Source organism: Adiantum capillus-veneris, chromosome 7, assembly GCF_014529385.1.
Source record: "Adiantum capillus-veneris isolate H3 chromosome 7, ASM1452938v2, whole genome shotgun sequence".
Lineage (NCBI taxonomy): Eukaryota > Viridiplantae > Streptophyta > Polypodiopsida > Polypodiales > Pteridaceae > Adiantum > Adiantum capillus-veneris.
In genome coordinates, this window is record NC_140937.1 from 114,621,909 (window position 1) to 114,693,997 (window position 72,089).

Genomic DNA, 72,089 nt, shown 5'->3' on the forward strand with positions numbered 1-72,089 from the left:
AACATGCAGAAGATGGGTGTAATGTCAAAAATTCATTTTGGCTGCCAGAATCATCCCTTAGACATCATACACATATGAAGTCCGCTGATGAAATTTTTTCAAAATTCATTCACAAGCATTTCCAAGTCTCTAGCACTTGTTTTCAAGCACTTCTACCAATTTTCATGAAAAAATGTGGTCAAAATCACAAGTTTTTATATTTTCCATTTCCGACACTTTGTCTTTTGTCTTTTGGGTGTCAAGAGTTGGCCAAAACTCTAGTCTCAATGTGTGCCTAGGGTAAAACCCCCCTTTTGAACACTTTGGTGCAGTCAGATTTTTCAAATTTGGTGTCCAAATTTCCCTTGAGATATTATACACATATGATGTCCAAGTTTATAGAATTTCAGTTTTTGTACACATAACCCTTGCACATGCCCTCTTATATGCTCAACACCAACCAGTCATACAAAAAATATCAACAGAAAGCTGTTTATTGCATTTTTACCTTCAAAACTAGACTTTTCAGAGATCATAAATGCAAATAAGCATTGGCAAATAGGTCAATGATGAATAGCTCTAGATCAGAATCAAATCACTTACCTAAAGCTATTGTTACAAATCAAATGGAGTTTTGCATCTATGAGTAGAAAAATGTTTCAATGCCACACACGAACTAGCAAACACTTTTATCACCTCACAAATCACTCGACCACCAACAACTACTCTAATCTACTACTAATACTACAAATCCTAACTAGATCTACCTAGTCACAAACCCTCGGCAAGACACACGCTTCCTGGCTATCCACTTGATTTTGGAATAACCTCTTCCAGATCCACTTAAGAAAAATACTATCTTTAGCCAAAACTAAAGCAAGCATCCATCACATGAGTGCTAGTAGGAATACCTACCTAAGTCCTTGTATCCCCGTCACCAGCGACACCAATGTTGCGGGAGCGAACCACACCACCCTTAAAGTGCATGCAGCACAACCTAGATCAACATAATGTCAATCGAGGACACGGATGACACGATAGGCACATGGAGGAAATCTCTTTAGCTTGTCAAGTTGAGACCATCCTACACATACAACACTCTGGAAGGCCAACTAAACCACAATCTAGAATCTCACTGCTCTCAACTACACCACCTGACCACATACACACAACGGAAGAAAACCCATCAAACCATGCCAGAATCGTACAAAACTTAAGGAACATTATCCCCTCACTAGGATACACCTGTCCCAAAGGCTCTACACTCAAAACCCTAGCTCTAAACCCATATGCAAAAAATGTGAATAAAGATAGAGACGAATTTTGAAAGTGCCTAAAACTGAAATCTATGAGTACTTATGCATAGCTTATGTCGCCACGATTCTAATGACTACTTGCGCACAAAAAATAGACATCGTTTGATATACTTACAGCCATAATTAGCTCGTAGATGAGCGAACGAAGCGAGCATGTTCACTCCGTTTCGCGAGGAATGTTTGGCATTGTCGTGTAGCTCTTGCCAAGCCTAGCACGATGGTGCAGTCGGATCTCCAATTTGATGAATGAGCGGGGAGTAGCACCAGGATGAAGCTCACACTCTCTCTCTTCCTCTCTCACACACAGTCGACGGCAGCGCTAAACTTTAATTATGATTAAGTGTTCTTACAAAAGTGACCTAGGTACCTTATATACTAAGGCTAACATAACCTAAAATAAAGTTCAAGGGGTAAAATGCCTTTGTATTTACAATCTAAAAGTGCCATTGCACCCCGACTTCTACAACTAGACCAGCTACTTATTACAAATGGTGTTTATAACCATAATCCGCAGCATTTTATAACTCCCAAAGCTTTGTTGAGTTATGTCGTGTTGTTGACCCAGCAATCAGCAAAAGGTATGTCTCCTAGATGGTGTGGATGATGCAAATCTGGAGGTGGTCGAAGTTATGTCAGCTATGTAGGGGGTATGGTCATTGGGCCTACTATAGACTCAACATCACTACTCCGAGAAGGGAACTAGCGTAGTCCACACAATGACGTATAGTTAGTCTCATCATAAAATACTCCTATAGGTGCTTGGTAAAATACCTGGTGGAATGACACAATATGGAACGAAAACATGAAATAAAAAAGAGCTGACACTAAATGAAATGAAATTAAGAAAGATGAAATTACATAAAATGAAATGAAAATAAAAAAAGTTAATCAAAACAAAAGAATTGAAATTAAATGGAAATAAAAAAAGTCAATCAAAACAAAACGAAAGTATATGGTGTTGAAGTGCGCGAGCAGGAGCATGTGTGAGTGTGTGCAGCAATGGAGAAGAGAGGAGAAGAGGAGACCTTGTGTTTGCAGGGGCTAAAACTCACTCTCTACATGTGAGCCCCCTTATTCTATTATGTACATAATGAATAAGTATAGTGGGCGGGCGGGTGGGCACCTGGTCTAACCGGCCACATGGGGCTTTACCCCAACAACCTCCCACGTAAAGGCCAATGTGGTCGTGAGAGAGAAAAGAAAACCGTACAAAACCTATACAAGGCCATCACAAGTATGACCTCAGCCAACGCTCACTGGCTCATTGAATCTGTATGCATCCAGCTCTAATCGTAGAGAAAGTATAGAGTGATCAACACCATACTCCTCACCAAAGCCGCACACATCTTGCGAGTATCTCACCATATGCTGCAAAGTGCCCCTATGCTCAAGGCCAACGTCAGTCATTGCACGACTAATTGCTCACACTACAAATGAACCTATCACAAATGCAATCTCGGGTCTCGAGATGAGTATCTTGTACATTGAACTCCCGAATGCTCATGCAATCCTAGCAATATCTACCAATCTGACCATCTCAATCAAATCTGGCTCAGAACTTCACTCATGGAAATCACCCTGACACCCGAACTCCGATCTTTGGAATCCATCCTCGTGTCCATCGTATGTCACTTGCGCACTAAGAGCATCTGTCTATCCTGAACCCTTTGTGGCAAGAGAAATGCCTAGCTCTCACACACATCAGCCTCTGGCCTAAGCATATCCATGAATGATTGAATCTTGGCTGAATCCCCAGCACTCAAGCCATCCATATTTGTCATCATATCCATGAATGACATGCCCTGTTGCACAAATGTCTGCACAATTGGCTCAACATGCTCACAAACTAGAGCATCATGGAATCTATCCACAAAGGAGACGTGCCTCATCTCTCTGCATGGCTACGTACTCACGAAGATTGTGCCATCGCGAACGTGATGTACTCGCATCGCATGGATCGTGCCAACACTAGCACCTCTCGCTATGACTAGCTATCCACGATGCAATCTAAAATTGTGCTCATCCAGCAGTACCTGGCATCTGTTGTCTCGTAACTGACTCACAAAGATCAAGTTCTGCGTCAAACCTGGCACATGGCATACATCTCGCAACACGTATGATGCACCACTTGGCAAGTATAGTCTGACATCTCCTGCACCAACTATGTCATGCACTGAACCATTGGCTAGACACATACGTCCAAGCATACCACTAGCATATGTGCTAAACCACTCACGACTCAGCATGACATGAAATCTAGCACTCACATCTAGTATCCAATACAAAGGTAATGTGTCGTCAAAAACTGACATAAGAAAGGAAAGAGTAAACATAGAAGCAAAAGCGACATCTCTGTCATGCGTAGCCACATACCCTACATCTACTTCCACATCATCCAAAGTGATAACATCCCTCCTGTGCTGTCTCATCTGTCGAAAACAATGCCTACGTACATGCCATGTATGACCACAATGCCAACACACGACATCTCTATGTCTGCAAGATCGTCCTTTTACTGTAGGCATCTCTCTAGACTCATTTGTGCCAAAAGCATTGCATAATCTTTGACATAACTCTCTAGCTGTACATGCATCCAAACCAATGCAATAAACAGACTCATCAAGGTGTAACATGATCGTTGAACATGCAAGCTCATCCAAGTCCTCCCACTCATCGTCAATCATAGACTCTGGCCTAGCATCCATGCCCTGTAGTGGCAACACTTGGCCCAACCGAGTCAATGCATCATGCATACCTACTTTCCAATGTTCAAAATTTGAACCATCAAACTTTGTATGGAAAAGCACAAACCTGTACAATGATGTACATGCCAAATCCATGGCGATAACCTATGACAAGACCAAGCACAAATTGATCAACTAACAATAGCCAAAGCCTGGCTAACTCATACACCAAGTACTATCAAAATAGAACATAAGTTGGCATAAGCTGTCCAAGAGAAGTATCAACAAATATGGTGATCAATGTAATAAACAAGTGAGAAAAACCGCTCAAATGATGCCAAAACACCCACTCTAATCCAAGAGCACTATGTGCTAATCGATGAAACTATCATCAACAATCTCCCTCTAGAAGAGATTACCACATGTATGTCAAATGACATACTCCAGTGAGCAAACACTCTCACAATGCGATGCCAAAACACTATGGCAAAGCAACCACTGAGTGCCATATGCAATCAAAACACGATTGCAAACCATGTGCATAAACAAATAAACTCACAAGAAAAATCCGACAGAGTTTCGGCAATATTTGGCTATCTAACCATAATAACCATACATGTCATAAACATGCTCAAAACCATGAGCAAATCATGCGCAAAATCCACACTCAAGCATACATGAGCTTCCCCAAAGTCTCAACTCCCTAAACTTGGAAAACAATCCTGCAATCCGAAACACAAAGTGCATCAACCGCACTCTATAAGCGAGGCATATAAATAGTAGCATAAAGTTGGATGCAAACCAATGAAACACAAATTGATGCTCAAGACAGCTAAAAATCAGCCCAGATATTCCATTGCAAGGTGAAGAATACCATCTGCCGAAAAGCGCACATCATGTGCATCCACATCAGCAATATAAACGAGCATCAGGCATGTAACAAATGTGTATCAAAAGAGCATCCAAATCCGCTAAAAATTCAGCCCGCAATCATGCCAGAAAACCCTGTGAAAATTTGTACGCCACACTTTCCGAAATCTGCTCAATCGCATAAGTCAATGCACATAACCTGTGATGAAGCCACTCTCAAACCTGAGAGTCCACAAGAATGCATACATCCACAAAGTGTTCTCAACGTATGCGCATAGATTTGTTGAAAATCTCAACCCACACTCTCTTCACTAAGAGCAAAACATCAATGCACAAAACAAGAGAATAGAAAATCTCAATCCGAGCTCTCTGAATGTAGCAAATCACCACAATAGGCATACATAATCTTCAACTTTTCGAATATCCATATCCTACAGCCTGTCAACCCATATCTTCCAAACCGCTCAAAATTTGTAAAAACTTCCTTTTGCAAAGTTGTAGACCATGCAAAAACGGTTGGGAATTGAGGGAATGAACCTGATTTGTGTTGTTTTTTACAGGTCAAAACATATCTGTAAAAATCTGCACCTATGTACCCTAGACGTATAGGCAGTCTGAGTGATGTATCTCAAAATTGGTGAAGATTTTGAGAAAACTTTCTTCTGCAAAGTTGAAGAGGACAAAATCCGGCCAAGAATGAAGGGAATCGGCTTGAATGAAGACGTTTTGGTAGGCCAAAATAGATCTGCAAAAACATGCTACAGTTTTTGCTGCTTCTCCGTCTGCCTCCCGCGGCTGAGCTCCAATGGTGCTCCCAATCCCTGAGCTCTGATACCAGTTGAAGTGCGCGAGCGGGAGCGTGTGTGATTGTGTGTAGCAATGGAGAAGAGAGGAGAAGAAGAGACCTTGTGTTTGCAGGGGCTAAAACTCACTCTCTACATGTGAGCCCCCTTATTCTATTATGTACATAATGAATAAGTATAGTGTGCGGGCACCTGGCCTAACCGGCCACATGAGGCTTTACCCCAACAAGTGTGCAATATTAGCAAACAAAAATGGAGGAGATGGTGGGGCGGGCAGTTCCAAGATTTCCATACATTTGCATCCAAATGTGTGCACATTGCCTACACATAGGCACACACTAATGCACATGAAATTGCCCCAAATTTGATGCACTTAATTTTCAATGAAAACTTGCACATAAATAAGCAAATGAGTGGGTTAATGCACTCACAACTGCATCAAAAATTGCAGTGATTTTTCACTCCAATTGACGCCTGCACACATGTGTGTGTACTTAGCAACCGCTTCACCACAAATCACCTACAAGCAACAAATATTAAAAACTTATGTATAGCATTAAATCCTTGAAAATTAAACACATACAATTGATGGGCACTCATCCAATTCTTGATTTATCTATGCATAGCATTAAAAGTGCATGCAATTAGGGAGTAATTAGAGAGGATAGTTAATAAAAGATCCCTTAATTACAGACTCAAATCCACATTGATTTTTTTGCAATTTTCTTTCAAAAGAGTGATGTTCAAAGCTCTAGAACATACAGACACACATGGCACTCAAATTGTTAGTAAATTAGTCACAAATTAGCAATTAGTTATAGGGGTTTTCTACACCTAAAACCTACTTCTAAACACTCATACTTACTCAAAAAGTCTCCTCTACCTTAAGCTATCATCCTCGGTAACAACGCCAAACATTATCTCCCTTGTAACATAGCTTCAATGAATCAACAAAATTATCACACATATAATTGATGGGCATGGAAGCATCACATATGGAGTGTGTAAGAGCTATGGGTTGGAAAGATGGGGCATAAATATCATGAGAGATCATTTAAATTAGGAAGAAGAGAGAACCAATGAAATAGATTAGTGGTCACACACACGTTAACCCTTATGCTAATCACACAATGCTTTTCGTTGCATTCCCTACTAATCCTTGTAGGCACATCCTAAACACAAACTCACCCAAGCTCATAGGGTTAATCCTAATCTACATACTACATTCATCATGCACACAAAACCATAATCAAGCACACAATAGGCAATCAAGATACTGGAGAGCAATTAGTTCTTAATACACACACATTGAGACACTAATACACAGCTATCAAAGAATTGAAATTAAACTGCAACAAAAATTACAGATTAACTAGAGTAATCAATTAATTGTGTAACATTGAGCATATGCAAGCATGACAATTGCAAAGCAAGCATTAACTTAGACTCAATCACACATCACATGCATGTGCCAAAAACTGAGAGAGAGAGAGAGAGAGAGAGAGAGAGAGAGAGAGAGAGAGAGAGAGAGCGAGAGAGACTTTTTGGAGACGACCCCCCTTCAAAAGGACTTTGTATTAATTAATTCTTTTGCTTCAAAAGAGGTTTTATTTGACACAAGTTGAGGGTCGAACTTTTTGGAGCCGACCCCCCTTCGAAAGGACTTTGTATTAATTAATTCTTCTTCTTCAAAAGAGTTTTTGATCAATACAACTGGCTAATCTCACTTTTACCTGCACAAATTGAAGAGATGAAAGCTCTAAAATTTGGTAGAGGTTGCAATTAGACTTTTCACTTAAAATAGCTCATTGAACTTAATCCCAAGGCCCTAAACACCTCGCAGGTGATAGGATCTATGGGGATTAAGCAAGAATCAGGTTGGAAACAAGATATGTAAGCATTAAGAAGTAGTAACATGTATAGTTAATTATGTAAAAGCTTGAGCAACCATAGCTATGGAGACTTGTGGGGGGGGGGGGGGGGGGGAGAGAGAGAGAGAGATATGATGATGAGCCTTGAGAAGAGCATGGAGAGCTTCCTTTTGGTTGAGGATTTCTTGAAGCTTCAAGAACTAGGAAGACAGAAGCTCCCTTGCTCTCCCCAGTGCAATCTTGCAAAAAAACCAAGAAATCTCCCTCTTGCAATCCTCAAATGAAAAACTTTGAACGAAAAAAAACCAAGAAATCTCCCTCTTGCGATCCTCAAATGGAAAAAAATTGTTCATCTCATCGCTTTTGATAGGTGAATTGGGCCATTTTTTTAATTCCTTTTTAATTTATTTATTCCAAAACTACTCACCCTAGCTCCTGTAAAAGTAGTTTTCTATGTTTTAAACTACTCCTCTTACCTTCTCTTTTGCATAAGAGGCTTGTGGACCACATCCCTTAATGCCACATAGGTTTAGGCTAGCATGGTGGATAATACCACCTTGGCTCCCATTCCCACCTTTTGGTTAGCCATACTACCCACATTCAGAGGCTTTTGGGATCCATTTTGGCACTTTTGGAATTTGCAAATATCCTGTTTTCATCCGATAAAATCCCAATTGAATCCTTATCGAATTTCATTGGCACTTCTGAGAACTGCATTCAAATTTTTGGAACTCTTTAGTTCATGAACATGTTCCTCTATCCATTGTACATAATTGGTCCTTCTATTCTTTTTTCCTCTCACTAGAATGGTCAATTCTAGAGAGAGAAATCATTTAAGCAGACCAAAAATAAAACTTGGTGATAACAACTTTTAATGAGAAGCAAGAGGACCCAATTTTACTGCATATACATTAATCAATTTGTGAAGCAAGTACATGTGGTTCCAAGCTTCCACCTCCATAGCCTCCTTCTTCTCCTTCTCTACTCTACGTTATCCTCACAAAAATGATCTCTCCCCTTTCACACAACCTACAATTCACTTATATACCTAGGGTTTAAAATATAGATGGTTGATCGCCCAAAGCACATAGAGTAAAATCATACAAATTGGAACTTATAGGGAGCCTGTCAATCTATACATAGTTAATGGAAAAATATGTGCATGGAGAAGGTGAAAACTGGTTGTTGGTGTTGGATGCTTCCAACAATTAGCACGAAGGACTCCTAGTGTTTAGAGATGGATTTCGGCTTTTAGTGTTTGAAGCAAGCTTATTGAAGATCGGTAGCGTCCATGATGAGAGTACTTGCATTGTTTTCCAAAACTACCAATTGCATAATATATTTGTGTCTAAAACAAGGTCCATGAAGTCATCACAAGATCAACATAAACTCCTATCCCTACCACATTCTGTGGCAATGAATGATAGTGAGTGGAAAGAAACTCTTTGTTGGAAGTGATATAGACGAGGGGAACTCTTGCCTCAGTCGAGGGGCATAAGGGCACTACTTGAAGTGGGGCCCTCCATTGCTCTCAAGCAAGCATTGACCCACTATGAGTGCTTGCATGGCCATTCATGTTGAGCAACATGTGATAGATGTAATGGGGAGTTGATCCCTTCTGCAATATTAGTGGCATGTTCCTTTAACAACTGCAAGCACATGTTGTATGTGGAGGGGTCATTAGCATTATTAACCACATTATGTCCCTTGTATGTGTCACTTTCCTTTCTGCTCTACTTACTAACAATGGCATGCAACTTGATAAGCAGCTATCACTACATTTGGTAGTTGGTGGGGGGGTGGGAGAGAGAGAGAGAGAGAGAGAGAGACCCTTTTGCATCATCCCTTGTCATTTCTTGTTGCTTGTGTCACAAACAAAGCATAGCAATGTGCTTTGATTGTTGAATGTTGTATGTGGAGGGGTCGTTAGCATTATTAAATGCATTATGTCCCTTATCTGTGTCACTTTCCTCTATCTCTACTTACTAACGATGGCATGTTGCTTGATAAGCAGTTATCACTGCATTTGGTAGTTGGTGCTTAATAAGTATCCATCACTACATTTGGTAGTTGGTGCACAAAGAGAGAGAGAGAGAGAGAGAGAGAGAGAGAGTGTATATGAGACATGAGTGTCTAGAACCCATCTCTCCTCCCAGCCTCTGTCCCTTATAAAGGCAATCCTCAAGCTCTATTTAGACTAGCCCTTGGCCTCTAGCCCTTGGCTTGACATTACTCCCCCCTTGTGTAGAAGCATTTTCATCCTTGAAAACAAAAGTGGGAAATTTCTTCTTAAGGACACTAATGTTTTCCCAAGTGGCACCTTCTCCAAGTCTATGTTTCTACTTGACTAATGCTTGTTGATGCACATGATGATGCGTACGTGGATCAGTCATGTGGCTAGGTTGGAGGTTCAATGAAATCAAGTAAAATCTGTTGGTCAATGACATTGTTGTCCCAATGCAAGCATTTATGTAAACGAATTACATGAAATACCGGATGAATATGAGAGTGCACACGTAATGAGAGTTTGTAATCCATATCTCCAACTTGCTTGAGTATTTTGAAAGACCCACAACGTCTCAGAGATAATTTAGGTGTTGGCCTAGTCTTCAGACTTTCTAAATGATTTGGCACACGTAAAAATACATTTTTCCCTTTTGCGAAGGTAACTAATCGACGTTTCTCATCAGCATATTTTTTCTACAGATCATGTGCTTGTCAAATATTTTCATGAGCAAGTCTCATCATTTCCATATGGTCTTGGAGAAAATCCTTGACCTGCTGAAGTTTCTCAGTTGCCAACCCCATCGGTCAGTGACTTAGGTTGAAAACCATACATGCACTATCACAAATTCTAGAATAGGGAGATAATCTTTCCAATTTGATTTCTTTTTGCTAACGTATGCTATTAGCATATCCTTTAGCACCTGATTAACATGTTCAGTCTGACCATCCGTATCAAGGCGATCTCCAGTATTGATGTTGAATTGTGTACCCAATTATTTAAACAGAAGCCTCCAATAATTATTATTAAACTTGGAATTGTGATCACTCAAAATATTGTTGGGCAACCCATACAACCTATATAGATTGTCAAGAAAAAACTTAGCTAACTCTTGGGCTTTAATTGTGGCCTTGGTTGAAATGAACTTGCAGACTTTAATCAACCAATTTATGACCACCCATACCGATTCATGACCTCGCACAACGGTTGATAAACCCGCAATAAAGTTGTAACATTTAATGGCCTAGTAACTTGTGTGTAGCGGAAAGTAGCATGAACATAGTGAGCATTTCATTAGAATAGATTCCTAATGAGAATGACAAGAGTGCATGGGTGGAGAGAGCAACAAAAAGCATAACACCTAGTTAGATAGCATGAACAATACTTCAAAAGAGAGAAAAATTAAGCAATTGACAACAGTTGAGGACTGGATTTGCATGGAGCCGGTCCCCCCTCCAAAAGGCTTTGTATTATGGTTTCTCCCATCAAGAGAGACACTGTACAATACAATTCTTTGTGTTCCTTCAATACTAGCTAGTGCAATGAAGATGGAAATTTCGAGCACTAAGCACAACACTTATCAAACACAACATCAATTCCCTCATGGTCTCAGACCCAAGACCTCACACACCTTCGAAGATGGTGAGAGCTAGCGAGGTATGAGAGTAGATTGAGAGGAAGGAGTAGTCTTACGAGAAAGATGTACATCTCCTCACATAATCACTCATATAAGCATATTTTATCTTAGTAATTAGCATGGTAGAGGAGATGAGCATGCATTGAAGCTTGGCTCTTGGTTGGATTTGCATCACAAAGCCAAGAGTTGTTGGTGTAGGCCTCAATTCTCACAAGCTTGGAGTAGGTGATAAGCTTTCCATTAAAGCTTCAGAAGGAGAGAGAGAGTCTTCATGCTTCACACATAGATTGTGTGAGTGTGTAAGTCAATAATGCCTTTGAAAAATCAGCCCCCTCTCTCTCTTGGTTTACCCCTCTTGCTATTTGCTCATGCAGACACCCCATTGGACCTCCCTAGGCTTAGCCAATAGAATTTCAGGAGCATAAGTGATAGCCTTCTGGCATGTGTCCCTTTTGTGAGAGATTTTTCTAATTAATTAATGCAACTAAACTCTCATTGTACCCCTTTGTCTCTTGGCCAATAGGAATCAGGCAAGCCATTGGGCTGCTGAATGCTCATTGGACCCCTTGGGAGACTATCCAATACTCTTCTAGAGAGCTTAAATCCTATTGGTTCTTTTATTTAAATTTTTTAAGTTAATTAAACTAGACTTACTCTAGCCTAATTCTCATTGGTCCACCTCCAAGGCCATCCAACAGGATTTGAGTACACCTTGAGGGCATCTCGGCTAGGGAGCTGATATGTGTCCCTCTTTCCACTTGTGTACAAAGGAAGCTTGTGTGTGCGTGTGTGTGAGTTTCTCTCTCATCCCCTAATTCTTGGTCTCGCCCCCTCCTTTGTAGGCCTTGAGAAAGACTTTTGGGACACACACAAAGCATCCAATTTCCTAGGCTTTTGATCTTAGGGCACGATCTTTACATTTTGGAACCTTAGCATTTTCGAAGTCTTAATGGGTTGTACCTTAGGGTCTTTTCAGCCCATTTTTGCACATTGCTCTTTTGCAGATGGCCCCCCCTTTGGATCCCTATTTTCCCTCCTGTGGATCCCTACTGTGGCCGGTCTGCTAGCTTAACCAATATTCTAGCTTTTTCTCCCCTGGCACTTCCCCATATTAAATGATCAGTTTAACATGAGAAAATCATTTAGGAGAATTAGAGATTGATTATTATGACATTACCTCTTTCTTGAAATCATAGTCGTCCTCGACTATGGGATAGAGAAGATAAAGCATATTCACTAGTCGGATCCCTTATGTTACCCTACGATATCGTTCCAGAATGGATGACTAGTCCATTTGGTGCTTGAGAGCCTAAGCTGCCGCAAGCATGTCTGCACATTAGTCCTATCAATCTTCCATAGTAGAGTGACAAGCTCTACTTGGTGTTTGAGAGACATCGTCTCCGCAAACTTGATCTAAGCATTTGTGCCATTTGTACATTTGCTTACTCTTGGGAAGCATTGTAAGCATTAAGGTTTAGGTTATCCTTTAATTGTATGCCTTGAATCCATCTAGCATCTTCAAAAGGATAATTCTTAAACTTAATAAGATATCGTTGGTGGATAGTTTTACCGCCTCTTAGTACCTTGTCTTCATGTCAGAGAATGGACTCGGGCTACAGCACCTCTTCTTTGTCCTTGATCTCCGGTGGGTCTTCAATAGTTGGTTCTTGAGGTGGCTCTCCTTTGTAAGGCTTTAATAGGCTCACATGAAAAGCATTGTGTATGAGCCAATGGCTAGGAAAATTGAGTTGATAGGCCATCTCATTGATTGGCCTAAGAATCTGGAAGGGACCATAGTAGCTTTTTGCTAACTTAGCATAGTACTTTTGGTGTCCCGTAGGATTCTTGCCGGTCGTGTGCCTTAATCGAGCCTTGGGAAATTTGAGTAAGACCCAATCATTTTCCTTAAATGCTTGGGCTCTTCTATGCTTGTTAGCAGCAGCTTTTTGCCTTTGCTATGAGATAGATATAGCATTGTTAATCTTTTGGAAAGATTCTTGTAGGTCTCGGCTATACTCATATGCAGCAAATATCTTCCCCTGTACCTTCAGTAGTTAGCAGGAAAATTTTTTATCTTCCCTCAATCACCTCAAAAGGTGCTTTTCCCATGGAAGTATGTATAGTGTTATTGTAGGCATACTCCACTTAGGGTAAGTACTTCTCCCATTAGGATCTTTGATCTAATTCCGTTACATAAACTTTAAGTAGATCGAGAGTTTTAGGTTAGCTATTCCACTTTGGCCATCCATTTGAGGGTGATAGGCCGAAGAGAAATTTAGCCTTGTTCCTATATTCTCAAAGAGACCCTTCCAGAAATTATTGGTCATTCTAGGATCTCTATTCGACACTATAGACATTGGCAAGCCATGGTACTTGAAGATTTGTGATATGAAGAGGGTTTCCATTTGATGGGCTTTGATAGTCTTTTTGACATGTATAAAATGAGCTTGTTTACTAAACCTGTCTACTATTGTCCATATTCCCGTGTTCCCATGGATAGACTTAGGCAATCCAAAGATAAAATCCATGGATATGCTCTCCCATGATGAATTAGGGATTGGCAAAGGTTGAAGCAACCCATGTTGCTTCCCTCTATCAAACTTCGTCTTTTGGCATACCACACATTTAGAAACATACTCTTGTATGTTTGCTTTCATGGTAGGCCAATAGAAATATGTTTCAATCCTGTTTAGGGTAGACTGAATCCCTCTATGCCCCGCATAAGGAGGAGCATGAGATTTATACATTACTTTCTCACGGAGTGAGTTAGTAACGCATAGTCTATTGCCATAGAGAAGATAACCATCTTGTAAAGTAAATGGTTCCTCTTTCTTCCCTAGTGCAAGGGCTGAAATCACATCTCTAAAATCGGGATCAATAGCATGCTCATTTATCATAGAAGATAGATCGTTGTGAGTTGCTATGGAAACCACATTCACTCTCAGCCGTCTTGAGAGTGCATCGGCTACTTGATTATGCCTGCCAGCAATGTGAGCAATATGAAAATGAAATTACGAAAGGAAATTTGCCCACCTCATTTGTTTGTCAATGAGCTTGGTCTACGTCATGAAGTACTTGAGACTTTGGTGATCCATTCGCAGAATGAAAGGAGTCCCCAATAAATAGTGCTTCCATGAGTCTAAGGCATGTAGAACTGCGATGAGTTTCTTTTCATATATGCCTAGAACTTGCTCAACAGGGTCGAGCCTTTGACTTTCATAGCCTATGGTGTGCCCTTCTTGGAGCAAAACGGCTCCAAGGCAATTACCACAAGCGTCACATTGGACCTCAAATGGATTTGAGAGATCCGCTAGTGTAAGCACAGGTTGAGAGATAAGCTTTTCGAAAGCATTGTTCTCCTTGGCAGAGCATGTATACCTAACGTTTTCTTTGTTAGGTCATGTAATGGTCCTGCTATTAGTGAGAACTTTTCTATGAAGCATCTATAGTATTGACACATACCTATAAAGCTTCTTAGTTCATGAAGATTCCTTGGTTTAGGCCATCCTTTTATTACCTCTAACTTTGATGGATCCATTTGTATGACATCTTGAGAGATAATTTGACCTAAATATTGACTCTCTTGTAAGAAAAAATCACTTTTCTTTCGATCAACATAAAGTTTATTCTCTCTTAGAACTTGAAATATTACCTAGAGGTGTTGCTTGTGCTCGTCTAATGAATTAGAGTAGATGATGATATCATCAAAGAACACTCCAGTAAAGGTTCAGTGAGGCCTAAATAGCTTCTCCATCAAGCGGTTGAATGTGGCTGTTGCATTGGTCAAGCCAAAAGCCATGATAATATATTCGTAAACACCAAACGTAGTGCAAAATGCGGTCTTTACAATGTCTTGATCAACTATCCTTATTTGATGATTGCCACTTTTTAGGTCAATCCTACTGAAGTAGGTGGACCCTTGTAGCTTATCAAATAGGTCTTCTACCCGTGGAACGGGAAACCTATTCTTGATAGTGATCCTATTTAGTGCTCTATAGTCGACACACATACGATATGTGTCATCTTTCTTGTGCACTAATAGCATAGGAGAGTAAAATGGAGATGAGCTAGGCCTAACCATGCCCTTCTCAACTAACTCATGCACTTGCCACATAATCTCCTCTTGTTGAGCTTGAGAAACTCTATAAGGAGTTTTGTTAGGCGGTGAACTTCCTGAAAGAAGTTCAATTGCATGGTCATCATTGCCTCATTTAGGAGGTAGCTCACAAGGGATGTCGTCAATAAAGACATCTTAAAACCCCTTGAGAAAACTGGATAGCTCTAACTCCTTTTGATTGTGTAAATTTTCTTTTGCTAAAACATTAGGTTCATTTAGAGGGTCTTTAACAAAAATCATGTGCATGGAAATAGAGCTCTTTATTGACTTATTGAAAGCTTATGTATGTACAATGGGTATGGTGTTACCCATTTGCTTGGCATCTATGTACATATCTTTTTCCCTGAACCTAAAGGAGATTCTCCTTTCAGGGAATTTAACATCAGCAGCCATGCGATCAAACCATGGTGCCCCTAGGATTACATCCTCATGCTTGAGAGAAGAGATAAATAAGTCCTCTTTTTCCACATAGCTTTGGACATGGAGCCTCAATTTCCCAATTAAGGGAGTGACTGAAGCTTCCTTCCCCTTGAAAGCACCGTCTACAGGTAGGACATCTCCCATCTCATAAGCTTGTATGCCTACCTTGTTGGCCAACTCTATGGATATGAAATAGTGAGGAGAACCAGGGTCAAAGAGAATAAAAGCATCATGTCCTCTTACCTTTCGCCAAGCATGGCATAGAGGAGATCCTTTGTGGTGAGTTTCCTCCTCTTGGATTTTGACCAAGGTAGCTCTAGCAGGCTCATGGCGGGTGTTCTTTTGGGAACAAGCGTGGTACGTATGCCCTTGCTCGCCGCACTTGAAACAGCGGTCATCCTTGCGATAACGCTCAACCTCTTCAGGAGAGAGTTTATTTTTGCCTTTGTAAACTCCCTTCTCTTTAGCTTTGTTGGAATTGCCCTAGGAGACTTTTGGACATTGTCCTTCCCCTTAGGCTCATTGGAACACTTGCTTTCCATGGGCTTAAAATTTCTTTTAGCCCCCGTTTGGAAATTGATTCAAGAAGCCACCATTGTATGGTGTATAACCGTTGATATGGTGCGTAGCCTTTGGGAGTTGACATACTTCGCCATTTCTTCAGTAAGCCCGCACAGAATTGTTGCTTTTGCTCTCCAAAATCCAACTTCTTAAAGACAGTGGCTTTGATTTGTAAGTCCCAAAACTTGTCTACATATTTGTGAATGGATTCGTAGGGAGAGAGCTTCAAGCTTCGCCATTTGGTGAGTACTTTGTCTTTGGCATCGGTGGCCAAAAACTACTTCATAATGGAAGCTCTCAAAGCTTTCCACGTTCGTGGAGCTTCATCATTGACCCGTAGGCTAGACCACCATTGTCTGGTAGACATTTGAAAGTGCATAGCTACATGGTGTTGCTTAGAGGACTCCGTGAAGCCCTCATCTCCAAACGCCGCATCGAATTGTTAGATAAAGACTAAGACTTTGTCCATAGCACCAAAGGTGCTATCGTAGGTAACAAAAGAGATGCTCTTCCCTCCCTCTTTGAACTTCTTGAGCTTGGACGACCTCTTCCACGCGGCATAGGATTTCCTATGGCCTCTTCTTTTTGATGATTCAAAGGTTGCACCGTCACTTTCTTCAGAAGGTGAAGAATTTGAGGAAGATGGAGAAGAGGGTGACCTCTTTCTCGCCTTTTTCTTGCCTTGATCTTCTTTGTCTTTCCCATCACTTTCATAAGAGGAAGAGGATGAAGAAGATGGAGAAGACGATGTCCTCATTCTTGCCTTTTTCTTCTCTTTCTTTTTGTCATCCCTCTTTGAAGGAGGGTGTGGAGAAGTATGTGATGGTCTTCTCCGTTTTCGAGGTGATGGAGAACGTTTAGCCCACCGTCTTCATGGAAACATCTCCACCGAGGTGGCAGGAGACCCACTTCTTTCTCGTTCCTTTGATGGGGGCTCTTGAATTCTCCTTTGAGAAGGAGATGCGTCATCAAGGAGCAAATTTTTGAGCCCTTCATATGGATCCTCTTCTGCTTCCCAAATCGGAGAGAGACCTCTTTTGGAAGTCTCACATGGAGGCTTCCTAGGTGCTCTCTCGTCATGGTGGGGAGCTTGGAGAATCCCATGAGCACGAAGCTACCATTGCACTTCACTTTGGAGGGATGGATTTCTCATGGCTTGTTGAAGCCTAGAAACAAGATAGTTAACAAGCATCGGGGCATCATTAGTAGCCTGCTCATTAGCAAAATCAAAGCTATCAACATTAATTTCACTCTCTTTACTATTGTCAGCCATTTTAACAACTTTTAGGTGTAAACTTTTTAGGTGTACTTTGGCACTTCAAGCCCTAGTGGCTACTCCTCTTTACCCCTTTAGGAAAAGCACTTTACCCCTTTAGAAAAAGAACTCAAGCTATTGTACCCGTGGCTACCATTAATTGCAAGGAATAGAAGAGAGGGTCGTTCAACACCAAAACATCACCCACTCCTGTCAAGCTTCTAATAGCTCAATAGTGGTTAAGCAGTAGGCAAGCCCCATAGGACTCCACTATTAAAACCATAGCTCTCGACGGTGATGCCCCATTAAATACACAAAGGCAGGCGCACTGCAAGGCTGAAAAATCCCTATTCTACTTGCTCACATGCAATTAATAATACCAACCATTTATAGATATCTTGAGGGCCTACCTTCTTGAGCAAGAAAAGAGAAACCCTGTGCTCCGATACCAACGTAACATTTAATGGCCTAGTAACTTGTGTGTAGCAGAAAATAGCATGAACATAGTGAGCATTTCATTAGAATAGATTCCTAATGAGAATAACAAGAGTGCTTAGGTGGAGAGAGCAACAAAAAGCATAACACCTAGTTAGATAGCATGAACAATAATTCAAAAGAGAGGGAAATTAAGAAATTGACAACAGTTGAGGACCGGATTTGCATGGAGCCAGTCCCCCCTCCAAAAGGCTTTGTATTATGGTTTCTCCCATCCAGAGAGACATTTTACAATACAGTTCTTTGTGTTCCTTCAATACTAGCTAGTGCAATGAAGATGGAAACTTCAAGCACTAAGCACAACACTTATCAAACACAACATCAATTCCCTCATGGTCTCAAACAACAAGACCTCACACACCTTTGAAGATGGTGAGAGCTAGCAGGGTATGAGAGTATATTGAGAGGAAGAAGGAGTAGTTTTACAAGAAATATGTACATCTCCTCACATAATCACTCATATTAGCATATTTTAGCTTAGGAATTAGCATGGTAGAGGAGATGAGCATGCATTGAAGCTTGGCTCTTGGTTGGATTTGCATCACAAAGCCAAGAGTTGTTGGTGTAGGCCTCCCTTCTCACAAGCTTGGAGTACGTGATAAGCTTTCCATTAAAGCTTGAGAAGGGGGAGAGAGAGAGAGAGAGAGAGAGAGAGAGAGAGAGAGAGAGAGAGATTCTTCTTGCTTCACACATAGATTGTGTGAGTGTGTAAGTCAATAATGCCTTTGAAAAATCAGCCCCCTCTCTCGCTTGGTCAACCCCTCTTGTTATTTGCTCATGCAGACACCCCATTGGACCTCCCTAGGCTTAGCCAATAGAATTTTAGGATCATAAGTGATAGCCTTCTGGCATGTATCCCCCTTTCCCTTTTTGTGAGAGCTTTTTCTAAATAATCAATGCAACTAAACTCTCATTGGACCCCTTTGTCTCCTGGCCAATAGGAATCAGGCAAGCCATTGGGCTGATGAATGCTCATTGGACCCCTTGGGAGACTGTCCAATAGTCTTCTAGAGAGCTTAATTCCTACTGGTTCTTTTAGTAAGTGTTTTTAAGCTAATTAAACTAGACTTACTCTAGCCTAATTCTCATTGGTCCACCTCCAAGGCCATCCAATAGGATTTGAGTACACCTTGTGCACATTTGGGCTAGGGAGGTGACATGTGTCCCTCTTTCCCCTTGTGTACAAAGGAAGCTTGTGTGTGTGTGTTTCTCTCTCATCCCCTACTTCTTGGGCTCGCCCCCTCCTTTATGGGCCTTGAGAAAAACTTTTGGGACACACACAAAGCATCCAATTTCCCAAGCTTGTGTGTGTGTGAGTTTCTCTCTCATCCCCTACTTCTTGGGCTCGCCCCCTCCTTTATAGGCCTTGAGAAAAACTTTTGGGACACACACAAAGCATCCAATTTCCTAAGCTTTTGACCTTAGGACACAACCTTTGAATTTTGGAACCTTAGCATTTTGGAAGTCTTAATGGGCTGATCCTTAGGGTCTTTTATGCCCATTGTTGCACATTGCTCCTTTGCAAATGCCCCCCCCCCCCCCCCCCCCTTTGGATCCCTATTTTCCTTCCTTTGGATCCCTATTGTGGCCAGTCTGCTAGCTTAACCAATATTCTAGTTTTTTCTCTCTTGGCACTTCCCCATATTAAATGATTAGTTTAACATGAGAAAATCATTTAGGAGAATTTGATATTGATTATTATGACATTACTTCTCTGTTGAAATCATAGTCGTTCTCAACTATGGGGTAGAGAAGATAAAGCATATTCATTAGTCCTTTTTTCTAGCGGGTAGAGGATCCCTTATGTTACCCTACAACATCGTTCCAGAATGGATGACTAGTCCATTTGGCGCTTGAGAGCCTAAGCTGCCACAAGCATGTCTGCACATTAGTCCTATAAATCTTCCATAGTAGAGTGACAAGCTCTACTTGGTGGTTGGGAGACGTCGTTTCCGCAAACTTGATCTAAGCATGCATACTACTTCACATTTGTGCACAATAAAGAAAAAGAGAGTCTTATAAGACAAAAAAAACTTTGTTCATTTTTCACATTTGTACATTTTCTTACTCTTGGGAAGCATTGTAAGCATTGACAAGGTTTAGGTTATCCTTAATGGTATGCCTTGCATCCATCTAGCATCTTCAAAAGGATAATTCTTAAACTTAATAAGATATCGTCGGCGGATAGTCTTACCGCCTCTTAGTACCTTGTCTTCATGTCGGAGAATGGAATCATAAAGATAGATCATTGTGAGTTGCTATGGAAACCGCATTCACTCTCGGCCATCTTAAGAGTGCATTGGCTACTTGATTATGCTTGCCAGCAATGTGAGCAATATGAAAATGAAATTGCGAAAGCAAATTTGTCCACCTCATTTGTTTGTCGGAGAGCTTGGTCTGTGTCATGAAGTACTTGAGACTTTGGTGATCCGTTCACAGAATGAAAGCAGTCCCTAATAAATAGTGCTTCCATGAGTCTAACGCATATAGAATTGTGAGGAGTTCCTTTTCATATATGCCTAGAACTTGCTCAACAGGGTCGAGCCTTTGAGTTTCATAGCCTATGGCGTGCCCTTCTTGGAGCAAAACGGCTCCAAGGCAATCACCACAAGCGTCACATTGGACCTCAAATGGCTTTGAGAGATCCGGTAGTGTAAGCACAGGTTGAGAGATAAGCTTTTCTTCAAGATTTTTGAAAGAATTTTTCTCCTTGACAGACCTTGTATACCTAACGTTTTTCTTTGTTAGGTCATGTAATGGTCCTGCTATTAGTGAGAACTTTTCTATGAAGTGTCTATAGTATGCACACATACCTATAAAGCTTCTTAGTTCATGAAGATTCCTTGGTTTAGGCCATCCTTTTATTACCTCCAACTTTGATGGATCCATTTGTATGACATCTTGAGACATAATGTGACCTAAATATTGACTCTCTTGTAAGAAAAAATCACTTTTCTTTCGATCAACATAAAGTTTATTCTCTCTTAGAACTTGAAATATTACCTAGAGGTGTTGCTTGTGCTCGTCTAATGAATTAGAGTAGATGATGATATCATCAAACAACACTCCAGTAAAGGTTCAGTGAGGCCTAAATAGCTTCTCCATCAAGCGGTTGAATGTGGCTGGTGCATTGGTCAAGCCAAAAGCCATGATAATATATTCGTAAACACTAAACGTAGTGCAAAATGCGGTCTTTACAATGTCTTGATCAACTATCCTTATTTGATGATAGCCACTTTTTAGGTCAATCCTACTGAAGTAGGTGGACCCTTGTAGCTTATCAAATAGGTCTTCTACCTGTGGAACGGGAAACCTATTCTTGATAGTGATCCTATTTAGTGCTCTATAGTCGACACACATATGATATGTGTCGTCTTTCTTTTGCACTAATAGCACGAGAGAGCAAAATGGACATGAGCTAGGCCTAACCATGCCCTTCTCAACTAACTCATGCACTTGTCGCATAATCTCCTCTTGTTGAGCTTGAGAAACTCTATAAGGAGGTTTGTTAGGTGGTGAACTTCCTGGAAGAGGTTCAATTGCATGGTCATCATTGCCTCATTTAGGAGGTAGCTCACAAGGGATGTCGTCAATAAAGACATCTTGAAACCCCCTGAGAAAATTGGATAACTATAATTCCTTTTGATTGTGTATATTTTCTTTTGCTAAAACATTAGGTTTGTTTAGAGAGTCTTTAACAAAAATCATGTGCACGGAAATAGAGCTCTTTATTGACTTATTGAAAGCTTGCGTATGTACAATGAGTATGGTGTTACCCATTTGCTTGGCATCTATGTACATATCTTTTTCCCTGAACCTAACTCCTTTCAGGGAATTTAACATCGGCAGCCATGCGATCAAACCATGGTGCCCCTAGGATTACATCCTCATGCTTGAGAGGAGAGATAAAGATATCCTCTTTGTCCACATAGCTTTGGACATGGAGCCTCAATTTCCCAATCAAGGGAGTGCCTGAAGCTTCTTGCCTCTTGAAATCACCATCTGCAAGTAGGACATCTCCCATCTCGTGAGCTTGTATGCCTAGCTTGGTGGCCAACTCTATGGATATGAAATTGTGAGTAAAACCAGGGTCAAAGAGAATAAAAGCATCATGTTCTCTTACCTTTCCACAAGCATGGCATAGAGGAGATCCTTTGTGGTGAGTTTCCTCCTCTTGGATTTCGACCAAGGTAGCTCTAGGAGGCTCATGGAGGGTGTTCTTTTGGGGACAAGCACGGTACGTTTACCCTTGCTCCCCGCACTTGAAACAGTGGTTATCCTTGCGATAATGATCAAGCTCTTCAGAAGAGAGTTTATTTTTGCCTTTGTAAACTCCCTTCTCTTTAGCTTTGTTGGAATTTCCCTTGGGAGACTTTTGGACATTGTCCTTCCCCTTAGGCTCATTGGAACCCTTGTTTTGCATGGGCTTAAAATTTCCTTTAGCCCCCATTTGGAAAATGATTTGAGAAGCCACCATTGTATGGTGTATAACCACAGATATGGTGCGTATCCTTTGGGAGTTGACATACTCCGCCATTTCTTCAATTAAGCCCGCACAAAATTGTTGCTTTCGCTCTCCAAAATCAAACTTCTTAAAGACAGTGGCTTTGAGTTGTAAGTCCCAAAACTTGTCTACATATTTGTGAATGGATTCGTACGGAGAGAGCTTCAAAATTTTCCATTCGGTGAATACTTTGTCTTTGGCATCGGTGGCCAAAAACTGCTTCATAATGGAAGCTCTAAAAGCTTTCCACGTTTGTGGAGCTTCACCGTTGACCCGTAGGCTAGACCACCATTGTCTGGCGGACTTTTGAAAGTGCATAGCTACATGGCGTAGCTTAGAGGACTCCGTGAATCCCTCATCTCCAAACGCCGCATTGATTGGTGGATAAAGGCCAAAACTTTGTCCGTAGCACCAAACGTGCCATCGTAGGTAAGGAAAGAGATGCTCTTCCCTCCCTCTTTGAACTTCTTGAGCTTGGACGACCTCTTCCACGCGGCATAGGATTTCCTATGGCCTCTTCTTTTTGATGGTTCAAAGGTTGCACCATCACTTTCTTCAGAAGGTGAAGAATTTGAGGAAGATGGAGAAGAGGGTGACCTCTTTCTCGCATTTTTCTTGCCTTGATCTTCTTTGTCTTCACCATCACTTTCATAAGAGGAAGAGGATGAAGAAGACGGAGAAGAGGGTGTCCTCTTTCTCGTCTTTTTCTTGTCTTGCTTTTTGTCATCCCTCTTTGAAGTAGGGTGTGGAGAAGTATGTGATGGTCTTCTCCGTTTTGGAGGTGATGGAGAACGTTTAGCCCACCGTCTTCGTGGAGCCATCTCCACCGAGGTGGCAGGAGACCCACTTCTTTCTCGTTCCTTCGATGGGGGATCTTGAATTTTCCTTTGAGAAGGAGATGCATCATCAAGGAGCAAATTTTTGAGCCCTTCGTATGGATCCTCTTCTTCTACCCGAATCGGAGAGAGACCTCTTTTGGAAGTCTCACATGGAGGCTTCCTAGGTGCTCTCTCGTCATGGTGGGCAGCTTGAAGAATCCCATGAGCACGAAGCTGCTGTTGCACTTCACTTTGGAGGGATGGATTTCCCATGGCTTGTTGAAGCCTAGAAACAAGATAGCTAACAAGCATTGGGGCATCATTAGTAGCCTGCTCATTAGCAAAATCAAAGTTATCAACATTAATTTCACTCTCTTTACTATTGTCAGCCATTCTAACTACTTTTAGGTGTACTTTGGCACTTCAAGACCTAGTGGCTACTCCTCTTTACCCCTTTAGAAAAAGCACTCAAGCTACTATACCCGTGGCTCATGTACCATTAATTGCAAGGAATAGAAGATAGGGTCGTTCAACACCAAAACAGCACTGGCTCCTATCAAGCTTCTAATAGCTCAATAGTGGTTAAGCCATAGGCAAGCCCCATAGGACTCCACTATTAAGACCATAGCTCTCGACGGTGATGCCCCGTTAACTACACAAAGGCAGGTGCACTGCAAGGCTGAAAAATCCCTATTCTACTTACTCACATGCAATCAATAATACCAACCATTTATATCTAGCTTGAGGGCCTCCCATCTTGAGCAATGCAACATATAATGGCCAATGCAACATATAATGGCCTAGTAACTTGTGTGTAGCGGAAAATAGCATGAACATAGTGAGCATTTCATTAGAATAGATTCCTAATGAGAATAACAAGAGTGCTTGGGTGGAGAGAGCAACAAAAAGCATAACACCTAGTTAGATAGCATGAACAATAATTCAAAAGAGAGGGAAATTAAGCAATTGACAACAATTGAGGACCGGATTTGCATGGAGCCGGTCCCCCCTCCAAAAGGCTTTGTATTATGGTTTCTCCCATCAAGAGAGACATTTTACAATACAGCTTTTTGTGTTCCTTCAATACTAGCTAGTGCAATGAAGATGGAAACTTCAAGCACTAAGCACAACACTTATCAAACACAACATCAATTCCCTCATGGTCTCAAGCCCAAGACCTCACACACCTTCGAAGATGGTGAGGGCTAGCGCGGTATGAGAGTAGATTGAGAGGAAGAAGTAGTCTTACGAGAAAGATGTACATCTCCTCACATAATCACTCATATTAGCATAGTTTAGCTTAGTAATTAGCATGGTAGGAGATGAGCATGCATTGAAGCTTGGCTCTTGGTTGGATTTGCATCACAAAGCCAAGATTTGTTGGTGTAGGCCTCCCTTCTCACAATCTTGGAGTAGGTGATAAGCTTTCCATTAAAGCTTGAGAAGGAGAGAGAGAGAGAGTCTTCTTGCTTCACACATAGATTGTGTGAGTGTGTAAGTCAATAATACCTTTGAAAAATTAGTCCCCTCTCTCTCTTGGTCGACCCCTCTTGCTATTTGCTCATGCAGACACCCCATTGGATCTCCCTAGGCTTAGCCAATAGAATTTCAGGAGCATAAGTGATAGCCTTCTGACATGTGTTCCCCTTTCCCCTTTTGTGAGAGCTTTTTCTAAATGATTAATTCAAATAAACTCTCATTGGACCCCTTTGTCTCTTGGTCAATAGGAATCAGGCAAGCCATTGGGCTGCTGAATGCTCATTGGACCCCTTGGGAGACTGTCTAATAGTCTTCTAGAGAGATTAATTCCTATTGGTTCTTTTATTAAGTGTTTTTAAGTTAATTAAACTAGACGTACTCTAGCCTAGTTCTCATTGGTCCACCTCCAAGGCCATCTAATAGGATTTGAGTACACCTTGAGCTCAGCTGGGCTAGGGAGCTAACATGTGTCCCTCTTTCCACTTGTGTACAAAGGAAGCTTGTATGTGTGTGTGTGTGTGTGTGTGTGTGTGTGTGTGTGTGTGTGTGTGTGAGTTTCTCCCTCATCCCCTAATTTATGGGCTCACCCCCTCCTTCGTAGGCCTTGAGAAAGACTTTTGGGACACACACAAAGCATCCAATTTCCTAGGCTTTTGACCTTAGGACACAACCTTTAAATTTTGGAACCTTAACATTTTGGAAGTCTTAATGGGTTGAACCTTAGGGTATTTTAAGCCCATTGTTTCACATTGCTCTTTTGCAAATGCTCTCCCCTTTGGATCCCTATTTTCCCTCCTTTGGATGCCTACTTTGGCCGCTCTTCTAGCTTAACCAATATTCTAGCTTTTTCTCCCCTGGCACTTCCCCATACTAAATGATCAGTTTAACATGAGAAAATAATTTAGGAGAATTCGATATTGATGATTATGACATTACCTCTCTCTTGAAATCATAGTCGTCCTCGACTATGGGGTAGAGAAGATAAAGCATATTCATTAGTCATTTTTCCTAGCGGGTAGAGGATCCCTTATGTTACCCTACGACATCGGTCCACAATGGATGACTAGTCCATTTGGCACTTGAGAGTCTAAGCTGCCGCAAGCATGTCTGCACATTAGTCCTATCAATCTTCCATAGTAGAGTGACAAGCTCTACTTGGTGTTTGGGAGATGTCGCCTCCACAAACTTGATGAAAGCATGCATACTTCTTCAATTTGTGCACAATAAAGAAAAAGAGTCTTATAAGACAAAAAAAAACTTTGTTCATTTTTAACATTTGTACATTTGCTTACTCTTGGGAAGCATTATAAACATTGATAAGGTTTGGGTTATCCTTTAATCGTATGCCTTGCATCCATCTAGCATCTTCAAAAGGATAATTCTTAAACTTAATAAGATATCGTCCGATAGTCTTATCGTCTCTTAGCACCTTGTCTTCATGTCGGAGAATGGACTCGGACTACAGCACCTCTTCTTGGTCCTCGATCTCCGATGGGTCTTCAATAGTTGATTCTTGAGGTGGCTCTCCTTTGTAAGGCTTTGATAGGCTCACATGAAAAGCATTGTGTATGAGCCAATGGCTGGGAAAATTGAGTTGATAGGCCATCTCATTAATTGGCCTAAGAATCTGGAAGGGACCATAGTACCTTTTTGCTAACTTAGCATAGTACTTTTGGTGTCCCGTAGGATTCTTGCCCGTCGTGTGCCTTAATCGAGCCTTGGGAAATTTGAGTAAGACCCAATCATTTTCTTTAAAGGCTTGGGCTCTTCTGTGCTTGTTAACAGTAGCTTTTTGCTTTTGCTGTGAGATAGAGATAGCATCCTTAATCTTTTGGGAAGATTCGTGTAGGTCTCGGCTATACTCATCTGCAATGAAGATCTTCCCGTGTACCTTAAGTAGCAGGGGACTTTTTTATCTTCCCTCAATTACCTCAAAAGGTGCTTTTCCCATGGAAGTATGTACAGTGTTATTGTAGGCATACTCCACTAAGGATAAGTACTTCTCCCATTGGGATCTTTGATCTACTTCCGTTACATAGGCTTTTAGTAGATCGAGAATTGTTAGTTTAGCTATTTCACTTTGGCCATCCGTTTGATGGTGATAGTCCGAAGAGAAATTTAGCCTTGTTCCTAAATTCTCAAAGAGACCCTTCCAAAAATTATTGGTCATTCTAGGATCTCTATCCGACACTATAGAAATTGGCAAGCCATGGTACTTAAAGATTTGTGATATGAAGAGGGTTGCCATTTGATGGGCTTTGATAGTCTTTTTGACATGTATAAAATGAGCTTGTTTACTGAACCTGTCTACTATCGTCCATATTCCCGTATTCCAATGGATAGACTTAGCAATCCAAAGATAAAATCGATGGATATGCTCTCTCAAGGTGAATTAGGGATTGGCAAAGGTTGAAGCAATCCAGGTTGCTTTCCTCTATCAAACTTCGCCTTTTGGCATACCATATATTTAGAAACAGACTCTTGTATGTTTGCTTTCATGGTAGGCCAATAGAAATACGTTTCAATCCCCTTTAGGGTAGATTGAATCCCTCTATGCCCCGCATAAGGAGGAGCATGAAATTCATTCATTACTTTCTCACGGAGTGAGTTAGTAACGCATAGTCTATTGCAAGATAACCATCTTGTAAAGTAAATGGTTCCTCTTTCTTCCCTAGTGCAAGGGCTGATATCACATCTCTAAAATCGGGATCAATAGCATACTCATCTATCATAGAAGATAGATCATTGTGAGTTGCTATGGAAACCGCATTCACTCTCGGCCGTCTTGAGAGTGCATCGGCTACTTGATTATGCTTGCCAGCAATGTAAGCAATATGAAAATGAAATTGCGAAAGGACATTTGTCCACCTCATTTGTTTGTCGGAGAGCTTGGTCTGCGTCATGAAGTACTTGAGACTTTGGTGATCCGTTCGCAGAATGAAAGGAGTCCCCAATAAATAGTGGTTCCATGAGTCTAAGGCATGTAGAACTGCGAGGAGTTTCTTTTCATATATGCCTAGAACTTGCTCAACAGGGTCGAGCCTTCGACTTTCATAGCCTATGGCGTGCCCTTCTTGGAGCAAAACGGCTCCAAGGCAATCACCACAAGTGTCACATTGGACCTCAAATGGATTTGAGAGATCCGCTAGTGTAAGCACAGGTTGAGAGATAAGCTTTTCAAAAGCATTGTTCTCTTTGGCATAGCATGTATACTTTTTCTTTGTTAGGTCATGTAATGGTCGTGCTATTAGTGAGAACTTTTCTATGAAGCGTCTATAGTATGCACACATACCTATAAAGCTTCTTAGTTCATGAAGATTCCTTGGTTTAGGCCATCCTTTTATTACCTCCAACTTTGATGGATCCATTGATATGACATCTTGAGAGATAATGTGACCTAAATATTGACTCTCTTGTAAGAAAAATTCACTTTTCTTTCGATTAACATAAAGTTTATCCTCTTAGAACTTGAAATATTACATGGAGGTGTTACTTGTGTTCATCTAATGAATCAGAGTAGATGATGATATCATCAAATAACAATCCAGTAAAGGTTCTGTGAGGTCTGAATAGCTTCTTCATTAAGCGATTGAATGTGGCCAGTGCATTGGACAAGCCAAAAGGCATGATAATATATTCTTAAAAGACCAAACGTAGTGCAAAATGTGGGCTTTACAAAGTCTTGATCAACTATCTGCTTTTTATGATAGCCACTTTTTAGGTCAATCCTATTGAAGTAGGTGGACCCTTGTAGCCTCTCAAATAGGTCTTCTACCCGTGGAACGGGAAACCTATTCTTGATAGTGATCCTATTTAGTGCTCTATAGTCGACACACATATGATATGTGTCGTCTTTCTTTTGCACTAATAGCACAGGAGAGCAAAATGGAGATGAGCTAGGCCTAACCATGCCCTTCTCAACTAACTCATTGCTTCTTGTGAAATGCCATCAGACTGTGTGCAAAGCTCTAACTATGCCGCCCAAGTCCGTTTTTCTTTTCAACCTTCAGTTTGCATTGTCTTTTGAATGTTTCTAGAAGAAACCATTGAAAGGTATTAGCTGTATAGATGCAAACATAAAGCATGTAAAGAAAGAATCTCTTATATCCTTGTTCAATGATGGAATTTTGATGGTCAAGGGATGAAAGGTTGAAAGCTCAAAGAGGGAGAGATTGATCAGTGTATGGAAAAGGCTCTACTAAGAGAGACTAAGTAGGAGAGGGTGAGCACACATGGAAATATCAAGGCACGCACATGCACACACATGAAATGAAATGATATATTGACATCTCTAAGAGGCCAAATTGACGCACGAGACAAATTCGTTACAAATTGGTAAATTTAATACCGTATCAAGGTACAAAAAAGAGATACTAAGAAAAATATAGAAGTGCTACTAGTTGGAACTATGTCGGGTATGTGTGATTCACTAATACAATGGGTGCCCAAAATAAGAGGGTGATATAATCGATGGTGAATCCATCCTCATCTATACTTTATCTCCAATGCTCGATCAATGAGAGTACCATGAATGTGAGTATGACCTAAGCCTTACAGTGGTGGCTACTACTCTGCTGTCCGATGTCTGCTGTGAAGAAAACAATAATCTGCCATACTCTCGCCATATCTCCTAAATCAACTGTCCCTGTGTTTGTGTAACTCAAGTAGCTAAGACATCTCTAGCCTTGATAGCTCATGACTCTAGAGAAGGTCCAAAGCCTTCTCTTGATCTCGTAATACACTATGCACTGACATATATAACGCATCTCCATCTCTAGCTCTGTATGGCATGATACCTTATCTGGCTAACTGCTAGCATCCCTTTGAACCTGTCAATCTCAATTTTAAGCTGATGTAAAGTTGTTTGTATTGGACTAATAGCACATCATACCATTAGAGAGGTGTATCCATAAAAGTGGATCGTAACTCAAATCCTTCATGTGAGCTGGAGAAGATGCTCTTTAGAAAGCCATCTTCATGTCCAATACTTGTCAATTCTACCCATATCCTCCTAGTGTCCAATTGGATCAATACCTAATAACGAGTCCTATTGGATCAAGTCCTGACAATGAGTCTAGTATTCTGCCCGTGTAAGAGACAACAATGGTGCATTGAGTACTGGAAGGTAGATAATCTGTCCATGTTGAAGCCATGTACCTCAGACCATGATGACATTTATTCATACCAGCATGATATGTCCTCGCTCCCCTAAGATGTTCACAAGGGGGGGGGGGGGGGGGGGGGGGGGGGGGGGGGGGGGGGGGGGGAGAGAGAGAGAGAGAGAGAGAGAGAGAGAGAGAAGAGAATTTTAACATTGTAGGAAACCATCCAGAGAGAGAGAGAGAGAGAGATTTCTTAATGATATTGTTTGCCCTAACTAATATGACTGATTCTTTAAATACAAGTATGGTGCAAACCAGCAACCTTGTTCAAAAATAAAAATATATGTTTGCGTGTACATGTAAGTGTAATAATAAGCATATATATGCATGCACATATAGTTAATGAACAATGACTTTCATAGCAACCTATGCCTGCGATTATTACAGTGCTCACAAAATTGTTTTGCAAATTCTTTTGCTGGCATTTTTTCAACCATAACAAAAGGTATAAAGACAATTGAAATCTGTAAAGCGCCAACGTATGACATACCATTCAAGAAGATTTCATCTCTGATGTAGCAGTAATTTTGGGAGAAATCCATCACTCTAATTTGAAGGATGCTATCAATGAGTTTGTATAATACCATCACTTGCACAATTGCTGGCCAATCGCAAGGATACACCGAACTAGCGCTGTACTATAGTTGACATTACTATAATTGGAAGCAACAATTCTCGCGAACTAGGACACACATTTCCTGTAGGGTGGTTTGGAGTAGATTAATATACCAAGGAAAAGGCTCGCACCAGGGTAGAATTGTTCTCTTTGTATCTAGCAAGAACATAGAAAGTAGAACTGTTTACAGTCCATTATTGTCACATATTCTTTCTGAAACTTAGTAACATATATTTAGCCAAAAAAGCACAAAGTAGCACTTTCACAGCTATGTAACTTTGGGAAAAATAGAGGGAGTTCAAACAGTTCAATGAATTGATTCTAAGAGATGCCCAACAAAATTTATCCGAGGCTCACATAATAAGTACTGGATAAAAATACATAACAAATAAAATTTGCTCATTGAGATGCACTGCCTACATGAGATCCCACACATACTTGTTAAGCTAATAACGAACGATCGGAAGAAGCATGCGAGCCAAATCTTAAGCACAGAAGGACATAAAATTTGCACAATAATTTACCATTATGATGCTTACGCATTGCTGCAAATCATAACTGAACAAAAAATTGCACAATTTTGCATTAGTGCAAACCATACCCTCAGGCGTAACTAGAATGCAGAAACTAATGTAATGAGCCAACCCCTCCTTCCATGACCATACCTGCATTCACTCAATACACTTGCACTTCCTTACTTCTACAGGGGTTCTGCTGTTTTCCTTCTCCAAGTGTGCAATAGGTCTATGGCAAAGACAAGCTCCACACTTAGGCATGAAAGGTAGCAATAAGACTTCACTACATCATCAGAATTGCTCTACTACAACCTAGTTAGCTACATATTTGCAGACATGCCTGCCGTATCTGCAGCCCAAGTATTTTTGCAGAGGTCTAAACCTGTGTTTGAGTTCTTCTTCATAACACCCTCTCTTTTCAACTACAATAGCCATAGAAGCAAATGTTAAGATTGTACTGATAAGCAGAATTTTAAATTACACAAAATCTCTTATATATAACAGAAAACCAACAGAACCTTGCCAAGACAACTCTTGCAAAAGGCGGGAACTGTTTGAGCTGGGAGCATGAACACCTGCCTTCCTGTCCCACAGAAGATAAAGGATAGAGCTTAGTCTCGCATCCTTGCACATTAAAGAGCCGTCTTACAAACCTCTGTCAAGACAGATGCCAGGATATCCACGCTCAAACCAATGCTATTTGTATGGCCACTTTTAAAGTCCGAACGTGAAACTAAACTGCTCATATCTCCCCTGGACATGTGTCTGCAATCTAATCTACCAAAGCAATAATCTTAAAAAGGACGAAGCGAGAGCCCCCTCATGTCCCTGGCATAGGGCAAAACTGTGGCTTAAAAATAAGGGCAAGAGACCAAATTAGGAACATCAGCCCCTGCTATCAGGAAATTTAGCTTCGTATGCTTGAGGCGTCTGCAAGACATCAACAAGAACAAGAAACTCTTTTAGTATTACTTCCTCTGCAACAAATACAAGAATGCATCGTACTATATACCATGTAAGTAGTTGTAATCATCTTCCCCGCAAACCAACGTCCATGCAAATTTCGTTGAGCATTCATAGCGGAAGTCAGATTATTAAACTTTAGGTACACATGGCCGGCGCTATTCCTGCAAAGCAAAACAAGATGTTGAATGAGAAAAAATAGAAGCACAAGAAGCATCCATAAGCAATAACCTTCTCAATGCTGGTGGGACTCACTTGTCAACATGCACATGTTTGACTACACCATATTTGGAGCATTCTGACTGCACTTCGTCCTTGATATCCAAATCAAAATCAGGCTCCGTCTGGTGAAACGAAGTCATCAATCAGCAACATCATAAGGCCATGAATAAAGCCAATGATAAGCACTTTAAATATCTTACCTCTGTGCTGGGGTCAAACATGTTTTTCAACAGCAAACACTCGGTTGGTACTCCTATGGGCTCCGGAACCGCTGCACCTAATGCACCCAAACCTGCATTCTGCAGACCTACCATCCCTGGAATAGCTAGACCTGGAACAATTGGTGCAACAGCAGGTGCTTGAACTGCAGAAAGCACGTTAAAAGCTGGTGGTACCTGTCCAGTAGTTGGTACAACACTGGCAAAACAAGCAATAGGTCAGATTTCCTTTAAAACCATACCTTAGAAACATCAAATACAGCGTGAAGGATATACCTCTGGACTGTGGCAACTGTGCCACTTCTGTCTAGCTTCTGCATGAGAAGAGCTCTTGAGCGAGCCGTAAGAGACTGCAAGAAGAGATTGCTAGCCGTAAGATACCTAGACAAAAGCTCAACATTGAAGAATTACATAAAACAAAAACATAGCAAGCCTACCAGACCCCCTCCGTCGTCATCGTCCAACTCTCCCGGTGCCACAACAGAGTCTGCTCCAGCACTTTGTTCAGACATTGGAACCACCTGTACAGGCACAAAACTGGTTATCCTGTTGCTCTGTAAGCTCCTCTCCTTTAGTGGGTCGAAGAGGACATTACCTTGATATGGCGTCCTGCTAACTCAAGATTCCCATTCAAAGCTGCCTGGGCCGAACGAGCATCCTCGAGTCTAGTGTACTGCAGTGAAGATGTTCATATGAATTCACGATGTATTAAAATCATAGCAGAGACAAAAAACAAACATGGATGAAACAAAGCTTACTTGCACAAAACCGTAGCCTTTACCCAAACCCGTATCTGAGTCTACTGGGAGTTGTACGAGCTCAATTGCACCAAATGGTTCGAAAACCTGAAGACCAGAAACTCTCTCTCCTTAAACACTACAATATAAAGCCATTATCTTAGCAAATAACCTCAGCTCAAATCAAACCTGTCTTAGTTGTTCCTCTCCAATGTTGAAGTGCAAGTTGCCAACATATAACCGCCTGGCACTTCCAGAATATGGCCCAATAGCTCCCCCAAGTCCCGTAGTTGTCGTACTTGTTGACTGGACTAGATTCTTCTCTGCTTCAGAAGGCTTCACCATTACTGGTTGCCCGAGAAGAAGTTGACCAGTCAATGCAATTGCCATTGGGACCGACATGGCATCATAAAATTCAATATAGCTGCAGCCACCACAACCAGAGACTATAAATAAAACTGTCACAATCGTAAGGGAGAAGAGATATACTCAAGGCACTTACCCCACCCCCTTTGAGCGCCTGGTGTTGCGGTCCATGATGAGTCTGACATCTCGAACCTACGAAACAAAGGATAGCATCAGCTGAGGAGGGCATATGCACCTCTAATCAGGAATGAACCCAAGCAAAGATTATCTACCAACCTTCCCTGCTCGAGAGAAAAAGTCGTAAACGTCCTTCTCATCAGCTTTCAGGGAAATCTGTGTAAATTTACAAGAGGCATAAAACAACAGCAGAGAAATTGAGCCAAGGGAATCAAAAGATAAGAACCAAAACAGTACCAGGTAAGGGTGCCAACCTTGGGCAATCAGACCTGAAAAAAGCTAAAACCAAGCAGAAGAGACCAGACACAATCGAATGGACCTATATCTTACTAAAGAAAAGAACCGGAAAATTTACCTACACAACATCGATCAAATTTCTGCATGCAGAAAAGACACTTATGACTTGCTAACCAACAAGTGGATGAAACCAGTTTCTCAAAACAATATTATGAAACCTAGATACTATGGGCATGGCAGAATCCACCTTTTTCAGAAGTTATTTGATTGATCTAGCTGTAATGGGTCAAGAAAGGCAGAAAAGCCAATGGCCGCAAAACCTGAATGAGACAATCGAATGCAAAGACATGAAAGCATGAGGGTGTGCAGCACCTAGAATCCTCATCCGCAGTGCTGTGAGTCAATAACATTGGTTCTAGTGGGCAGCAAGTGCTGCAGAAAGACACTCACTTCGATTACGTTACAATGGAGAAGGAAAAAAAATAGGAGTACAAAGGCCATTGAGGCAAAGCTTCAGCCATATGCCTACACAATAAAAGAGAAAAGCATGAAGCAATCATTGGCACAATGGCAAAGACACGAAGAAAAGGACTCCAACAAGTTACAGAAAGCTTATACCTCGATGAATCAAGGGAGATCCCAGATTCACCTGTATGGGAAAGTGTGATTTGAAGACTCACGATAGTCGTCCTAACAATCACATGTAACAAAAAACCTAGAGTTATGGCAATTAGCATCTCCTGAATGCGCTTTGCACATTGAGCACTCCTAGTATCATCAAAAAAGCTGCCAGGAGAGAAAGGCTTATATGCACCAATACACACAGCATTTCAGTATGATGACTGTGCAGGCCTCTATATCAATTTGTTTTTCTTTAGAAAAAGGAAGATGTGGACTAAATCATATCGAAGTTCTTCTGAACAAGACAAAGGAGGAGAGAATCACCAGAAGACCACCATTCCCTGCATACAATGACCATTCACATTTATTGATGCATACAAACCTTCACATATCCCACAAATTATCAACTTTTCAGACACATTAAAGACATGGGTATACTGTAATTGTATTGTAGAAGAGAAGTTGAAACCTGGAACGCAAAAACAGTTCTTTGATCTCGCTCAGGATCAGCCTCTGGTTCTGCTGCTGGCTCCTCTTTCTTCTCCCGCTTCTCTCGAGAATACCTGCATTAGGCAAAGGATTATAAATCTTTTACAGATAGCACAGAATACCAGGTGCAAGATGCGAGCACTTGACTATGGCCATACATTTAAGACTAGACAGACAACCAGCACGCAAAAATTTCACAGCCCCACATGCCTCTCGAGAACAGCCCAGAAGCCCAATCTCTTGAAATTCAATCAAAAAGCAAGGTACGCAAATTTGTAAGGCCTTCCCTATGACCATGAGTAGTGAGTACAGATTTACTTCCTCTTGACAATGTTCTGATTAGACTAAGAAGATGAAATTTTCATATGGGCAGAGGCCTGCATTACCGATATTCTCGATCGATGTCTCGAGACTTCTCCCTGTCATGGCGTTCATAGTCCCTACTTCTGCTGTGGGAGCGCTCTTTGCGCATTCGTCGCTCAGCCTCCTTCTCTCGTTCTCTTTCATAATCTTTGTCCCGGTCAATCTCTCTGCTCCGGTGTCTCCTATCCCCGTCTCTGTAATCCCTATCAGATTCCCTGTAGGAACGGTCTCCATGGTCACGGTGTGACCGTTCAGATCTATCTCGGTCGCGGTCGCGATCGCGATCACGGTCTCTGTCACGATCACGGGACTTGTCTCTGTGGCTGTGTTCACGCTCATCTCTATCAGACCTGTCCAGTTCACCAGATCGATGGCGTTTGCTCCTGCTGTGACCATCTTCACCATCATCTCCTTCTTCACCTGATCTCCGCTTCTCGGCGCTCCTGCTCTTGGGCGGGGGCGGGGGCGCGGACCCATTAGAACCTTTCACCATGTCTGCTGACTCCACGGTCTTTTCAAGGTACTCATACTCATCAAAATCCATGGCTCCTGATCAGGCCAAACACAAAGCAGCAAAAATAGGTCAAAGACACACGACAAGAAGCTGATCAGGATATGGCGAACAATCTGCAGAGAGAAACGCCGAGCTTTTCAACCCTAGGCAGTCGATAGTAGTGCTTAAAAACTTCTTGTTGCCTTGGTCGTGGTTCGATCCGTGCCAAATTGCAATTTAATTTCCTGAGGCAAATTCATAACCTCATAACTTCTAATAAAGCTCCAAGTCTACTATCAGCCCATGGTTTTGCCAAATGGCAACATTTGCTATGCTCGATTCCCCCTCTTTCTACACCCTTTCGCATTTGTGGTAACTCCAACCTACAAAGCTTTCCAGCCTGCACTATTGGCTATAGCCTCACTTCATGAGTGTGCAAGGTCCATAACCGCATCTACTGATTTCTACCAAACTTAGGATGTAGTCGTTTTCTCTTCCATGCAAGCTGCGTACAAACTTCTTGGCTCTAGACTCCACTTGCTCTTGCGCTCTTTCCTTTGCTCATTCTCCACTACTTAATTAAGAGTCTTGTCCACTGTGCATCAAGGGTATTTGTGAAATTAAATAGTATGTACTATGAACTTGTCACAGTCATGAACTTTCATTTTAGTGAAACTAAGGAGCTCCATGAAAATTGAAAAGATGATAATATAAACCATATTTAGAGTATTAAGAAAGTGCTTATAGTAGTAATCTATAAGAGTTCAATATGTAAAGTGACCTTGACTTTATCTCAATTCCCCTTTAGTCTTTGCTTATATGGAGTGATATTCAAAGAGAATTTTTTGCCTTGCCCTTTCCATTGCTTTACCTTTTCCGGCTACCCAAATTCCAAAGTCATTGTGATGTGTTTTCCAGCAGGAAAATATAAATTGATTGATTATAAAACTCCTTACATGCTCGTAAATAGCCTTGTAACTAGTGCCAATTTTTGAGGAGGGAGATTGAAAAGGTAAAAAAAGAAATTGCTTCATTTTGAAAAAATAAGAGATCCAAGAGTACTCTCTCTTCTTTTGCAAAATAAGAGGGGAGAGTTGAGAGTAATTCAGATTGTAAATGCAAGCCAACAAAAATTAGGCAAGCGTTGTGATTTTATCACTTGTTTAATAGGGGAGTTTCTATTTGGGGCGTTGGGCTCTAAGCTAAGTCATATATGAGAGAGTTGGAGAGGCAAGCTATGCAAGATTAACTACCTAATATATGAGTGCATAACACTCATGATGACAAGTGGGATTACGCATAAAGAGAAGCTCCATGAGGATAGAAGCAACACAGGGAAGCATGCATAGGACAGTCCACAACCTATAAGGATCAAGTGACAAGGTTTTGTCCCAATATGACTAATACTAGGGGGTTTAAGTGTAAGTTGATTTATTCATGAGAGAGCTGGAGAGGTGAAAATATTAGCATTGACTAAAAGTGGCATCGATTTTATCTCCATGTCATTTGTATGTAGATCTAATCTCTCTTTTGTCAACAATTTATTCTACTTCAAAAGCAACCGTGTAATCTTTCTCTCACAACTAGACTATGAACATATGACTATAATGGAAATGACATATGAACTTTGAGAATAGCGCAATTAAGAGAATTAGAGTGAGTATTTTTGTTAGATCACTTTGAGAACATAGAGGGTGAACTTAATTGATGGTAGCAACATAAGCATAGTACTTAATTAACTTGGCATGAACAATACTTTTGCAAGAGAGAGAGTATTAGAAAACATGACAATAGTTGAGGACCCGATTTACTTGGAGCCGGTCCACCCTCCAAAAAGCGTATTATAGATTCTCCCATCAATAGAGACTTGGTACAATACAATCTTTGTGTTCCTTGTGACCTTGGTGATGCTATGAAGACGGAAAGCTTCATGCATCACGAGCATAACATAAACTTTGAAAAAAGCATTAACTATCCCAAGCCTCAGTCTCAGTCCCATTGACAACAGTTGAGGGCCGGTTTTACATGGAATCGGTCCCCCTTCCATAAAGGCTTTGTATTATAGCTTCTCCCATCAAAGAAGACTTTTGTACAATATAATTCTTGTGTTCCTTGACAAAACTCGTTGGTGCAATGAAGATGGAAGCTTCACGCACCAAATTACGCTTGAAAAACACACCTAGTGTCCCTAGCCTCACTTCCAAGACCTCACACACCTTCAAAAATGGTGAGAGCTAGCAGAGAATGAGGATATATTGAGAGGAAGAAGATGTATTTTACAAGAAAGAAGTATTATCCTCACATGATCACTCTAATAGCGTAGCTTAGCTTAGTAATTAGCATGGTAGAGGAGATGAGCATGCCATTGAAGCTTGGCTCTTGGTTGGATTTGCATTCCATAGCCAAGAGTTGTTGGTGTAGCCCTTTACTTCTCAATGCTTGGATAAGGATATGGACTTCTTCTTGCACACATGAGTTGTGTGTGTGTGTGTGTGTGTGTGTGTGTGTGTGTGTGGCAATGTGTTAGAGTAAAATGTAGCCCTCTCTCTCTCTCTTCTTGGTTGACCCCTCTTGCTAATGCTCATGCTGGCCTCCCATTGGCTCATGTAAAGATTAGCCAATCACAAATTAGAAGCATAGTTGATAGCTTTTGACAAGTGTACCCCTTTCCCCTTTTGTGAGAGCTTTAGGTAATTAAATAATTCAATTAAACTCTCATTGGACCTCTTAGTCTTCTGGCCAATAGGAATCAGGCAAGCCATTGGGTTGTTGAATGCTCATTGGACCCCTTGGTAGACTGTCCAATAGTCTTCTGAGGAGATTAATTTCTATTGGTTCTTTTATCAAGCATTTTTAAATTGATTAGACTAACTTTACTCTAGCCTAATTCTCATTGGTCCACCTCTATGGCCATCCAATAGGATTTGAGGGAAAATTGGGAGCAACTGGCCTAGGAGCCTGACATGTGTCTAGTATTCCCTTTGTGTAAACGGGAAGCTTTGGAGTGTGTGTGTGTGTGTGTGTGTTTCTCTCTCATCCCCTACTAAAAGGGCTCGCCCCCTACTTCCTAGGGATGTGGGAAGACTTTTTAGTCTTCCCATGACCATCCAATTTTCCCCTTGCTTTGGCCATTGGACAATTGAGTTAATTTTTGGAACTTTAGCCTATGGAAGTCTTAATTAATGGAGCTAGACCTTAGGTCTTTTAAGCCCCATTGAAGCACATTGCTCTTTTGCAGATTGTCCCCCTTTGGATCCCTATTTTCCCTCCTTCGGATCCCTGCAGAGACCGGTCTGGCAGCCTTACCAATATTCTAGCTTTTACTCCCTTGGTACTTCCCCATATTAAATGATCGTTTAACATGAGAAATTTTTTTGGGAGAATTAGATATTAGTTTTTATGACGTTACCTCTCCCTTGAAATCATAGTCGTCCTCGACTATGAGGTAGAGAAGTTAAAGTCTAGTCATTTAGTCCGTTTGCTAGCGGGTAGAGGATCCCTATTTTACCCTACAACACCATTCCAAAATGGATGACTAGTCCATTTGGTGCTTGAGAGACTTAGCTGCCACAAGCATGTCTGCACATTAGTCCGTATCAATCTTCCATAGTAGATGACAAAGTCTACTTGGTGTTCGGGAGATGTCGTCTCCACAAACATAATCCTAAGCATGCATACTTATTAACATTTGTGCACAATAAAGAAAAAGAGAGTCTTATAAGACAAAAACTTTGCTCATTTATACATATTTACATTTGCTTACTATAGGGAATCATTGTAAGCATTGACAAAGTTTAGGTTATCCTTTAATTGTATAACTTGCATCCATCTAGCATCTTCAAAAGGATAATTTTGAAACTTGATAAGATATCTTCTAATAGTCTTACCACCTCGTAATACCTTGTCTTCATGTCGGAGAATGGACTCGGGCTGCAACACCTCTTCTTGGTCCTCGATCTCCGGTGGGTCTTCAGTGATTGCTTCTTGAGGTGGCTCTCCTTTGTAAGGCTTTAATAGGCTCACGTGGAAAGCATTGTGCATGAGCCAAAGGTTGGGCAACTTGATTTGATATGTCATCTCATTGATTGGCCTAAGAATCTGAAAGGGGTCATAGTACCTTTTTGCTAATTTAGCATAGTACTTTTGGTGTCCCGTAGGATTCTTGCCCGTCGTGTGCCTTAATCGAGCCTTGGGAAATTTAAGCAAAACCCAGTCATTTTGTTTAAAGGTTAGGGCTCTTCTGTGCTTATCAGCAGCCTTTTGTCTTTGCTAAGAGATGAATATAGCTTCCTTAATCTTTTGGAAATATTCTTGTAGGTCTCGGCTATGTTCATCTGCAGCGAAGATCTTCCCATGTACCTTGAGTAGCAGGGGACTTTGATCTTCCATGTATCACCTCAAAAGGTGCTTTTCCCGTGGAAGTATGTACAATGTTATTGTAGGCATACTCCACTAAGGGTAAGTACTTCTCCCATTGGGAGTTTTGATCTACTTCTGTGACATAAGCTTTTAGTAGATCAAGAATGGTTAGGTTAGCTATTTCACTTTGGCCATCTGTTTGGGGATGATAGGCCGAAGAAAAGTTTAGCCTTGTACCTAATTTCTCAAAGAGACCCTTCCAGAAGTTCATGGTCATTCTAGGATCTCTATACGACACTATGGACATTGGCAAGCCATGGTATTTGAAGAATTGTGATATAAAGAAGGTTGTCGTTTGATGGGCCTTGATAGTCTTTTTGACATATATGAAATGTGCTTGTTTGCTACCTGTCTACTATTGTCCATATTCTTGTATTCCCATGGATAGACTTGGGCAATCCAAAGAGAAAATCCATGGATATGCTCTCCCATGGTGAATTAGGGATTGGCAAAGGTTGAAGCAATCCAGGTTGCTTCCCTCTATCAAACTTCGTCTCTTGGCATACCACACATTTTGAAACATACTCTTGTATGTTTGGTAGGCCAATAGAAATATGTTTCTATCCCTTTTAGAGTAGACTGAATCCCTCTATGTCCCGCATAAGGAGGAGCATGAGATTCATACATTACTTTCTCACATAGTGAGTTAGTAATGCATAGTCTATTGCCATAGATAAGATAACCATCTTGTAGGGTAAATGGTTCTTCCTTCGTCCCTAGTGCAAGGACTGAAATCACATCTCTAGAAGCGGGATCGATAGCGTACTCATCTATCATAGAAGATAGATCATTGTGAGTTGCTATGGATACCGCATTCACTCTCAGTCGTCTTGAAAGTGCATCGGCCGCTTGATTATGCTTGCCAGAAATGTGAGCAATATGAAAATGAAATTGAGAAAGGAGCTTGGTCTACGTCATGAAATACTTAAGGCTTCGGTGATTCGTTCGCAGAATGAAAGGAGTGCCCAATAAATAGTGCTTTCACGAATCTAGAGCATGTAGAACTGCTAAGATTTCCTTCTCGTATATGCCTAGAGCTTGCTCAACAGGGTCGAGCCTTCGACTTTCATAGGCTATGGCATGCCGTTCTTGGAGCAAAACAGCTCCAAGGCAATCACCACAAGCGTTGCATTGGACCTCAAATGGCTTTGAGAGATCCGACAGTGTAAGCATAAGTTGAGAGATAAGATTCTCTTTAAGCTTTTTGAAAGCATTGTTCTCCTTGGTGGACCATATATACCTAACATTTTTCTTCGTTAGGTCATGTAATGGTCCCGCGATTTGTGAGAACTTTTCTATGAAGCGTCTATAGTATGCACACATACCTATAAAAGCTTCTTAGTTCATGCAGATTCCTTGGGTTAGGCCATCCTTTTATTACCTATAGCTTTGATGGATCCATTTGGATGCCCTCTTGAGAGATAATGTGACCTAAATATTGAATCTCTTGTAAGAAAATTTAACATTTCTTTTGATTAATATAAAGTTTATTCTCTTGTAAAACTTGAAATATTACCTGGAGGTGTTGTTTGTGTTCGTCTAATGAATTAGAGTAGATGATTATATCATCAAAGAACACTCCAGTAAAGGTGCGGTGAGGCCTGAATAGCTTCTCCATCAAGTGGTTAAATGTGGCTGGTGCATTGGTCAAGCCAAAAGGCATGACAATGTACTCATAAAGACCAAACGTACTGCGAAATGTGGTCTTTACAATGTCTTGATTGACTATCCTTATTTGATGATAGCCATTTTTTAGGTCAATCCTACTAAAGTAGGTCAACCCCTGTAGCTTATCAAATAGGTCTTCTACCCATGGAACGGGAAACCTACTCTTGATAGTGATCCTATTTAGTGCTCTATAGTTGACACACATCCGATATGTGCCATCTTTCTTTTGCACTAATAACACTGGTGAACAAAATGGAGATGAGCTAGGCCTAACCATGACTTTCTCAACCAACTCATGCACTTGCCGCATAATCTCCTCTTGTTGAGCTTGAGAGACTCGACAAGGAGGTTTATAAGGCGATGAGCTTACTGGAAGGAGTTCAATTGCATGGTCGTCATTCCCTCATTTGGGAGGTAATTCACAAGGGATGTCGTCAATAAAAACATCTTGTAATCAGAAATGCGTTGTGCTAACATATGCTCTTAGCAGATCCTTTAGCACAAGATTACTCTTTGTAATCTGCCTATCCCCTTGGATAATTGACAATACTGAGGTGTGTTTTCCTCACGGTTTACAGACAGTCGTCCCAGATGACTGGTAAACGTGTAATCACAGTAGTGTATAACATTGGTGAGGAAGCAACAGTGTCCGGAATAACCATCGTGGTTAACTTGAAGGAATCCACAAACGCCCAAACCGATCCATGACCTCTATTGGTGGTTAGTAGACCCAAAAGTAATCTCATAGAGATAGTGCACATAGAGTGCAAAAATGCTTCATAAGCAACAACCTGAGGAATATGCATGCCGTTCCAAATCAGCCTTTGCTAAACACTAGGACCCATAACACCTAGTGTGCATGCATTTAGCAAAAACTAACCTGAACTTGTATATCCATAATGATCCTTGCCAATACTTATGGCAAATGTGATGCACCTAGCACGCATTAAAAGGAATGTAAATAGTTCTGAAAAGAAACTAAATACTTTTAGTTGCAAGCTTTTGCAAGCCTTGCTGAAACGTCTGAATCACAATAGAAGGTGAAACATTGATCACTTTTAGGTACATACAATGAAACTTTTTCATTAACCACTTATAGCCTTGCTATATGTATAAACAACCATCTGTAATGTTGTTTAGCAGTACTTGTACCTTAACAAGTCATTCTAAGTATCCGACAATTTCTGGCCATGAAATTTCTCTTGATACGTCGTGCTAAAAATGGTCTAGAAAACAGATGTGAGCAGCACCTAGGGACTTTGTCGTGACACATAATTGGCGCCAGTGTCAGTCCAGAGACTCATATTCTCCACATGTGGAATATGTCTCATGTAAGGATGTGTAAAAAAGAACATCCTTCAAGTACAAGATGTACTTGTGTGTGGAGGTAACTGCAAACACTCCACGACGGGAGTGAGAGGGACCCTCATTAGCCTTGCTCCACACTGACTAAACCGAACTCCTTGAGTTCCGAGACCATGTTGTATCCCATGTGACAACATGTGCCAAATTGAACCCGACAAGTAGGTTCGTAACACCATAAGGCAGAAAGATAGACTGGACACTTGGCCCAAAATACTTTGTGCCGACATGCCCTTGGCATGGCTTTGTAACCTTCAAGCGTACTTATACGTCTTGAAAAGCCGAGCAAAGCATACTAAAAATGGAATAACATATAAAAAAAACAATTAGCATTCTACTAGGAACCCTGGGTGTTGCCTTTGCAATCCAAGCCCTTGGATTTAGAATCTACGTAGTCAAAGCCCTTAGTAAGACGCCTTGTAGACACTGCTCAAAGCATATAATGGTAACCAACATAGTCAACCGTGTATAGAATGATTGGAATCAACTTGAAAAGTGTGTTTGGTCGCTACCGCGTGGTAGATTGCGAAAGTCTTTCCTTGAAAGTATAACTGGGATAGATCAAATGTGCAGATCAAACTGTGATCCTTAATGCCTATGGGGTGATGTAGCAATCACGCGCCAGGTCTTACCCCGAAACAGTATGTCCATAGACACTCCGTAGTGCTTTAGAGAGAGCAGGAGATCCATAAAAGTGAATTGCCGAGCTCTTATGGATAGCCATGCTGTCGCAACTGATTGTTGCATCGATACTGCCTTGTAGAGCACAGTTGATGTGAGTTGAAGAGTTTAAAAACTCAACTTGGGTGTCGCACTGAAAACATGTAGTGAAAAAATGACACCCTCAACATCCGTAATGACAAGACGCTAGCTTGTCAATTAACGTCAATATGTACTCCACTGGGTAGAGCTGTTCGATCTTGAGAACAATCAGCCAAGGAATACCTACAATAGAGTGGTAAGTTGTATAGATTGTTTACACATAAAAACAAGCTTAATGAAGAGTCGTACTCGCCTTGAACTATCATATAGAAAAAGGACACTATCTCTGAGGCATTGAGAAGAGAAACACCTCACAAGAAAACAAGAATGACTCACAGTCATGAGACTCGTATCCAAGTGACGTACCACAATGTAACTCATAGTGAAAACTATGGTAAAAGAACCACCAAGACAAAGTGTCATCCATCTGCTGAAACTGATCCTCATGCCTTGCATGTAAGGACAAAACACCTCAAGTGTATACTACACATGCAACTTTGTGCATAATGAGGGTAGACATTCTGTAAATCCCAACACTGTAGTGAAACAACTAGATGTTCACAAGAGAAGTTCATGGCTCCTAGCCTAGCTTGAAGTCGGACAAGCCTTGCTTACCAAATCCTAGTTGTGTCTTACACAAGTAAAGAAATAACAACAACTCAAGCAGCTCTAGTGTTGCATCTTAAAACTTCCCACGTGCCTTAGATGTGGTGCCTACATAGCATACAAACTTTGCTTGATGAGAGGTTATCTCGAAGACAAGAGAGTTGAACACAACTCCTTTTTTTTTTTCACACAAAGGAGAAAGCGTGTCTCACCAAAGTATTAAAAAGTCTCAATGGGTCAACGACTGGAATTATGCCTTGCATATTCCCTGTTGAAATCTCTAACACATGCTCGTAGCAGTGTGTCATGTAGCTCTGGAGCAAGGAAACCATAATAGATGTAATCACAAGCGAGATAGCATCTTCATGCATCAAAAAAGATGTACCCTTACTCAACATATGAGGTCATGCCCAATTCATAGAGTATGCCTTGTCATGCGAGTAGGAGGGATACCAATTCATGCAAGCAAGAAAATCCCAAGCAACATGTTACATATGATGGTCTACTAGTACTCCAGTAGAGCATACACCTTGTGTGACCACTCTACCCACCTTGTGAAGAAGAGTACGCTTTAATTCATAGGTTATGTCTCATAGATACAAACGGAACATACTTTACAGGCCAAAAACTACTTGTAGTCTTCATAAGACCTTGCAACTAGGAGTGGTCATATGTGCACAAAGACATGGCATCCATGACAGTAAGTTCACAGTACTCTAGATAGATAAAAGAACGTAAGCTGCTCAAAACTTCGTAGAATTGGCAATCAGCTCATACACCTCTTGTGTATGACTTCGATTTGATAACTGAGAAGCATACCATGACATGAAAACCACTGCTTCCTAACCATCATATACATATAGAATAAAGATGGGTAGGTGCCAGTAGGATAGTGTCAAGCACTAGGTGACTTTACCCTGAGCAACGACCATCATTGCACCGTAAGTGACTACAATTGCTTCAAAATAACATGGCGTGCATTCTTGAATCTCCTTGAGAGAGCTTGTCATATCGACTCAAGCAACATAAAAATATGTTTGTAATCCTTGTAGGATAATGTAATCCGTAGACGTGATGCCGTATGAAAGTTGTAGACATAGACTCATTGCCTAGTGGCATGTAGACAAGCTATTGTTACATGTCTTACATGTTGCCCGACGTGCTCACCGTCTAGGTCGCATCATCGTAAAATAGTGGTATGTACTCCAAGATCAAAGTAAGTGCATAACATGTCGTACATGTCAGCAACTAAACCATGAAAGGGTATGTCGTACAGACTATTGTTTATATATCTTAAAAACCATGATTCACTGAAACAAGAAGTCGTGCTTGATGTGGGCATGCAACTAATAATTGGCCCTTGCCAATAATGTAGGGCAACAATATGTGAATGCTTCAAATAACTGTCACAAGCTGTGCATGCTTGGAGTGCTTGATGTGTGCTCACTTTTGTTGCATGATATAACTATGCAGCATTCGAAACATTGACCAATCAAACAGAAAATCTATGCATACCTTGTTAATCATGTGACTCGACTTGCTGTGCCGTCGAAGTTTTGCATGATGCATGAGCATGCATGCTAAAATTTTCAACTCCGTGCAGATGTTCCCTGCTGCCGAGTCTCGAGCGGTGCTGACGGATACCACTGTGTTGGGGTTGTGGAACTGGATGAAGATGCCGCCAAAAACCCCAAAAACCAGGTCGAGTTTGCATGTCGATCGGCTGTGTATTGTCTTGCCGATGGTGTAGCGAAGAGTAGGAGGTGCATGCATGACTTTTCATGCCCATGGTAGTCAACCCGGCCATACTTACTTGAGGCGGCCAAAATCCGGAGGGGTGTGTGCCCGGGGTGGGCATGCACCCTTGCTTAGGGTTAATGCTAATTTTTTTTATAAAAAAAAAAACACCTACACAGCGATGACGGGCTGCAGCGCGGAGGAGGAGAAAAGCTGTGGCGGCGCCTACTACAGCCTGCAGAGGGCATATGCCCCTATGTCAAAAAATTGTCTCCACTGCAGCGCGAGCCCAACAAGTCTGCTCTAGCTTGATTCGGCACAGGTTGACTGGCGTCCCAAGCCCCGACCAAGGGGTGGTTCTCGCCCTGTTTAAGTTTCTTGAGCTCTCCATGAAACTCCCCATAGAAGGGGTGACTCTTGCGGCTCCGCCCTTGGTTGGCCCCTCCATAATCGTGAGAGAGAGAGAGAGAGAGAGAGAGAGAGAGAGAGAGAGAGAGAGAGAGAGAGAGAGAACCATGCCTTGAGAAGCAAACCATCTTCCCCGCCATGGCTCCACCCTCCTTCCTCCTCTCCACCTTGCTCTGATACCAATATAAGACCTAGGGTAACTGAACATAGGATCCTCCTCCCTACCGCCCCTTATATAGGCCTAGCTCCTAGCTCTTGCCCTAAGCGGATCCCCATTCCACACTGGTCCAGTCCAGGCCCTTGGCCTAGGTCCCTGACCCCCTAGGTTGGGCCTTGCGACATAGGACCCTTGTCCTGACAGAGAGTATACCCCCTCTCATGCTTGGTCCTCTCTCTCTCTCTCTCTTTTGTATTATTTAATTATATCATTTGGACATGTATCCTCTTTTTCCTCTTTGAGAGAAAGAGCTTAATTATCTATTTTTATGCATCTAAATCCTCATTGGACCCCTTTAAAGCTTATCTAATAGGATTTAAGCACATCATGAGGGCCACATGGGGAGGATCATGACATATGTCTTTTATGCTTTTTAGGTCATTTGGTTTGAATTGAACGCTTCAAGCACCTAGTAATTTAAGCAAGGAAACCGTTTATGCCTCTTGAGAGTTTATGTTTGAATTGGACACTTCAAGAACCTTAGTCATTTAAGCATGAGATGCACCTCAAGCTGGGGAAAGGTTCCCACAAACACTTTAAGAACTTTAGTTAGCAAGCCAACAAGCACCTCATGCCTGGGTAGGATTCCCACCTCAAGGTCATCCCTAGATTGCCTAAGGTCAAAGGAATTTTTAACACTAACTTTTGGAGGTCTTTAATGAATCTAACCCTAAGGTCTTTTAAGCTCCATTAGATGCACATTGCTCTTTGATAGGCTACCTCATTTTGGACCCCTATTGAGATGTAACCATCTCCTCTTGGTCCCTTGCTGAGGTAAATCTAGAAGCATTTATTGCACATTGCTGTTTGGTAGACGTTTCCTTTTAGACCCCTATTGAGATGCAACCATTTCACCTTTTGGTCCCCTTTTGAGATAGGTCTAGAAGCACATATCTATATCCTAACTCTTGTTCCCCTTCTATCTTCCCATATTAAAAGGTCAGTTTAATATGAGGAAATCATTTCGGTTGGTTAGATATTGGATTTTATGAAAACTATGAATGTGGGTCTTTACAAGTTGCAAAATTGGTCCTACTCACAATCAAAGCTATGGAGTCAAAAGAAGTTGTGGTGATAGAAGAAGAAGCTTTATGTGCGATCAAAAGGGAAAGAAAAAAAGAGGTATCAAGTGTTGGAATTAGGGTTGCAGAGAAACACACACAACTTGGAGAAGACGAAGGAAGCTCAAGGCACACAATAGAGAGTGTGTTACTTAGTGTGCAATGGAAAAATAGATAGCCCTAGAGTGATGGGCGTATATACAATACTCGGGGGAAAAAACCTCCTAAAGAGGGAAAAAATGCCCCGGCGGTCCTAGTGTGTTCACACACATCACTACCACATGTATATGGTAACAAATCCCCCCTGGAGTGATGCGGTGAACAACAACTGGTACATGAGGAAAGGGAAGTGCCATGCCCTGAGGACATGATCAATCCACAAAGGGGAGTAAGCCCAAAGCTTTGTAGAAAGCTTCAAGCTTCTCACGAGACAATGCCTTTGTGAAAATATCTGCAAGGTTGTCCTGTGTTGGCACATAAGCCAAGCTGATCTCTCCTGCTGAGAGCCTCTCCCTGACATAGTGGTAATGCACCTCAATGCGCTTTGTGCGATCATGAAAAAGAGGTTCCTCGCAACTGCCAATGCGCTCTGACTGTCAGTGTAGATAGTGTTGGCACTGTCCTATCCAACACCCAAATCAGCCATAAGGCGTCTGAGCCATACACACTCAATCGTAGCTGTGAAGACTGCCCTGTACTCAGCCTCACAACTTGAAGTGGCCACAATAGGTTGCTTCTTGCTCAACCATGATATACATGAATTGTGAAGCATGAAACAAAAACCACTTGTGGACACTCGTGTGTCAAAACAACCAGCCCAATCTGAGTCCGAAAAAGCATGTAAGTCTAGCGACAATGATCCCCCCTTGGGATAAAGCAAGCCAAGATGTAAAGTGCCACTAAGGTAGCGGAAAATCCTCTTGAGAGCCTGCCAATGCTTAGACCCTGGGCTATGCATAAATCTGTTGACCTGTGAGACTGCAAACTGAATATCCGGCCTCGTGTTGCATACATAAACGAGGCAGCCCAACAGCAGTTTGATAAAGAGTGACATCAACAGGCTTGCTAGCATCATGTAGACTCAACTTCAAACCTGTTTCCATGGGAGTGGCAATAGGTTTGTAATCCTCAAGTCCAAACTTACATAGCAATGTCTCTATGTAACTTTTCTGACACAAGGCAATACCACCATCACACTGCTTAAACTGTATACCCAAGTAATGATGCAACATCCCCAAATCTTTTATTTTGAAAGTAGCATTCAAATCAGCCTTAAATTTAGCAAAATATGTCTCTCATTTGGTCCAGTGATCAACAAATCATCAACATAAAGAACCACAATGAGAAGTACATCACCCTCACGCTTTACATACAACGTGCTTTCTGTTGGACTGTTACAAAAGCCTCGTTTGACCAAATGAGTGTCAGCTTTCTCATACCAAGCACGAGGAGATTGCTTCAACCCATACAAAGCCTTCTTACATTTGCACACTTTGTCCTCTTGTCCTTTCATGACAAAATCGTGAGGCTGCATTACATAAACTTCCTCAAATATGTCACCATTCAAGAAAGCAGTAACAATGTCTGATTGATGTACATCCCAACCAAAATGAGCTGCCAATGCACATAGAAAATGCACAGTAGTCATACGACAAGTGGGAGCAAAAGTCTCTTCATAATCTATGCCTTTTTGCTGTGCATAACCCTTTGCAACAAGTCGAGCCTTATGGTGATTGATCTCACCATCCGGCTTGCGTTTCAACTTGTAAACCCACTTCGTACCAATGGCCTTTTTGCCAGGAGGCAAATCACATAAAGTCCATGTGTCATTTTCTATAAGTGAATCATATTCTGATTGCATGGAAGCCATCCAATTTTTTGAATTCTGTGCTTCATTAAAAGACAGAGGCTCCTCAACATCATGTAATCTAGATACAACCAAAGCATAACAATATGATGCATAAGATGCATGGCGAGAGCCTGAACGAGTACGACTACACAAAGGTGCATCCAATTTACTGTCACCCAAAGTGTGCACTAGCCATTTTGGCATACCTCTAGCCTGCTCATTTTCAGCCCTTTCCTCATCAAGTACATCATGCACATCTGCATCAGTAATAGGCTGATCTGTAACATTTTCAGAATCCCCTATAGGCTGTATGTTTGCCTCATTGGAAATTACATTCGTATTTCCACCACTGAAAAGAGGCAACAAAGTGTCCTAAACGTTCTGTGAGCTTACGTTACTATCTCTAGTACATGATAGCAAGGACTGAACAGAATCTTCCACAAACACTACATCTCGTGAAACCAGAATACGTTTTGTTTGCGGATGATACAACTTGTAACCTTTGCTTTCAGCACTATAACCAACAAAAATACATTTGACAGCCTTATCATCCAATTTTCTGCGATGTGTGTGTGTGGCACCAAAGCATATGCCAAATAGCCAAAAACACGCATGTTCTCAATAGAAGGCTTTCTATCATGCCATGCTTCATATGGAGTAATAGACTGCAAAGCTTTTGTAGGACACCTGTTAAGTACATAAGTGGCACACATGATGGCCTCAAGCCAAAAAGAATGCAGCAAAGCTTGACTTTGACCATACATCGTGCCATTTCCGTAACTGACCTGTTGTTCCTCTAAGCAACACCATTTTGCTGAGGTGTATAAGGCACTGAAATTGGTGTTTTATCCCACGACTAGCCAGAAATGCATTGAATTCATGAGACATATACTCCCCCCCTCGATCAAAACGGAGGGTGCCCATAGTACATTTCGAGACAATTTCAGCCATAGCCATAAATTGTTTGAAGCACATAAAAACTTCGGACTTCTCTTCAAGTGGAAATACCCATGCATGCCTGAAGTAATCATTAATGAATGTCACGAAGTAAAGGTAATTGCCCAAGGACGGAGTTTGCATGGGCCCACAAACATCAATATGCACAAGCTACAACCTGCATGTGGCCCGAACTGAACCATCCTTTGGAAACTTAGAACGCTGCATCTTACCCAAAATATAGCGTTCACAAACATGTTTGACAGGTGCTTGAAGAGGCGGCAAAGAAGAAACCATATCAGATTTCTGCAAATGCAGCAAACTGGCAAAATTCAGATGACCAAAACGTGCATGCCAAAGTTTTGCATCTGAAATAGCCCTTGAATCTGCAATAGCATTTGCAATTTTTTTCCCACACTTTTCATACAAAGTAAGCTTATACAGCCCACGGCACAAAAGGCCAGATGCAACAATTTCATCACCAAAACTGAGATCATGAACTATACATTTGTCATCCACAAATTTGACTACAAGTTCAAGTCTAGCAAGTGTGTATACAGATAAGAGATTCTTCTTGATCCCAGATACATAAAGTGCATCAACAAGTGTGAAGGAACTGCCATTTGTAGCAGTAAGCACAATCTTTCCAACTCCCTAAACCGGATAAGAGGCCTTGTTGGCACAAGTGACTGAATTCCCATGAGGGACAAACTTGAGAGAGGTGAACAATTCACGATGTGAGGTAATGTGCTTTGTAGCACCACTGTCGAAATACCACACATGTGAATCAACAGCAACTGACAAGCATGCATCATGGACAACAAGATTGTAAGTGCACTCTGCGCTAAAAGCCCATTCTGCATCAACATCAACAACACAGTATCCTTTCACAGAAGACTCAACAATGGCTGCAACATTTGCAGTGGAACCACCCTCTTTCTTCTTAGCCTCCGTGGCCTTCAACTTAGGACACTGCTTGATCAAGTGATCATTAGCTTTACAATAATGGCAACGCATCTTCTTTTTGCTTTTATCACCAGAATTTCCCTACGAATTGCTGCCAACAGAAGCATTACGAACATAAGTTTTGCCACTCGTAGCAGAACTATAAGAAGTGGCTACATTGCTGTTACCACCCTTTCTTTGAGAAGCAATAAAAGCTTGGTCAACTGCACGTTGTCTAGTCCTGTTTTTTCTGAAAAGTGACTCTTGCAACAACAATGTGCATAATGCATCAAACTTGACAACTTCAAGATTTCCTTGGGTCATCAGTCTCCAAGTACTAGCAAAAGTCTGGTAGGAATCTGGTAAAGCATCAAGAACAATCTGACAAGGGAACTGTCTGAAATGACTTCACCTGCAGAAATAAGTTGCTCATTGATATCCTTGACACCACCAAGGAAAGTTTCCATATCATCTTCCTCATGCATAATCTTCAACTCCAGCTCTTTATGCAGCAAAGCAATTTTAGCCTCATTGCGACTTGCATAAAGACCAGCCAAAATATCCCAAGCATGTTTTGCAGATTTTTCTGAACGAATGTTCGAGGACAACCGACAACGACAAAAAATTTGGCAGTGGGTGACGGCCCCCGAACTTGAACCCAGAAGGGTGTTGTGGCAGCCTCGTGCGTTAACCGGGCGCGCGTATGCATTTCACTGAGAAGAAGGCGTGTTCACATATACTCGTCCTTGTCCGAGTTTAAGGTGAGGATGTCCGAGTTTACTTTTTAAAAATCGGATGGCGTCGCGCGCCTCTTCTTTTGTGCGTGGAGTTCTCCTCCGTGGATCCCATCACGGGGTCTTCATTCAAAACCTTGTGTTCTTTAGTCCTTTGGGGGGGGGGGGGGGGGGGGGGGGGGGTGGAACATAAGGGGAGAATGGAGAGTTGGATAAAATCAAACGTGTTTCGTTATTTCTAGGGCTTATCAATGGTATTTAAATTAGGAAAAGTCGATGAGAAAGGAAGTTCTTGAGGAGGGGGAGGAGGATTCATATGGGAGTAGGCATCTTTTTTTGGGGTGGGGTATATTTGAAGCTAGAATTATTTCAATTGAACTCAAATTATGTTATTCTAGAGAGTGAGGGTAGGGCATGGTGGTCTTATATAGGCAAAGGTAGGGTATGCGTTGAAGTTTTGTGGTTAGAAACGTGTAAACAATTTAACAAAAAAATTGTTTAAGTTGATTTAAACATGGCTTTATGGATCAAACCAAACCAAGCTAGGCATGGTATTAGGTTGGGATCTTTTTTGAAAATTAGGTTTAATATGGATACAAGAGCCCGGGGCCAAATTTGGTGGGATAAAAACATATGTCAAAATAAGGGATGTTTAAAAATGGTAACTTCCCAATAGAGAAAGAGATCGGGAAAAACATTTGTTAACTAAGGGGTAAATAAGCAAAGAGGGTATCTTCCAAGTAGGGGAAGAAATCGGGCAAAATACTAAGTTGGTGACTATACCACCTAGCTCTGGGGGGCAAGGTGTATTGTTTAAACCAAAGTAGCTCCAAACTCACCTTGTATAAATGAGCAAAAAGCAGGGAGAGGTGTTTAAACAAGTGAACTTCGTGCAAGGATTGCATGCAAATTTTGTCGAGTAGTTTAGCAAGTGTTGGAATTAGGGTTGCAGAGAAACACACACAACTTGGAGAAGACGAAGGAAGCTCAAGGCACACAATAGAGAGTGTGTTACTTAGTGTGTAATGGAAAGATAGATAGCCCTAGAGTGATGGGCGTATATACAATGCTCGGGGGAAAAAACCTCATTAAGTGGGAAAAAATGCCCCGACGGTCCTAGTGTGTTCACACACATCACTACCACATGTATATGGTAACAAATCCCCCCTGGAGTGATGCGGTGAACGAGAGCTGGCACATGAGTAAACGGAAGTGCCATGCCCTGAGGACATGATCAATCCAAAAAGGGGAGTAAGCCCAAAGCTTTGCGGAAAGCTTCAAGCTTCTCACGAGACAATGCCTTTGTGAAAAGATCTGCAAGGTTGTCCTGTGTTGGCACATAAGCCAAGTTGATCTCTCCTGCTGAGAGCTCTCCCTGACATAGTGGTAATGCACCTCAATGCGCTTTGTGCGAGCATGAAAAAGAGGTTCCTCGCAACTGCCAATGCGCTCTGACTGTCAGTGTAGATAGTGTTGGCAGTGTCCTGTCCAACACCCAAATTAGCCATAAGGCGTCTGAGCCATACACACTCAATCGTAGCTGTGAAGACTGCCCTGTACTCAGCCTCACAACTTGAAGTGGCCACAGTAGGTTGCTTCTTGCTCAACCATGATATACATGAATTGTGAAGCATGAAAGAAAAACCACTTGTGGACACTCGCATGTCAAAACAACCAGCCGAATCTGAGTCCGAAAAAGCATGTAAGTCTGGCGGCAATGATCCCCCCTTGGGATAAAACAAGCCAAGATGTAAAGTGCCACTAAGGTAGCAGAAAATCCTCTTGAGAGCCTGCCAATGCTTAGACCCTGGGCTATGCATAAATCTGCTGACCTGTGAGACTGCAAACTGAATATCCGGCCTCGTGTTGCATACATAAATGAGGCAGCCCAATAGTAGTTTGATAAAGAGTGACATCAGCAGGATTGCTAGCATCATGTAGACTCAACTTCAAACCTGTTTCCATGGGAGTGGCAATAGGTTTGTAATCCTCAAGTCCAAACTTACATAGCAATGTCTCTATGTAACTTTTCTGACACAAGGCAATACCACCATCACACTGCTTAAACTGTATACCCAAGTAATGATGCAACAGCCCCAAATCTTTCATTTTGAAAGTAGCATTCAAATCAGCCTTAAATTCAGCAAAATATGTCTCTCATTTGGTCCAGTGATCAACAAATCATCAACATAAAGAACCACAATGACAAGTACATCACCCTCATGCTTTACATACAATGTGCTTTTTGTTGGACTGTTACGAAAGCCTCGTTTGACCAAATGAGTGTCAGCTTTCTCATACCAAGCACGAGGAGATTGCTTCAACCCATACAAAGCCTTCTTACATTTGCACACTTTGTCCTCTTGTCCTTTTATGACAAAACCGCGAGTCTGCGTTACATAAACTTCCTCAAATATGTCACCATTCAAGAAAGCAGTAACAATGTCTGATTGATGTACATCCCAACCAAAATGAGCTGCCAATGCACATAGAAAATGCACAGTAGTCATACGACAAGTGGGAGCAAAAGTCTCTTCATAATCTATGCCTCTTTGCTGTGCATAACCCTTTGCAACAAGTCGAGCCTTATGGCGATCGATCTCACCATCCAGCTTGCATTTCAACTTCGTACCAATGGACTTTTTTCCAGGAGGCAAATCACATAAAGTCCATGTGTCATTTTCTATAAGTGCATCATATTCTAATTGCATGGTAGCCATCCAATTCTTTGAATTCTGTTCTTCATCAAAAGACAGAGGCTCCTCAACATCATGTAAACTAGACACAGCCAAAGCATAACAATCTGATGCATAAGATGCATGGCGAGAGCCTGAACGAGTACGACTAGACAAAGGTGCATCCACACGCAAAGTAATTTACTATCATGCAAAGTGTGCACCAGCCATTTTGGCATACCTCTAGCCTGCTCATTTTCAGCCCTTTCCTCATAAAGTACATCATGTACATCTGCATCAGTAATAGGCTGATCTGTAACATTTTCAGAAACCCCCATAGGCTCTACATTTGCCTCATTGGAACTTACATTTGTATTTCCACCACTGAAAAGAGGCAACAAAGTGTCATAAATGTCCTGTGAGCTTACATTATTGTCCCTAGTACATGACAGCAAGGGATGAACAGAATCTTCCACAAACACTACATCCTGTGAAACCAGAATACGTTTTGTTTGCGGATGATACAACCTGTAACCTTTGCTTTAAGCACTATAACCAACAAAAATACATTTGACAGCCTTATCATCCAATTTTCTGCGCTGCACTTGTGGCACCAAAGCATATGCCAAACAACCAAAAACACGCATGTGCTTAATAGAAGGCTTTCTATCATGCCATGCTTCATATGGAGTAATAGACTGCAAAGCTTTTGTAGGACACCTGTTAAGTACATAAGTGGCACACATGATGGCCTCAAGCCAAAAAGAATGCGGTAAAGCTTCACTTTTGACCATACATCGTGCCATTTCCATCAGTGACCTGTTTTTCCTCTCAGCAACACCATTTTGCTGAGGTGTATAAGGGATTGTACATTGGTATTTTATCCCACGACTAGCCAGAAGAGACATATACTCCCCCCCTTGATTGGAACGGAGGGTGCCCATAGTACATTTCGAGACATTTTCAGCCATAGCCAGAAATTGTTTGAAGCACATAAAAACTTCAGACTTCGCTTTTAGCAGGAATACCCATGCATGCCTGGAGTAATCATCAATGAAAGTCATGAAGTACAGGTAATTGCCCAAGGACGGAGTTTGCATGGGCCCACAAACATCACTATGCACAAGCTGCAACCTGCATGTGGCCCGAACTGAACCATCCTTTGGAAACTTAGAACGCTGCATCTTACCCAAAATACAGCCTTAACAAACATGTTTAAGAGGTGCTTCAAGAGGTGGCAAAGAAGCAACCATATTAGATTTCTGCAAACGCAGCAAACTAGAAAAATTCAGATCATCAAAACGTGCATGCCAAAGTTTTGCATCTGAAATAGCTCTTGAATCTGCAACAACATTTGCAAAATTTTGTCCACACTTGTCATACAAAGTGAGATTATACAGCCCACGACACAAAAGGCCAGATGCAACAATTTCATCACCAAAACTGAGATCATGAACTGTACATCTGTCATCCACAAATTTGACTACAAGTCCAAGTCTAGCAAGTGCAGATACAGACAAGAGATTCTTCTTGATCCCAGGTACAGAAAGTGCATCAACAAGTGTAAAAGAACTGCCATTAGCAGCAGTAAGCACAATCTTTCCAACTCCCTGAACTGGATAAGAGGCATTGTTGGCACAAGTGACTGAATTCCCATGAGGGAGAGACTCGAGAGAGGTAAACAATTCACGATGTGAGGTAATGTGCTTCGTAGCACCACTGTCAAAATACCACACATGTGAATCTGCAGCACAACTGACAAGCATGCATCATGGACAGCAGGATTGTAAGTGCACTCTGCGCTAAAAGCCCATTCTGCATCAACATCAGCATCACAGTCTCCTTTCACAGAAGACTCAACAATGGCTGCATTTGTAGTGGAACCAGCATTTGCAGTGAAACCACCCTCTTTCTTCTTAGCCTCTTTGGCCTTCAACTTAGGACACGACTTGATCAAGTGATCATTAGCTTTACAATAATGGCAACGCATCTTCTTTTTGCCCTTATCACCAGAATTGCCAGACGAAGTGCTGCCAGCAGAAGCATTAGGAATAGTATTTTTGCCACTCGCAGCAGAACCATAAGAAGTGGCTGCATTGCTGTTACCACCATTTCTTTGAGAAGCAATAAAAGCTTGTTCAACTGCACGCTGCCTAGTCCTGTTTTTTCTAGAAAGTGACTCTTGCAACAGCAATGTGCATAATGCATCAAACTGGACAAATTCAGGATTTCCTTGGGTCATAAGTCTCCAAGTACTAGCAAAAGTCTGGTAAGAATCTGGTAAGGCATCAAGAACAGTCTGCACAAGGGAACTGTCTGAAATGACTTCACCCGCAGAAATAAGTTGCTCATTGATATCCTTGACACTAGCAAGGAAAGTGTCTATATCATCTTCCTCATGCATAATCTTCGACTCCAGCTCTTTACGCAGCAAAGCAATTTTAGCCTCATTGCGACTTGCATAAAGACCAGCCAAAATATCCCAAGCCTGTTTTGCAGATTTTGCTGAATGGATGTGAGGAACAATGGTGCGCTTCATAGACAACGCAATCAATGCATGAGCCTGCGCATCCTTTACATCCCAATGAGCTTGTTCTGCCGTAGGCAAAACAACTCTAACAGCAACAATCCCTGCAGCAAGACCTGCAACATCCTCAACATCGCCTACATCCTCATAACCAGGACGTACATCAATGCCCTGCACAATGTTCCAGACGCCCTTTGACATAAGAACATGTTGCATCATATAAGGCCACATAGGGTAGTTGTCCCCATCCAACCTGTCCTCATCAGTAAACATCTTGAACACATTTGTGTTGTTTTTGTTAGCCATGGTAAATACTGCACCTGATGTGAGAATTGCCCGAAAATAGGAGAAATGGAGCGGGAACAACATGTGTTATATAGCACAAACCGTAGAAGACTATAAGGCACATGTTATGCAGAAAATGGCACTGACAGAAATTCTGCACAAAATGACAAAATAGCCTGTGCAATACTGCCTGTAGTGGAAAAGGAGGTCGAAATGAGCCCGAATCGAAAGTATTTGTCGACCTACGAACGCTCGCCAAAGCTCACTGAAATCGGAGAAAGTGAGCAGATGTGTACTGGAGCAACTGGCGACTAAGCCCGGGAGGACGCAACCTGCTCTAATACCAATTGTTGGAATTAGGGTTGGAGAGAAACACAAACAGTTTGGAGAAGATGAAGGAAGCTCAAGGCACACAATAGAGAGTACTGTGTTACTTAGTGTGTAATGGAAAGATAGATAGCCCTAGAGTGATGGGCGTATATACAATGCTCGGGGGAAAAAACCTCCTAAAGAGGGAAAAAATGCCCCGGTGGTCCTAGTGTGTTCACACACATCACTACCACATGTATATGGTAACATCAAGTGATAGGTTTGTTTGGGCGAGCAAGAGTAGGCGAGCTAGTGCATGTTTTTTGTATCGCTTCTTGATTTCTATGGAGGGGTTAATCTTTTTAGTTTCGAGGGCAAAAGGTACTTCAAGGATGATTTTGAGGGGGTGGGGGGGCATGGGTTTTAGTTGTAGAGAGTTTCTTTAAGAGGGTTTTTCTTTCTAAGTAGTACGGGATTGAAGTAAACACTTTAAGTAGTACGAGATTGAGGTAAACTCTTTAAGGAGAGCCTATGTAAGATAGCCTCTTTTTCTTAGTCTAATGAAAAAAAGGTTTTTAGTGTGTAGGTAATTATTCAAGGAGCTCTATAGATAGTGGGAATAGACCCTAGTTGGATTTTGAAAGGAGCTCTATAGACAGTGGAAACATACCCCAGTTAGTGTGTAGGTAATTCTCAAAGGAGCTTTATAGACAATGGGAACATACCTTAGTTAGTGTATAGGTAATTCTCAAAGGAGCTTTATAGACAGTGGGAACAAACCCTAATTAGTGTGTAGGTAATTCTCAAAGGAGGTTTATAGATAGTGAGAACATACCCTAGTTGGATTCTAGCATATTTGGTAGGTAATTGGCAGTTATCAAATATAGTTATCGTAGTAACTGTACAATGCATAGTCAGTCAAAAGCCCAATCGGGTACCTATAGATAGTGCCCATTGCTCCATTTTATGGGTTGTTGATTCCGTAGTCTGCTTTGAGTATCATTTAACTCTCTCGTGGATGTATCTGATGCTAGTTGTACACTTTCAATATTTGAATATATCTCAGTTCCAGCTTCTCGTCTTCTATTCCTAGTTCACTCTTTGTTTGATCGCTTGCTATTTGAAGTTTGTTTGCCTGATATGATCTAACCAACTCTCCAACCTGGAATAGTTGTCAAAAAAGTGACCAGCTCATTCCATTCTGGCGATCATAGTGGAGAGATGAATAGCTCTTGACAGAGAATCTATCTCCAAATTGGTGTTCGGAGTTAGTTGCAATTCCACCATGCCGCCCAGAAGAGTTGGACGTGGTATAAGACTGACCACGTGATTCATGGAAGGGCAAGATCATGTCAGTACCATACCGAAGGAGTTGGAGCGAGGCTTTGAACCTGAGAATGAGACGGATGCACACTTGGACCAGAGGGAAGCTGAGGAACTTGGGGGTTCGTAACATTTTGTTCAATCCAAGTGACAACATTCAAACTGAGTAGAGAAGCGCTCTTCCTTGAATGGATCTCAGAGGAAAGATAAGTGCAAGGGCCCGAATCAGATTGAGGATAGTGAAGGGAGCAGACGGAGTCACAAATGAGCACACAAGAAATAAAAAAAGAAGCTTGAGTCAGACATTGTTATTGGAATTGATGATAACGTTAAGTGCAATGCAAACATACAAGATTACAGTAAAGCATCAAAAAGAGCGAAAGTCAACTATGAAGGCCAGATCCAGACACCATGAGTGCTTCACTGATTTGAAAATAGCTTTTCCAGGTGGCAATTAGGATGATCCCGAAGTTTATACCCAGGCGTTTGAGCAGTACGCTGAGAAAAAGGATATCGATCAAGGTGAGTGGGGGGAGTACTTCCCACAAACTCTGAAGGATGCAACACAAAATTGGTATTACTAATATCCTGCTTGTCAGCTCAGAACCTACAGCAAGTCGATCAAAGCCTTTCAACTGGAATATTCTCATAATAGGGGTGATGAGGACATCCTCTGCGAGCTAAACAAAATCAAGCAAGGAAAGCTTTTAGTTCAAAGCTATGTAGAGAAGATCAAAGAACTCATAAAACAACTGCATGAGCCTCCTTCAAAAAAGAGAATGCGGGCCTTGTTCCTCTTAGGGTTCAAAAATAAAAAGATTAAGGGAACTAAAGGTCCCAGTGTCGACTAATAAGTTCAGTGATCTGGTCCAGAGAGCACTAAATCTCAAGCAGTAGGCGAAGAAAGAAAGGGGTCATAAGGTAAGATGGGACTCCAGTGATAGTGGAACATCAAATGAGTAGTCAGAGTTTAGGTCTAGCTCCAACTCATATGACAACGACTTAGATGATCAAGTTAGGGCAAGAAGAGACAAGAAAGATTGAGGAAATGTCAAAGATCGGACCCTCAGTTGGGAAACTAGAGACCTGGTGTTCAAAGTGTCGATCTAAGGATCTAGATCTGATGAATATACTCAGTGTACATATTACAAGGTGTTTGGTCATGTGTGGAACAATTGCAAGATAAGGATCGATCAATTCAAGAAAGGCGAAGATATGTCCAGGATTGCATTGACAAATCCAGAGATGAAGATAAATGGAGTATTTTTCTCTAGCCTATAAATGAGGCCAGTAAAAGTAATGGACCTGGCATGGGAAAATATTAGGGGGGTAATACTCGAGGGCGAGGTAGGGCTGATTTTGGGAAGAGAAACTTCAACAACTACACTTCCAGGAAATACGACCATTTTGCAGCCCAATACCCTGATTATGAAAACCAGAAGGAGCTAAACCTAAGCCAACATAACCAGCTCCAATTGGCGTCATCACTAGAAACAAGGGAGTGGTGATCAAGATCTTACCAAACGAGCTTGAGAAAAAAACGAAGCAAACCAAAGAGGCTAAGAGATCGGAACAATAGAGAGCTACCTGGAAGGCTGATGAATGGTAGAGGCAATGGACTTTGATAACCAAGATTATAGAAGATATGGCGAAGAAGATGCCAAAGCAGCTTGAATGCTCAAAGGCCAGAACCATCCAGAGGTTGTTGCCGTAGTCTTTAGTAGTTCAAAAGGATCAAGCCATCAGAGTGTCTGGTGAAGAAGAGGTCGGGAATGGATTGGATGATTCCCTAACAACAGTAGAGTGAGTCGGGTAGAGGAAGTGAGAAAAGTCAAAATAGACTTGGCAAGAGCTAGGAGTACTAACTTGAGGACCAAAATGCTCAAGGGCAATCTGGATTCTCATGTAGGAGGCCAACTAAGTGGCAAAGATAGTCAGATGGCAGAGAGGTCTTCTAGCTTAGACAACAATTCTAGTAACAACGAGACAAATTTTTTGTTAAGGTGTGTGAGTGGATTCAGAAGCTCACAATTGAATTACATGATATGTCAAAAGAACTTTACTAGAAGATGCTAAGTTCATTAGAGAGAAGAGAAAGTAGGCAATAGAGGCAATGCCAATGGAATTATCTTCCATTAAAGATGCTGAGGTGCAAGTCATCCAGGCCAATTGCAAGCTCATAAAACAATGGGAACCTTTGTCAGGAGTCATACTGGATGGCAGGGCTAGAGTGAACATTTTGGGTGAGCATGTGGGGTAGAAAATGAGTATTCTGGAAATGAAGCCATCACCTTTCTGAATACAAATGGCTAATCAAAGAGTGTTCCATGCCACTGGGTTGGTAGAAAACTTGTAGATCAAAATGGGCAAAGAAAATTTCAAAATCAGCTTTCTAGTGATGGATGTGCATGATGCGTATGGAATGTTATTGGGTAGACCTTAGCTCAAAAATGTTGGAGCCATTCATGAGGACTAGGCTTGTCAGACACTAACCATTCAAGTACCTAATCAAAGATTTCAAGTCAAGACTCATAATACTAGAAGCTTGAAAAAAGACATGAGACCAGAAGGACCCTATAGAAAATATGGAACGAAGAAGATCAAGCATATGATCGCATCTATGAATAACTTTCCCATTGCCGAGATAAATTTGAATGCTATCTTGCTAGACAAGGATCAAGCTAAGAGACAAAGATGGCAATACCCTGACCAATATACTGAGTCCAATCTAGGTGAGAGGACAATATAGCTAGATGGGAGAACACCAAATCAGTTAGCCCACGATAAGGAGGACTAAATATCAGACATAGGACTAATGCAGAGAATCTAGATCGAGTTGCTGAGCGTGTAGAAATGGAGCCAGAACTAGCTGAGTTAGGAAACCCGTTCGATGCATATACAATTGATATTTGGATTGACAAGGAAGCTGAGTCACTAGCCAAGAGAAAAGGAGGTGGTCCAAACTAGCTACTTCCAGGGGATCAAGAAATATAGAAATGAAACTTAGCTCATACCAGAACCCTAGAATGGTCAAAATTAACTGTAGACATGTAGTAGTGTTAGTGTGTATACGCGCTTCACCAGGGGCACTTTTCTCCCACTGGGTTTTTCCCCTTGGAAATCCGGTGTGAAAGGACACCTTATCTCTTAGGGTTTCATATAAGCTTTGTAGCTCTGAGTTTGTATAAACTATTATTCTAATACAGAGAGACAGACTACAGAGATCTCGTACACAACCTCTGTGTCTTCTCCTTCTCCATCTTCTTCCTACTCTGAGTTGCTGTCTTCCTTCTGTTTCCTGTTTCATCATCTTCAACAATTGGGATCAGAGCAAGGTGATTTCCAGAGCCTCTACTTGCGTTTTCGCGTCCGCGCGCGCAATCGCAGTTTTCAGGCAGTTTTCGGAAAATTTGCTCGTGGGAGCATCCTCGACGTTCCGGGAGTATTCTGAGCAGGTGACATGCGGTTTTACCCCCCTTTCGAAGCCGTTCGAGCCCTCAAAATTTTGTTCTGAGCAGCGTAGCAGAAGTTACTTTTCGGAGGTGTTTAGATCAAGAGGGTGTGCTTTTTGACAGATTTTCTTCAGGTAAACAGTTCTTTTGGGAAGCAGCTTGTCTTAGCTTTGTGCTGAGATTTTGTGTAGAGTTTTGCTTGCATTGGAGAGGAGATTTGTGAATCTCTTGGAGGTTCTTTTGCTCTCTTGTGTGCATCTACAGTATGGCTCAATCTACGGAGAAAGAGATTTTTGGTGCGTTTACATCCGAAGACAAATTGGATGGTACCAACTATTCTCTTTGGTCTTTTATGGCCAAAAATGTTTTGGTTGGTAAAGGATTGTGGGATTATGTATCTGGAGATGAAGTTCGTCCAGGTAGCATTGCACCTGCCACGCCTGGTCGTGGTGCAGCTATTGGTGCAGGACCCTCACAAGTCACTCCAGAGCAAAAGAGATGGGATACTAAAGATGCACAGGCTATGGCTGTGATTGCCTTAACCATAAAGAGGGCAATCACACCACATATCAGATCTTGCAGAACTTCTGAGGATGCTTGGAACACTCTGCAAGCTATGTTTGGAGGAAGAAACGCTGCCAGAATAGAGTTTTTGAAGAAACAACTTGACAAAATACAGATGGACGAAGGTGACGATATCGTCGAGCATCTTACAAAAATCAGGGATCTTAAAGAGCAATTGCTTAGCATTGATGAAGTGATTCTAGAGAAGGACTTGGTTTCCAAAACACTCAATTCACTACCACCATCTTATTTGACTTTTCAGACTTCTTTGACTCTGTCTTTGCGAGCTAATCCTAACCCTCTTCATTTTGAAGAGTTAGTGGCTTTGCTATTGCAGGAGGATCAATCACGTAAGAACAAGTCTTTACAGGTGGATGGTATGGATCATGCTCTTGTTGTACAGAACAAAAACAAGGGTAAAGAGAGTGCTCATCACTCCAAGTCTGGTGCAGGACAGTCTTCAGAGAAGTCTAAAGGTGATTCCGACAAGTCCAAGAAGAAAGGTAAATGTCACTACTGCAAGAAACCTGGTCACTACATTAGTGAGTGTAAAAAGCGAATTGCTAAAGAAAAGAAGAAAGAGTCAAGTTTGGTTGTTTCAGCTTCTGGTGATTCTTCTACAGCTAAAGAAGAGCCTGCAAACTTTGTGCAGGATTCTTATGCTTTTGTAGTATGTTCAGATTTTTCTGCTTACAGTGTTGACAAGACACAAATGATTTGGTACTTTGATAGTGGTGCATCCAGGCATATTACTTCAAGGAAGGATTTGTTTTGTTCATTGGATGCAGCTCCAGCAGGAAAGAAGGTGACATGTGCAAATAATGCTTCTTATCCAATCAAAGGCGTTGGTAAGATTTTGATTACCATTTCAGATGGTTCAGATTTATGCTTGCCAGATGTCTTATATGTTCCAGGGATCAAGAAGAATTTGTTGTCTGTATCCTCTCTTGCAAAGAATGGTCTTCGGGTCATTTTTGAGGATGACAGATGTGTTGTACGAGATCGAGAGAATGGTTATTCTCTTATCACTACAGGTATGCTGGACAATGGACTATTTGTGCTAGATCGTTATGAAAAGCAGATTCAGGTATGTATTGCAGAAACAAAGACTCAGGCCATGCAGGATGCTGAGTTGTGGCATGCTAGATTTGGGCATGTTGGTTATGGCAGTTTGATGACTTTACAGCGTCATAATATGGTGCATGATTTGTCTTTATTGGAGATGCCACCAAGACATGTATGTGAAGGTTGCGTTCTTGGAAAGATGCACAGATTTGCATTTTCGCAGGATGGTTCAGTTAGAGCGACACGAAAGTTGCAGCTTGTACATAGTGATGTATGTGGTCCTATGAGGACGCCATCTATAGGAAACAGCCTTTATTTTGTGACCTTCATTGATGACTTTTCCAGGTTTTGTTGGGTGTATCCACTCAAAGCAAAGTCAGATGTGTTTGCAGTTTTTCAACATTATGTCGCCATGGTTGAAAATGAAACAGGTTACAAAGTACAGACTCTTCGTACCGATCGAGGAGGTGAATACATGTCAGGTGCATTTAAGGATTTTTTGGGAAAGAAAGGCATTAAACACCAATGCACTATGCCATACACACCACAACAGAATGGTGTTGCAGAAAGGAAGAACAGGTCTTTAATGGAGACGGCTAGATGTATGCTCAAGGCTAAGAGTTTGCCTCATAAGCTATGGATGGAGGCAGTTGCTTGTGCAGCACATGTTTTGAACAGGTGTCCTACTCGTGCCTTGAAGACCATTACTGCATATGAAGCTTGGTATGATAGAAAACCTTCAGTCAGTTATCTTCGTGTTTTTGGTTGTCTTGCTTATGCTCACATCCCTCAGCAGTTACGTGGGAAGCTTGATGATAAGGCAATCAAATGTATATTTGTGGGGTACAGTAGTGGAAGTAAAGGTTATAGACTTTACAATCATGCTACAAACAAGATTTTTGAAAGTCGTGATGTAATTTTTGCAGAAACTACTGCTCAACCTATGGTTGCTTTTGATGTACCTCATATGCAGACACATGATGTATTTGAAGGTTTGCTTCCTTCTTTTGTGGAGAATCAAGAATCACAACAGGTTGATAATCTTGATCAGTCTTTTGATCAACATGTGACACCTCATGATGTAGAGGAAATTGTGCGTGAAGAGCAAGAAGTTCTCAGGGAAGAAAGAACCTTGCCTAAATGGGTTCAGAAAACTTTACAGGATAGCAAGTTGGATGCACCGTTGCCACGAAAAACACGTGCTGGTACTACTTTTGGCAGAGAGCAAGTAGATTTGGCTTGCTTTAGCACTCTTTGTGATGCAGATGAGCCTGATTCATTTGAACAAGCTTTAGAGTGTGTTCAGTGGAAAGATGCTATGCAGCAAGAAATTGATTCTATTCATAAGAATCATACATGGGATCTAGTGGCCTTGCCTACAGGTAAAAAGCCTATTGGTACAAAGTGGGTTTTTAAGGTGAAAAGGAAACAAGATGGTACTGTTGACAGGTACAAAGCAAGGCTTGTGGCAAAAGGCTATGCTCAACAGAAAGGCATAGATTATGATGAAACCTTTGCTCCTACTTCTCGTGCATCCACAGTTAGATCACTAGTTGCAATTGCTGCTCATCATGGTTGGAAAGTGCATCAGTTGGATATCAAAACTGCTTTTTTGAATGGTGATTTGCAGGAAGAAGTTTATGTAAGTCAACCAAGTGGTTTTATTGTAAAAGGTCAAGAGCAAAAGGTATGTAGATTGCGTAAAGCTTTGTATGGTCTTAAACAGGCTCCAAGAGCATGGTATGAGAAGATACATACTTATTTGATTGGCCAGGGATTTCAGAATAGTCCAACAGAAAGTACTTTGTATGTCAAAAAGAGAGATGGAGTTCTCATTATGCTAACACTTTACGTGGATGATATGCTTCTTACAGGCAATAATGCAAATGAGATTGAAGCGTTTAAAGATGCTTTGAGAAAAACCTTTGAGATGTCTGATCTTGGTTTGCTACATTATTACTTGGGTATTGAGTTTGTGCAATCAGAGGATGGCATATACATGTTGCAGGCAAAATATTTGCATAAAATTTTGGACAAGTTTGGTATGCAAAATTGTCTGATCTTGGTTTGCTACAAAATTGTAAGCCAATCTCTACACCCGTAGAAACTGGATCAAAGTTGAGCATGCATGATGCTGGAGAAACTTTTGATGTACATACTTATGCAGCAGCGGTTGGTTGCTTGATATATTTGGCAGGCAACACTCGTCCAGACATTCAATTTGGGGTTTCACAAGCAAGCAGATTTATGCACAGCCCTGGTATGCATCATTGGCAGGCTGTGAAGCGCATACTTCGTTACCTTTCAGGTACCCCTAATCTTGCCATGTTCTTTCCAAGGGGGGATATGTATGGAAAGCACAGTTCTATGCAGCTTCTTGGTTACAGTGATTTAGATTGGGCTGGTGATTTTGACACACGACATTCCACAAGTGGCAATTGTTTTTTCTTGGGAAATGCATGTATATCTTGGCTAAGCAAGAAGCAACCCACAGTGGCTACATCAACTTGTGACGCTGAGTACAGGGCAGCTTTCATGGCAACAGTTGATTGTGTATGGATACGCAGGTTATTGGCAGATCTTTGTGAGTGTCAACAGGCACCCACTACCATTTTCACTGACAGTCAGAGTGCTATGGCAGTTGCAAGGAATCCAGTATTTCATGCAAGAACAAAGCACATAGAGGTTCACTACCACTATGTCAGGGAAAGGCTACATGCAGGGGAGATCACACTAACTTACTGTCCTACACAGGATAACATTGCAGATCTATTTACGAAGGCGTTATCACGAGAAAAGTTTGAAGCTTTCCGAAAAGCTTTGGGCTTACTCTCATACACATGATGATCTGCTACCTTGTACGGATTCACACTATCACTACAGGGGATTTGTAGACATGTAGTAGTGTTAGTGTGTATACGCGCTTCACCAGGGGCACTTTTCTCCCACTGGGTTTTTCCCCTTGGACATCCGGTGTGAAAGGACACCTTATCTCTTAGGGTTTCATATAAGCTTTGTAGCTCTGAGTTTGTATAAACTATTATTCTAATACAGAGAGACAGACTACAGAGATCTCGTACACAAGCTCTGTGTCTTCTCCTTCTCCATCTTCTTCCTACTCTGAGTTGCTGTCTTCCTTCTGTTTCCTGTTTCATCATCTTCAACATTAACAAGCATGCAAAGCCGAAGATTAATGAAAAAGCCAAGGAATTATTTCAAATATATAAAGATGTGCTTGCTTGGGAGTACACTGATCTAAAAGGTGTCGACCCAGAGGTGTGCTAGCAAAGGATACCACTCAAGCCAAATGCGAGACCAGTTAGGTTGCAATGATACAAATTGAATCTCCATTATGCAAAGAAGGTAGAGGATAAGGTTGAAAACCTATTGAAGGTCGGATTCATAACAGAGGTGTCAAACAATGACTGGCTATTTTCGATCGTGGTGGTACCTAAGAAGAATGAAAGTTGAGAGTGTGTGTAGAGTATTGAAATCTCAATGCTAAAAAAATCAAGGATCCATTCCCACTTCCATTCACAGACATGTTGTTAGATGAAATAGCAGGCCACAAAATGTATAGCTTCATGTAGCTATAATCAGGTCAAAATCGCACCAAAAGATAGAGAAAAGACAACCTTCATGACTGAATGGGGGGCATTCATGTACCTATAATGCCATTTGGACTATGCAATGCTCCAACTACTTTTCAATGATATATGATAGATATCTTCAATGAGTTTTACACAAGTTCTTATCTATCTTTATGAATGATTTTACAATATTTTCAACTGAAGAAATGAATCTTCTATTTCTCAAAATGTTCTTTGAGAGATGCTCGAAAAATCGGATTTGTCTAAACCCATTCAAGTCAGTATTCATGGTTTGGAAAGCCAACTTCTAGGACACATTATTTCTAGAAATGGTATTGAAATGGTTGAAGATAAAATCAAGTGTGTCTAGCAAGCCCGCACACCGACCAATGTTTCTGAACTTAGTTCATTCCTAGGGTATGTCAACTTTTATCGTCGATTCATTCATATGTTCGCAATGAAGGATCTTCCATTGTATGAATTGACCTAGAAGGAAAATAAATTCATTTGGACCTAGGAATGTGAGGTAAATTTCTAGTGTTTGAAGAAGACAATTAGCAGGAAGCCAATCCTTCGCCAACCAAACTGGGATGTAATTTTCCATGTACATGTAGATGCGTCTGGAATGGCGATGGGTGCTATATTTGCCCATTGATGGGAAGATGGACTACCCAACCTACTTTGCCGATCACCGATTCACTTTAGCTGAACAAGGATATTTGATGACTAAAAGAAAAGCACTGGGAATGGTTTTTAGTGCAACAAAATTTAGATGCTATTTTCTAGGCAAATTGTTTCACTTTTATGCTGATCATCAGACTCTTCTATTTTTGATTAACAAAGTCATTATTGAAGGTAGAAATCAGATGGAAGATGTTCTTGATGGAGTTTTAGTTTAAGATATTCCACAAGCCAGGCAAGACTCACCGAGGTGCGAATTTTCTATCAAGAAGTACATAAGGCACAAAGTCATTATTGAAGGTAGAAATCAGATGGAAGATGTTCTTGATGGAGTTTTAGTTTAAGATATTCCACAAGCCAGGCAAGACTCACCGAGGTGCGAATTTTCTATCAAGAAGTACATAAGGCATCTCAGAAACATTGATGAGAGATGATCCAGTAGATTCTTAGCTGTTCTAGAATACAACAATAGAAGGGCCAGATCCAAAATGGGAGGGCGTTATTGATTTCCTTTAGTTTTGGGGATTTCCAGAGGAGTGGTCCTAGTGACATACAAAAAGGCATTGATAATCAAGAGTCTGAAGTTTACCATCATTGAAGGGGCATTGTACATACTAGGTAATGATGAAGTACACTCAAGGTGTGTGCATATGTAGGGAAGGATGCAAGTCACTACAGAGTCTCACGGTAGGGGAGTAGGAGGTCCCTTCTCCTTTAATGTCACTTACAAGAAGATTTTGCAAGCAAGTTAATGGTGGCAGAGCATGATGTTTGATATTCGGGCCTTTTGCAAGACTTGTGTTAATTGTCAGAGAATGGAAAGGTCAACAACAGTAGATATGACACCTATGAACCCCAGGGGGTTTCAAATCACCGAGCAAGAAAAACCGAGCGAAGATAAATTAGAGCAAATTGATACAAGAGATCAATAATGGTGAAAGAAAAAAATTATGCCATGCACATTACTTTCACTACCACAAATCTGACATTTGATTGACACAAAGAGATTTTAGAACCATTGTGAAAATTGAATACTCAAGACACAAGCAAGCAATCTCTTCCATGTAGCATACCTAGCCTCCTCTCATAGCCCACCAAAAATTTGGCACCTAGATTTTGCAATAAAGTGAACACACAACCTTGTAAGACTACAATGCTATTTGAGAACCTCCTAAAGCATGAAACAACTCCACTTTTGTAAGCAAGCAAAAACAAGTGCCTAAAGCAAGTGAGAACAAGTGTACTCTCTCTCTCTCTCTCTCTCTCTCAGCTTCGTAGTGCAACACCCTTGAACAACCCTCCCTTTCCTCTTGCCATCTTGACACTAGAATGGTGGAGGAAATGAGAGCAATGAGTTGTGGATGTACCCGCTTCAACTACATTGATGACATATGTAGTGGCAACGGTGAAGTGACGTGCCCAATGCATGCATACCCAACTGCCTCATGACCATCTCAACGAGCATCTTGAGGTATGATTTTTCTATTACTTTTTACCAGACTTGACTAACAGTTAATCCATGTTAAGATCTACTAAGAACACAAGAGAATGGCCCATTTTATAAGGCTCATGTGAAACAAATAGATGTTTAGTTGTTACTAAATGCTTAGTTGTGACAAAAGTTGAGTTCTAACGTCTTCTTTACTCAAACAGATTTACAGACAACGACATTCTTTAAAGGAAGCTTGAAAGTGGAAATTGGGGCTTGTCTGGATAGACAAGACCATGAAAGGGGAAAAATCAACAAAGGAAGCACAAAACGTTGTCAGCTCTTTTCAAAATGGTTGCATCACATTAAGAGCGTTCCTTTGGAGTTAATACTTGTGAAGAAAATTGGATTTCTATGCTTGAGAGAGAAATTGATAGAGTCATAGTTATATTGAAAAATCTGAGTGAAACGGAGAACCATTTCATAGAATTTAGCAGGTGCTTGTACAAGGAAGTTAATTGATTGAGAGGTTAACATGTCTAGCTGTCATGGGTCTGATGAATGGATTTGTGAACATAGGTAATGACATGCATGAGCTCTTAGACAATACTTTAAGGGAGGAGTCCAAGCTAAAAGCAAAGCGGAAAGGTGTTTTGACAAGAGGTAGTTGTGGAAAGCTCTAGTTTACTAATCACCAAAAGTTCTCATCTCGCTTAAGTTCCTTGCCAACGTGTGCAACATCGGATTCTAAGCTACCTCTTAATTCTTTGAGACCTTAATATAATTGCAAATTTAAGGATAAAATAAATCTTGAAGATGTGCCTTGCAAAAGGCTACTTGATCTGATCATTTTGCTTCTAGAACCACTTTTTGTGAGGATAATTTCTTGCCTAATGAGTCTATTGTGATCATTAAACAAAAGCGATATGACCTAGAGCCAATAGCAAGTTCTTTTGCATAGAAAAGGTCCAAGTCTGAAGTGAATTTGCTTGCAAGATGCAGAGGTAAAGTAATGAAGCAACAATTTCTTAAAAGCTCCTATATTGTGCGTGCTCTCACTAATGAAAACATCCAATGTCATAGGATATCCAGGCGTGCCTCAGTCACATAATGGCAATTTAATGCTTCCAAAGCCTGGCAAGATCCTTTGCACCAGCACGTAAACAAGAGCAAAAACCAACACAAGAGCATAGTTGTTTCTTCTATACACTGACGTTTGTGGCTGCAATCCAATGCCCCAGTCCCTTCAATCATGGGAAAAAAACACTCCCATCGCTCGCCATCACATTGCACGTGTCGTTGTACTGTCATCCGCTGTGAATACCTCAACATCATGCCGCCTCGCCATCATTTGCCCAAGAGGCACACAATTGAACTATATGCATGTGGCACCGCTTTCCTTTCCTGTGGCACTGCATGCTACAACAGATCCCTCGTTTGCTTGACGTTTTTTCAAGGAAAAAATTACCAAAATACACCGAGTCTAATTTGTG

The 72,089-nt window shown here is 41.4% G+C and overlaps 2 protein-coding genes across 2 annotated transcripts; both read right to left on the bottom strand.

The window, feature by feature from the left end:
* Nucleotides 1-31,089: 31,089 nt before the first annotated feature.
* LOC147454466 (uncharacterized) lies at nt 31,090-31,867 on the bottom strand. The gene is made up of 4 exons (XM_086516409.1): nt 31,760-31,867; nt 31,625-31,681; nt 31,447-31,528; nt 31,090-31,335 (listed from the first exon to the last, which is right to left on the bottom strand). The coding sequence occupies exons 1-4, from the start codon at nt 31,865-31,867 to the stop codon at nt 31,292-31,294; spliced, it is 291 nt and encodes a 96-aa protein (XP_086372535.1). The 3' UTR covers nt 31,090-31,291.
* On the bottom strand, nt 31,543-36,212 carry LOC147454467 (uncharacterized). The gene is made up of 13 exons (XM_086516408.1): nt 35,523-36,212; nt 35,117-35,210; nt 33,889-33,945; nt 33,749-33,804; nt 33,436-33,670; nt 33,268-33,354; nt 33,105-33,182; nt 32,947-33,030; nt 32,786-32,859; nt 32,492-32,708; nt 32,325-32,413; nt 32,119-32,233; nt 31,543-32,036 (listed from the first exon to the last, which is right to left on the bottom strand). The coding sequence occupies exons 1-13, from the start codon at nt 36,041-36,043 to the stop codon at nt 31,992-31,994; spliced, it is 1,752 nt and encodes a 583-aa protein (XP_086372534.1). The 5' UTR covers nt 36,044-36,212; the 3' UTR covers nt 31,543-31,991.
* Nucleotides 36,213-72,089: the final 35,877 nt, after the last annotated feature.

Coding starts and splice junctions, on each gene's coding strand:
- LOC147454467 (XM_086516408.1), bottom strand. CDS start 36,043: ATGGATTTTGATGAGTATGAGTACCTTGAAAAGACCGTGGAGTCAGCA. Junction 35,211..35,522: donor GACATCGATCGAGAATATCG/GTAATGCAGGCC, acceptor TGCCTAATGCAG/GTATTCTCGAGAGAAGCGGG. Junction 32,860..32,946: donor ATGACGACGGAGGGGGTCTG/GTAGGCTTGCTA, acceptor CTCTTCTTGCAG/TCTCTTACGGCTCGCTCAAG.
- LOC147454466 (XM_086516409.1), bottom strand. CDS start 31,867: ATGTCCAGGGGAGATATGAGCAGTTTAGTTTCACGTTCGGACTTTAAA. Junction 31,682..31,759: donor TGGCATCTGTCTTGACAGAG/GTTTGTAAGACG, acceptor ACAGGAAGGCAG/GTGTTCATGCTCCCAGCTCA. Junction 31,529..31,624: donor GCAAGAGTTGTCTTGGCAAG/GTTCTGTTGGTT, acceptor TGGCTATTGTAG/TTGAAAAGAGAGGGTGTTAT.